Source organism: Vespa crabro, chromosome 5 (assembly GCF_910589235.1).
Source record: "Vespa crabro chromosome 5, iyVesCrab1.2, whole genome shotgun sequence".
In the NCBI taxonomy this organism is placed as follows: domain Eukaryota; kingdom Metazoa; phylum Arthropoda; class Insecta; order Hymenoptera; family Vespidae; genus Vespa; species Vespa crabro.
This window is the reverse complement of record NC_060959.1, coordinates 4695263-4760262: the sequence shown is the minus strand read 5'-3', so window position 1 is coordinate 4760262 and position 65000 is coordinate 4695263. Positions and strand designations below refer to the sequence as shown.

At 32.8% G+C, this 65000-nt stretch overlaps 6 protein-coding genes across 6 annotated transcripts; 3 read left to right on the top strand and 3 right to left on the bottom strand.

The window, feature by feature from the left end:
- Window positions 1-31730: 31730 nt before the first annotated feature.
- On the bottom strand, window positions 31731-33354 carry LOC124424091 (probable rRNA-processing protein EBP2 homolog). The gene is made up of 3 exons (XM_046962639.1): window positions 33009-33354; window positions 32840-32926; window positions 31731-32742 (listed from the first exon to the last, which is right to left on the bottom strand). Exons 1-3 carry the CDS (start codon window positions 33057-33059, stop codon window positions 31939-31941), a joined length of 942 nt encoding a protein of 313 aa, XP_046818595.1. The 5' UTR covers window positions 33060-33354; the 3' UTR covers window positions 31731-31938.
- Window positions 33355-33831: 477 nt separating this feature from the next.
- LOC124424308 (uncharacterized protein YJR142W) lies at window positions 33832-36808 on the top strand. The gene is made up of 5 exons (XM_046963163.1): window positions 33832-33987; window positions 34585-34682; window positions 34761-34965; window positions 35032-35511; window positions 35589-36808. The coding sequence occupies exons 1-5, from the start codon at window positions 33912-33914 to the stop codon at window positions 35711-35713; spliced, it is 984 nt and encodes a 327-aa protein (XP_046819119.1). The 5' UTR covers window positions 33832-33911; the 3' UTR covers window positions 35714-36808.
- A 1497-nt stretch (window positions 36809-38305) lies between these two features.
- Window positions 38306-40372, top strand: LOC124424196 (ribosome biogenesis protein BRX1 homolog). The gene is made up of 4 exons (XM_046962910.1): window positions 38306-39076; window positions 39187-39463; window positions 39551-39906; window positions 39974-40372. The coding sequence occupies exons 1-4, from the start codon at window positions 38963-38965 to the stop codon at window positions 40298-40300; spliced, it is 1074 nt and encodes a 357-aa protein (XP_046818866.1). The 5' UTR covers window positions 38306-38962; the 3' UTR covers window positions 40301-40372.
- Window positions 40297-44780, bottom strand: LOC124424194 (choline transporter-like 1). Its single transcript, XM_046962908.1, has 12 exons — window positions 44488-44780; window positions 44078-44223; window positions 43602-43996; window positions 43438-43527; window positions 43228-43367; window positions 42958-43144; window positions 42738-42869; window positions 42511-42655; window positions 42271-42411; window positions 42047-42206; window positions 41752-41973; window positions 40297-41664 (listed from the first exon to the last, which is right to left on the bottom strand). The coding sequence occupies exons 1-12, from the start codon at window positions 44599-44601 to the stop codon at window positions 41512-41514; spliced, it is 2025 nt and encodes a 674-aa protein (XP_046818864.1). The 5' UTR covers window positions 44602-44780; the 3' UTR covers window positions 40297-41511.
- Window positions 44781-44983: 203 nt separating this feature from the next.
- Window positions 44984-47267, top strand: LOC124424195 (E3 ubiquitin-protein ligase Hakai-like). The gene is made up of 5 exons (XM_046962909.1): window positions 44984-45140; window positions 45380-45483; window positions 45556-45867; window positions 46080-46268; window positions 46346-47267. The coding sequence occupies exons 2-5, from the start codon at window positions 45382-45384 to the stop codon at window positions 47024-47026; spliced, it is 1284 nt and encodes a 427-aa protein (XP_046818865.1). The 5' UTR covers window positions 44984-45140; window positions 45380-45381; the 3' UTR covers window positions 47027-47267.
- A 2205-nt stretch (window positions 47268-49472) lies between these two features.
- Window positions 49473-51390, bottom strand: LOC124424097 (transmembrane protein 115). Its single transcript, XM_046962644.1, has 4 exons — window positions 50866-51390; window positions 50520-50775; window positions 50269-50445; window positions 49473-50132 (listed from the first exon to the last, which is right to left on the bottom strand). Exons 1-4 carry the CDS (start codon window positions 51314-51316, stop codon window positions 49928-49930), a joined length of 1089 nt encoding a protein of 362 aa, XP_046818600.1. The 5' UTR covers window positions 51317-51390; the 3' UTR covers window positions 49473-49927.
- Window positions 51391-65000: the final 13610 nt, after the last annotated feature.

The window sequence follows — 65000 nt, the reverse complement described above, 5'->3', positions numbered from 1 at the left end:
GCGCACTCGTCCCGACTGCCACCCTTCCTCCCTCTTTACACCCTCTTCACCCTTGCCTTCGTCCTATGCCAATCGTGTCGCGAGAGATCGCGCGACGACGAACCTTTTACCGCGACTTTTCCAAAGATTGACTTTCCTAATCATCGAATAACGCGCCTTTTGTTTACTTATCCTACGTTTTATTATACATGTTTTTCTTTTCTCTCTCTCCTCTCTCCTCTCTCCTCTCTCTCTCTCTCTCTCCTTCTCTCTCCCTCTTTTCCTTTTCTTTTTTTCGTCCTCTCTGATTCTCCATTGTTTTCAAGATTCGTCGATTATTATCAAGAACAAGAGAATGGATGTTAATTAAAAACAGAAAGCAGAGTAATATTCACAGAACGAATGAGAAAGAGATAGAGAGAGAGAGAGAGAGAGAGAAAATGATTCTTTCGTCGTAGCCACGTACATACGTTGAAATATTATATAGAGGATCAATGAAAACTCTCTGTAAACATTCGGTTGGACCGATGCGGTAAGTAACAAATACGAATACCGCCGCAATCGTGACCGCTAATTTAATTGATTGGACGAGTTCGGTTCCGATACCCGACTGGATGGATACCAACTGTGCACATTGCGATTGACCGCTTGTAAAACGTGCCGGATCGATCGGGAGAAAAAATTGTGTTACATACATATGTACATTACGACGACGTGAACTACGATGTCCAAGAGTGAAATGAGGAATGAAAAGAAGAGAAACCTTCAGATATTATGTGACGTTACAAGGTTGTCTATGCTTACTATATTATACAAAATAAAATAACAAAACAAAATGATAACGACGAACGTTCGTCATAAAAATAAATAAATAAATAAATAAATATATATATATAATCTTTATCATACCAAGAATAATTATATCTACAGTATGTTTACCATCAAACAAATAAAGTAATTTTACGAATTTTATAATGCCCTAATGAACAAATACTAGAACATTTTTATAATACCTAATAATTGTTTATCAATATAAAAAATTTTTTTTTAAATATTCTCTAAATCGAAACACATCGAAAACAAAAAGAAATGTGATTGATAAGATTACCATCGATTGTAGTAATGAGATTAAATATAATCATTTAAAACGTTGGAATTCATAGTGTGAAAAATGAAATGAAGGTCGTTTTGAAATATTTCTCTCTCTCTCATTCCTCTCTTCCCCCCTCTCTCTCTATCTCTATCTCTCTTTCTCTCTCTCTCTCTCTCTCTCTCTCTCTGTCTCTCTCTCTTTCTTTTCATCCCCAAAAGAAATCGAGGACTCCTTCGTAGCTAAAAGTACGAACGTGATCCTTCGAAAAACGTGTGAGACGGAAGATTGGTACCGTACGAAACGGTTTTACGGGAATGCGTGTATACATACGGGAGAGACAGAAAGTACCTTTTTCGATACTAACGCGTTCTCACGTTCGACGGGTACGTGCCGTACCAGTATTGACATATGTCATTGACACGTGTCAGCTGGATATGTACGACCACCCTTAAGTGGTTCCCGGTAACACTTGGCATCCCTACTCACACGAGCGTACGAACACATATTCACATACATACATACATACATACATACATACATACATACATACATACGTACGTACGTACGTACATTCATACGTACATACATTCATACGTACATACATATATATATACGCATTTATGTATGTATGCACCAACATTTAGACCAACAACAACGCGTGCATTTTCCGTCCCATTCGGTAAAACGTTTAAATGCGACTCTCGCTGTACTCTCTGTCTCTGTCTCTGTCTCTCTCTCTCTCTCTCTCTCTCCCTCTCTCTCTCCCTCTCTCTCTCTCTCTCTCTCTCTCTCTCTCTGTCTCTCTCTCTCTCTCTCTCTCTCTTTCCTCTTCCTAGTAGTTCGTTGCGGTTAGCTTACTATATCTTAGGGTGTATCTTTCTAATCTTACATGGGGCACGAACCTTCGACTACACCGGGGAGAGATTGTGTAGAGAGAGAAGAACGATAGGGAAAAAGATACATACATACATATGACTGTGGAGTGAAGTGGAGTTCGAAACACGAGTAATGTATAAAACGTGTCGTTGCGAGATAAAAAGAGATCATCTATTAGAAAATATTCAGAGAAATGTTTATCGCCGTTTGTCACCTGTGATCGCTGCTCTACATTTTCTTTTTTTACTCCCTTTCCTCTGTGTTTCTTTTTTTCTTTTTCTTTTTTTTTTTTTTGCGTTCGTTCGAAACGATAATAACAATCGGATCGTAACAGATTTAAACGTCGGATTTAGGAACGTGGTCCAACGATAATTTTTTATACGTTTAAACTAAATCTCTTTACATCGACGTAACATTTGATTATTTATTTATATCTATTATTTTTTATTTAGACTAAGGAGAGAGAGAGAGAGAGAGAGAGAGAGAGAGAGCCAATATCACCTGAGAACACTTTCAAGATCTACATATATTTCTTCTTTCAATTAATATTACGCTATGACCTCGATTGGACCTCGTGTTGTAACTTTAAAAAAAAAAAAGAAAAAGAAAAAAAAAAGGAAGATAAAAAAATTAGACGATTGTTTTTTCTCGCACATTAGGCAAAGTTCCCGAAAAGACGGGCTCGTACACGCCGGCACTGTTCCAATTCCTTTCTCAAAAGTACCTGCTTCGCTCTCAGAATGCTCGATTGAGTTTACGAACGCGTTTGCACACCCGAACACGTTGAAACTAAGTTTAAAGGAACGTCTGAAAGTTCTTTCCTTCCGCTTGACGCTATAAAGTCGACCTAATAATGCGTTTTCTTTCTTTCTTTTTTCTTCTTTTTTTTTTTTATCTTTTTCATGTCTTTTTTTCTTCTTCCACTTTTTCTTTTTCTTTTTCTTTTTCTTTTTTCAAGGGTTTCCTTTCGTTTTTTTTTTGCTTTGCTCTTTTTGTTTCTTTCTTTTTCTTCTTCTTTTTTTTGTCTTCTTCTTTTTCAGACAAACGCCAGAAAAACTTTCTTTTGGGGAAGAAAATTTGACAATGGACTTTCTTTATAAAACAACTAGATAGAGAGAAAAAGAGAGAGATAGAGAGAGAGAGAGAGAGAGAGAGAGAGGAGGGAAAGAGATAAAAAAAACTCGTTTTATTTCTTCAAACAATTAACGTACCCATAACAAACATGACGAAAATTCTCCCTATACCCTATACACCCCGCCCCCTCCCACTCACGTTGTTGTACCGACCATATCACGCTTCATGCTCGGCCATACAAACATCGTATTAGTATTACGTGCTTAATTTAGCCGCGAGTCATTAATTATCTAACAGCGCTCGTGTATGCTACGCGCATTAACTTAGCCACGTGCAGCGTTCTCCATGTAATAACGATCACAGACCGAATTGATTCGACTCGTTGACCCGTGTAAGCATCCGACGGTCGCAAATAGATATTTACTATGCGATTTAGCGCGAAAAGAACGCTCGGAAGTTATTGCATCAAAATTAATTATTGGACTTAATCTGTGTCCATATAACAACGATAACATATACGAAAGAGAAATATATAGACGGTAACGAGAAAGAGAAAGAAAAAGAGAGAGAGAGAGAGAGAGAGAGAGAGAGAGAGAGAGGATTATAAAAAAGATCAGAGAGATTGAAAAGAATACAAAAGAAAAAAAAGAGGAACCATTATAGACGTTAGAAGCTTCTGTTTACATTGCATCGATACAGCCGGTGTGGTCAAATGTACGACGGAGATGCATCGACGCATCGCTGACCTAAATCGGAATTTATTAAAGTACAAAGTATAAAGGTTATCAGAGAAAAATGGTGGAACGTTGGAAGATCGTGTCTGGTCATAAGTAGCGATCTTAGATAGTGGGCGGACCACACCGCAGTTGCATAAGATATATCCACTTCGTATACGCTACGTATATTATATATATATATATACATGCATATATATGTGTGTGTACATGTATATATACATACATATATATATGTTGTATAGTCCTATATATCCAGAAACTCCCTCTCTGCCTCTTTCTCTCTTTCTCTTTCTAAGACAAGTACACATACATGAGCGCAAGCGCATGAAGCCCATCATGTTCGTAACTAAATATGTACATATATATATATATGTATATATATATGTATGTATATATGTATGCATGTGTGTGTGGGGGGGGAAGGTAGGGAGAGAGAGAGAGAGAGAGAGAGAATATGACAAAGATAGCGAAACATAATAGTACATATACAGTGACGAGCGCATAGCATAGCCACGATGCCTATGGCCACGTCAAATTATTCGTGCACAGATAACTCCACTCAACGACGTCTGGAAGCGATACTTTAATGCACGCAATATGGAAAATTACGTAGACGAAGAGCATCGGAGTTATCTTAAAGAAGAAAATATTATATTACGAGAGATTGTCTTGAAATAATCGAAAGGAACGTTCGATCGAGAGTCGAAGAGAAAAACCAACTGACGAAAGAATTCGATTTGATTCAACTTGGTTCGAGAAGAAAGATGACTTTTATCCTGTCTTTAGTTTTTTATTTTTATTTTTATTTATTTTTATTTATTCCTTTTATTCTTTTTCAATGTTCATGATACACGTAACTTGGCGCGATTTTCAAATCTGAGAAGATAAAACTGCTGACTCACGGAAGTAGGTTTGATTTATGTAGAACCGAAAGTACTGTTAGCAGCAATATAAATTATAATCCATTCGGTGGTTGTGCCGGTGCTGGAAACGTAATTCAACGAATGGCGTAACTCGGTGTGGCACAGCGGCATACTACATAGCGTATAACCGGTACCGTAGAATTATTCGTGTGCAGATAATTCGGCTTAACGACGCCTATAAGCGGTACTTTAACGCACACGATATGGAAGATTACTCTAATAAAGTCTATATGCCTTTGTGTTATTCGATCGAACGGCCCTCTCTTACGTTTCAGAGAATTTCCTTGGCCACTTATCTCGTGCTCGGGCGAAAGCACGGCTTTACGTTTCGCTTCTCACAGTTTATGACCCAACGGGCCCAACCAAAATCGTATAATAATTGTAATCGAAGGAAATCTTAGAAATTTATAAATATCCACAAAAATGTCGTAAGTTATCATCGTAAGTTAAAGTAAGTGTATTGTCTGAGAACAAAGTCAGCAACGTGGAAAGAATTCGCTTGATCGATCGTTGACTTTTCTTCTTTACTTTCTCTCTCTCTCTCTCTCTCTCTCTCTCTCTCTCCCTTTATTTATCTATCTATCTATCTATCTATCTATCTCCCTTTCTCTAGGAAGCATGATTAATGAGCCGACTTCTCGCGACACGAGTCATAAAAGAGAGTTCAACGAGAAATACGCGAAGGTAATCGCGAATTAAATCTCGAAAATGTCCCTTTCATTTACTCTTTCGAACAAGCGTTGAATATTGAAATTTTTTTGAGAGATTTTCATTATATACATTTCTCTCTCTGTGTGTGTGTATGTGTGTGTGTATGTGTGTGTGTATGTGTGTGTATATATATATATGAATACGTATTACAAAAGAAAAAGATAATAATAAAACAAACAAAAAAAGAATAGAAAAAGAAAAACGGAAACCGGTAACAATTTCGACCCATACGATAATGAGTTCGCTTATTTCAGCGCGGCGTTATTTTCGCGATACTCGCGAGCTGGATAACTCGTACGCTACTGTTCAATGCACGGGTTCAAAGCGTGGAAACAAGCTAGCAAACAACAAGGATTTCTCGTCCTCCTCCTTCTCCTCTTGCTTTACTCTCTCTTTCTATCTCTCTCTTTCTCTTTTTCTCTCTCTCTCTCTCTCTCTTTCTCTCTTTCTCTCTCTCTCTCTCTTTTTCATTCTAGCTTTTTCCAATTCGATCTTCTCTATCTTTTAGTGAGCCAGAATGAGAGAAGCTACGAAAGGGTAGAAAAGTAGTGAAGGGTGAAGTTTAAAGTGGTTGTGATGTGTACGTCGTATAACAGGAGCTAAAGAGAAAGAGAAAGAGAGAGAGAGAAAGAGAAAAGAGAAAGATGGAGAGAGTAAAAGCCGAGTAGGAAATGGGAAAATGAAATGAACCGTGAATAATTATGTATTACTTTTAATGCTTTACGGTTTACAAGAACGGTGCACCGATGCTCGGAAAATATTAACGTCAAAGGTGCTTCCTTCATTTCTTCCATGTTCAACTACCTAACGCGCACGCGCTCGTCTCGTAAGATCTAAGAAGATCGTAGTAGGATTCATGAGAGAGCTTTGACGTATAACGATATTTTTTCGAGTAACCAGGCGCAGCATCTTTCGAAGCGTAGTAGACGAAACGTCTCGAAAGAAAAATCGACGTTTAATGTGACGAGTTTGAGTGAAAGAGAAAAAGAGAGAGAAAAAGAAAGAGAGAGAGAGAGAGAGAGAGAGAGAGAGAGAGAGAGAGAGAAAGAGAAATGGAAGAAAGAGGATAACGAAAATGAAGAGAAGGAAGAGCGATCGAAAAATACGTAGCGCGTGGTGTCTATCGCGTTAAGATGAAGAAAGAAAACGGAAAAATAAGATAAAATGGGAAAAGAGAGAAAAAGAGAGAGAGAGAGATGGTAATATGTAACGTTTCAGGAAAAGGAACGAAGGCATAGCCACAATTTCTTACGTCCATATTGTAAATCTAGATAAAACCTTAGCGGAACGTGAATTCAGCGTTGTCGACGTTAGAGAGAAACAGGCTAAGGGTTTCCAAATCGCTTTATAAGTGGCCGCGCTCGGATTATCGCTACAGCTTGTACGCTACGTGCTTAGAAATGCTTCTGAAATAACGTGCACGTACGCGCTTTACCACGAAAGCCAATTGATTTATCCGTTCACCCATCGTGTTGTAGCCTTCTCGAGGTGTCGAAGTTCTGTCGGAAAGGAAAGCTACGGGTAACGGACTGAGAGAAAGAGAGAGAAAATGAGAAAGAAAGAGAGAGAAAATGAGAGAGAAAGAGAGAAAGAGAGAGAAAGAGAAGTAGAAAATAAGAAAGAAAGAGGGGAAGAGATAGATAGATAGATAGATAGATAGATAGATAGATAGATAGATAGATAGATAGATAGATAGATAGATAGATAGATGGATAGATAAAGAGAGAGACCTTAAGTATCCCTTGCTTGTTCTCCCTGTGTTCGACAAACTATCGACAAAGAAGTTTTAAAGCTGACTGAAAGTACTCGCCGAGACGAGAGACGAATGACTCGCGCGACTTTTGCTCACGTAAAACTCACCCTCCTATGCATAGATCTGTCTTACTCTTTCTCTTTTTCTCTCTTTCCTTTTTACTTTTTTTCTTTCTTTCTCCTTTTCTTACTCTTCTGTAATTTCTCCTTCTTCTTCTTCTTCTTCTTCTTCTTTTTCTTCTTCATCGTTTCTTTCTTCTTCGTTTTATCTTTATTTTTCGTTTCTTAGCTCCTTCGACTTCCTCCCTTTCTTCTTTCATCCTTTCGTACGAACAGAAAAAAGGAAATAAAGAAAAAAAAAAAAGAAAAGAAAAACTTCGAGTACCTTCAAAGTTAGCGGAAAGAAAGACACCGCTTTATTATTCCGGAAAGCCATGGAAATAATAAAGAAACCGAATGCAAAGGGTTCGTAGTAACACCCACCTTCGCGCCTTATTTTTCTGCGGTTACTTATACGATACATTCTTTTCTTGCAAATCAGAGCGTTATGTATACGTCTTCCGGTAAATACTCGGGTGCTTTGTAATTTCGACCGAAAAAAAGAAAAAAAAAAGAGAAAAGAAAAAAAAATAAAGAAAAGATAAAAAACACAAATAGATCCGTGTAAATAATTAAATTAGATCGTCACGCGCGACGCGACTTCTCGATAAATATCAAAAACATACTGAATCGAAAATAGAAGAAAGGAGAAAAAAGAAAGCAGACGAAAAAACGAAAAAGATAGAAATAAAAATAAATAAACGGAGTAAAGGTTACGAAGATACTTTTAGATGATTTATCGTTTTTATTTTCTTTCTTTTATTTTATTTATTTTTTTTCCTTTTTTTCCCCTTTTCATCTTCTTAATTGAAATAAAATTTGATAGTTCATTAACGGACTAACCAAATTTATTCGGAAAGATTTGATGAGATTATCACGAGCGTACCGTCGGGACCTTTAAAGTCTTTAAAATTCAATGGAATCCATCGATCGACCAATTACATTGCATTAACATATCCAAAGAACTCGGAATAAAACTAAACGATCGTTCTATTATCTGTAAAGAGTAAGAGTGGAGGAGGAGATGAAGCCACCCATGCGAGTGTTTTCACGAGTGAAGAAACTAACGACGGACGATTTACGATGTCAAGGATCGGTTCGCGAATAAAATTGTGGCTTGCTCGTTCGCGAAAATGGAGGCAACAATACATTCTACGTATTCGAACATATATATAATACGTATGTGTATGTATGTGTGTGTGTGTGTGTAGGCGCGCGCGTGCGAGCGAAAAGAGTGGAAGAGTAAAGAAATAATAGGTGGGAGTAGTTTCGTGGAGGAAGAGGAGGAAGAGGAGGAGGAAAAGAGGGGAGAGAGAGAGAGAGAGATCGATTTTAAAGTCGTGACGTACTGACCCGCACGACGAACCACCTCACCAACGTCGACAAATCGTCCGTGAAATAGAGAAATTCACGAGGATTTTGTGAGAGAGTCGTAGCCATTTCCGATGTTTCATACAACCACGAGATCTTCTTGTTAAGATTCAGAAGAGCATAGGAAAAGAAGACGCGCGGGGATGCAAGCTAGCGAGGGAGAGCGCGCACGAGAGCTCACGTTCACGTTCCACGAAAAAAGTTTCGTGGTAAAGAAAAGTGAAGAGAAGAGGATGGAATACTTGGCTCTTGAGTTACGTATATGCCAAACTGTTCAGATAGAGAAAGAGAGAAAAAAAGAATCTGACTGTTGAGAGAGAGAGAGAGAAAGAGAGAGAGAGAGATATATATATATAGAGAAAAGGATACGCACCGCACGTACATGCACGTAAAATATGTATAATAAACACGACGGCCAAGGCAAAGCGCTCGGGCGCTTGCGTGTGCTTGTCGGGAAAAGCACGAGTGCTGGGAGTGCACTTGGTGGGGGAGACTTTTGGATCGATCCTTCGGCCTTTATCTGTGGTGGTACGTCTACCACTCGAGTAAGTAGGTGGGTAGGTAGGTCCTTCATTCGTAGAGGCTGGTCAGGCTCCGTCAATGGGTAAAACCGCCTTGACGACTGGATGCTCTTTCCTTACTACTTTGTACCATTTATTAGAGATACACCGCTACTGCATATATTCTATCCTTTACTATGTACCAGCATCATTGAGTATCGATGACTTTGTTAGTCGATAGAAGAACTCTACGCCGTTCTTTCGAAACTTTTCATTTAGGAAACTATTGTGACTCGCAATTTTTATCCTATGTGAAAAACAAATTTGAACAATCCTTTAGCTTTTAAACGAAAAATGATTTGTTTACTTTATCCTAATTTCTATGTCATTTCCAATGTCTTCTATCGATTTTGAACAAAAAACGAGATTTAAAAAATATCTTCTTTCTCTCCTCTCTCTTTCTCTCTCTCTTTTTCTCTTTTTCTCTCTTTCTCTCTCTCGCTCTCTCTCTCTCTCTCTCTCTCTCTCTCTCTGCGTTTCTTTTCTTTTCCCTCTTTTTATTTTATTGTATTTTATTTTATTTTATTTTTTGCTGTATTTGACTTGTTTTTTTACTCCTCTCACTCCCCCCTCCTTCTTCTCATCTTCCTCCTCCTCCCTAATGGATCGATTCCAGGTACATCGTCTCACGTCTTTAATTTGTAACGAGTTTCGATTTACCGAAAGCCAAATGAAAGTTGCATGAGAAGATACGAGGGAAAGTTATCGAAGCGGAAAACGAGTGCAATTTCTGGATGAATTCTTCTTCTCCGTCGCGTCTCGTGAGCTTCCGAAAGGAATGATTAATGCGTTGCATTCGCGTCGTACGAGAGAGTTGAAAAAAAAACATTTCAATAAATACCAACGGCCACAACTCTAACTTATTGCGCTCTTGAAAATTAATTAGTGAATATCCTCGAAAGTAACGACGGCGACACGACAAGAAAGACATGTGCGCAAGAGAGAGAAACAGAAAAACAGAGAGATAGAGAGATAGAGAGATAGACAGATAGAGAGAAAGAGAAAGAGAAAGAAAAAGGGATAAAAAGAAAGAAAGAGAGAGAGCGAGAGAAGCAAATTGGGAAATAAATTACATTGTAATTTCCTGAAGGACGCGCGATCACTCGTAAATCCTTGTTGCGATTACTATCGCGTAAGTGGATTTTATTAGTCACGTTCGAGAATCGGACGTATTCGAATCACCTGAGAGAGATATCGGAACATCGAAGAAAATATCTTTATAAAAAGATAAAGATAGGAATTTCGTTAGACGCGATATACGTGTATGTGTATATACACACACACATATATATATATATATATATATATATATATCGATGTAAATGTCAATGTAGTCGTCCATCGACTTCAATCCGATATGAATCTTTGATATGTTAGATAAAATTACATTTGAAATGAAATATTAACGCTCGAGATGCACCGCTCGTGAGACAAATAAATTTCTCTCAATAATTCGAATAAAATTAAAAAAAAAATATATATATATATACATATAGAAAGAAAAAAGAAAAATGCATTTCTACTTACGTAAACGCATATCTACCTACTAAATACGTATTTGCTACGCAGTAGCACGGAATTAGATTGGACGGTAAGCATAATTGATACAAACGTAGAAATTTACATATTTCGGGAAACAAACTGGCCCGGGTTTTAGCAATGTCACCGCGCTTTATACCGCGCTTAACCTCCTTTCTTATGTTAGCCTGCTTATCAAGTAATATTTGTACTCGAGTTTAATTTTCCTAAATGAAAACCAGAGATGCGCTCTGATGAGACTCACTCCGTCCCCGTTGACTCCAATTTCGCGATAATCTACGACGTGCAACGCTCTAATTTTGTCTTTCTCCGTACTAAATGACCTTGTTAAAGTAAAGCTATGGCGATTTTCGAAAGGCTTCTGAGGAAGAACGAAGGGGAGCGTATAATAAACGTGGAACTACGGTAAATACGCGATTAAGGGGGAAAGGAACCAAGGGAATAGTTTTTCTCTCTCTCCCTCTCTCTCTCTCTCTTTCTCTCTCTTTTTTCCTTCATTTCGTTTCGTTTTTTTTTCTTCTTTCCTTTATTTATTCCATTTTCTCTCTCTCTCTCTCTCTCTCTCTTTCTCTATTCTTTTATTTCTTTTTATTTTTTTTATATTTCTTTTTTTATTTATTTATTTATTTATTTATTTATTTTTTTTTTTTATTTTCCCCCTTTCGAAAGAAGACGATCGAGTGAAATAAGGGCAAGTACCATTTCCGAGTAGCATTCAACCAATCGCGACTACAGTAGGGCAGAATGCATTGCGGGAGCACTTAAAATCTTTTTTACGACCCTCTACAATCCTATTACGAAGCCCGTTGTAACCGCCTCCCTCGCGTTCTTTGCGACTCTGTTTCCACGTGCGCGAATCCTCTCTTTCTCTTTATCTTTCTTTCTCTATTTCTTTCTCTCTTTCTTTCTCTCTCTCTCTCTCTCTCTCTCTCTCTCTCTCTCTCTCTCTCTCACTATCTCATTCTTCCTCTCGATCCTCCTCGACCTATTCTATCGGTTAGGAGAAGACTTTATACGTTTTTCAGTACGTTAGATGAAAACACATGCTACCATGCGATAACGTTTTACCACTATTTACACCGTATACCTTTATCGATCTCTCCATATTGATATAACAACGGGCGTAATATCGTAAATTCATAACACCTCATTTCGTACGATATAAATGCAGCCAGCGAGTAACTCGAGCATAAATGATTTTTCGTTCGTTCGGACTCGAAATTTTCTCGGGAGTTCGAACAAAAGAGGAAAAAGGAAAAGAAAAAAGGAGTGCGGAAAAAAAAAAGAGAGAGAGAAACTTTGAATCGGCGAAGACGATAATCCAAAAAAGAAAGAGACATTTCGAAATGGGAAAGTATTTAGAAAGCAAACTGGTTGAAACCAACGGCGGTAGAAAGTCGAAATACAGAAATACAACGTGCAACGGTTGAAAGGTAAGCAGCAGAGCTTAAGCCCTTCGGCTTTCTCGCCTCTCTATTTCGGAAAATCGAATGAAACGAACGTTGGCGTGTTCTATCAAATTGCAAATCACTTAACCAGCAGTTTATGTAAATGCGTATTGCTCGGCGCGTATTCCACGGCGTTTTCGGCTTGAATATATACACGCTTCTTTGTTTTTCTTTGCTTAACATAACCGGGCGAGCACCTCCGAGCATTCTACCCTCCCTTTCTCTTTCTCTTTCTCTCTCTCTCTCTCTTTTTCCCTCTTTCTCTTTTCCTCTTTTCCTCTTATTCTCATTCACTCTCTCTCTCTCTCTCTCTCCCCCCCTCGAAACCACATACCCCCACCAGCACGATTCGCCACCACCATCGGCTGTAACGCCGGTACGCCACGAACCAGCAACAACTAGAAAGTAATAACCGCACGGCGAAATGACAAATTCGCTGCAAATATTGCCGGGATACGTCGTTGTGCATCGTAAATCCACGTTATGGCTATAATGTAACTCGTATAACGATTTTCAAGCTAGCTCGTAAGGCGCGAAAAGGGCCCTCTCCTTTCTCTCAATGTCCGAAGAATAAAATAGAAGAAATCTCTCTCTCTCTCTCTCTCTTTCTCGCGCGCGCGCGCGAGTTAAATTGCGTTTAATGTCTCTTTATAAATTATAACGATGTTATAATGCCTTCTTATAAGGACAAACAAATGGAGTATGAATGAATGAAAAACGAAAGGGATAGGGAACGGGAGAAGAGGAGAAGGAAGGAAGTAAGAAGGGAGAAGGGAAGAAAAAGGCTGTACAAGAACAAATTGCAAAATTAAGGTGTAGAGAGGACGCGCAGGACTTTTCGATCTTTAACGACGATCGTATAAAAGAGAATGCTTATCCGTTAGTCGTAAAGATATTTCCTTACCGCATCGGCATCCTTTCATCCACGTCCATCCACTCTCAACTTCGTTCTTTAACCTCCTTTACCATCCTCTACCCTTCCATTCTCTCTTCTTTTCTTCTCACTCTCTCTCTCTCTCTCTCTCTCTCTCTCTCTCTCTCTCTCTCTCTCTCTCTCTCTTTATCTATCTATCTTGTCTTCTTTTTCTTTTACCACTGAAGATGCTCTCGCGAGTACCAAGGAAAATTCATTTTTTGGCATCATATTTTGAAGGGAAAGTACTATAAAGTTTATCCGCGTAGTCGAGAAGAAGTTTGTAAGTTATTACTCTCGCAGGAAGGAAGTTGTTTTACGGTGGACGCTCATGTAAAGTCGTAAATGAACGCGGTTCCTTTAAAGACGTTTGATCGCATCCTGCTCGAGGAAAATGTGACCTCGTCGTTATTTTTTCTTCAAATCGACACTCCCATAAGTTACACTAACGAAAGCAGTAACATAACGTTCGTTCGTTCGTTCTTATTCTACAATGATAAATTTTCGTTATTTTTCTCAATAGTCAAGAACAATCAAAATATTGTAAATATTTCAAAGGATCATGTCGTTTATTAATTTTAAGGATAGGAAAGGAAGTATATTTCGTCCGAGCTATATATATATATATATATATATATATATATATATATATATATATATATGTTACATATATATATACATATATATATACATATATATATGTAACATTCTGTACACAGAGACGCGACCGTGTTCAAACTTACATTACCGTGCTCAGATGCGGAACGTTTCGCAACAGTTCCTGCAGCTGGAGACGGAGATATGCACAACGGTTTCTATAGATGTAAGTGGAAGGGTATGTAAGCGGATGCATAAGAGAACACGTATGCATTCACACGTAGAGAAACGAAACGTGAAACTAATACCTTCTTGTCATGACAAAGGAAAGAAAAGCAGAATTTTAGTAAGCTTATTCTGCGATATCATCTAAATCGATCTTAACAATTTTATTTTTGTTATTATCTGTTATCGATATATTGTTCTATTATTTTTGAACATTAACAACAACGAAGTACACATTCGTCTATAAATAATTTGAAATTTTTTTTAAATTTCTTTGAAATTTCTTTAAAAATTTGTACCAACGAAAAGCTACGTTAGTCAGAATGAAAGAAAAAAAAAGTACGATATAATCCAATAATCCTAAACACGAACTAATTGAAATGATAGCGATCAGTATCCATATGTATTAGTTTATCTTATCAAAAGTCGAAAAGTTCTCTTATCGTAGAAGCAAACTATCGTCGACGTGTACTCGATAACACATTAGCTCAGATCGATGAACGGATCGTAAGCGCGATCGTCAAATGGGAGATCTACGCTCTTATAACTAGTGTAACGAATAAAATTGATTTCGAAGCATTGGAAGGCAATAACTCTGGACGAAGTTAGGCGAGACGAAGGATCATCATCTTCATCGTCGTCAGCAAGGAACTCAATATGTTACTGAAGGTAAACGCGAGAGGACGGGCGCTATTAAAGCACCGATAGCGAATCGCTCGACGACGACGACGACGACGACGAATCGGATAATAATCGTTCGCGATATACGAGGATCTATTAGCCCAGCAACTAATTTGCTTCTCCCAGAGGCATCCACAAGTATCTACCGACATCCGTGATCGGCTGGTAGGATGCAGAAACGAAAGAGAGAGAAAGAGAGAGAGAGAGAAAGGGAGAGAAGGAGGAGAGAGAGAGAGAAAGGGAGAGAAGGAGGAGAGAGAGAGAGAAAGGGAGAGAAGGAAGAGAGAGAGAGAGGAGGTTGGTGCAAGAGGGATGTGAATCGAAGGAGAGGGTTGAAACGCGTTTCCATGCAGACGTTTCCGGATGTATTCATATAAGCACTCTCGAGGATACGAAACGCGAGTGTCCCATCGCTGGTGTGGAAACGGATGGCTGATATTGACTCTCCTTTCAATATTCAGTTTCTTGAATAAAACAACAGCCACTGACCAAGCGAGCATCGAACATCGACGATGCCTGTATATATTCCAATGATTTCGATCCTGTGTATAGACGTCCGGCGGATTTTATAAAAAGACGAGACGTTTACCCTTACAGTTTATCTTTTTTTTTCACAAAATCTTACATTTCTTCTTCTTCTTTTATCTTCTATATTTCTATACGTTCAGATAACGTGAGAATTAGTAAATTAATCAAGATAGAACTGAGGCACAAGAAGAAGTATCGGGATAATTAATCGTGGAAATACGTTGACTCCGTATCTTGAACGTGACTAGTCATTTGTGGAAACGGCTGCATACGTAATACGGATAGACACATATGGAAAGCATATGCACTAGGAGGCAGCTTCCATACATGATAGCAAAGGGAGACGAGAGAGAGAGAGAGAGAGAGAGAGAGAGAGAGAGAGAGAAGAAAGGTGGTAGATAGAGAAAGAGACACTGTGGCCACCTAAAGCTCCTACTCATATACGAGTGTTTAGACTTTAGGATGCACGTGGGAACGTGCGAATCCGGACGGCGCGGTAACCCGTATTAAGGTCACGTGCAGATTTGCCGAGGTGAGACCCTATCTTATGCGTCCCACGTACACTCATCTCCGAATCAGAAACCCGTCATAAACGATGCAAGGGATATATTCTCTCCTTCGTGAACGTCCGAGGATCTAGAGCTGTGAAAATCTTGCAGAGGAAAATATGACGAAAATAGTCGGTGCCTTACCATTTCCCTCTACTAACCGAAAAGAGACTTGAATATTTCAACTGGATGAAAATATTATAATTGTATTATTCCATACGCGGTGGTGAACGAAACGAGTTATTTATAATGTTATAATATTAACAATAATCCTTGAACGATTCCAGACAGCGATCTTAAAATTAGACAGAGACAGAGACAGAGACAGAGACAGAGAAAGAGACAGAGACAGAGACAGAGACAGAAACAGAGAAAGAGACAGAGACAGAGACAGAAAGAGAGAGAGAGAGAGAGAGAGAGAGAGAGAGAGAGAGAAATTAGAACAACTATTGATAAAAACCGAGAATGATATTGAATGATATTCGATTAATTCTATTTCGAAATTTCTCGATATAAAAACGATAAGAGAAGTGTACTAGGTAGAGATATGATCGAGGCACGAAATTTGTCAGCGTATTTGAAAGTCGAGTAAAGGGGGAGAATAGAACTCACGCGTTAAGAACGTATGCGGCAAGAGCTTTCGAATTAAGCGAGCCGCTGCAGTTTTCAAAGTCCTTTAGAGTACTACGGTGAATACTTACTTCGTGTGTTTGCAAGTATCATCGAAAATACGAGAGAGAGAGAGAGAGAGAGGGAGGGAGAGAGAGAGAGAGAGAGAGAAAGAGAGAGAGAGAACGGATCGATCGACATAGACAGTAGGTATATCAAACGCATACCCAATCCATCCATCCATCTATCCATCTATCTATCTATCCATCCATCCATTCAACCATCCGTCCATCCAACCGTCCATCCATTCGTCCAGTCTGGCTGCCTGGATCCCAAACGCGGAGACAAGAATATCCTATTTCCGAGTATTTTATTGACGATTGTCCTCGATCGTTTGCAAATCAGCGCAGATCAAATTTCGCGCCGCCACGCCCTGCTGCCGACGAAACACGGATACTTTCCATACATCCAAAGTGAACGGACCGGACCCACCCTGCGTTGGGCTGCAGCGATGCTGCAAAAGTAATCGGACGACTCATTGCGTCCGTTCTTTTTCTATCCATGATTTTTCTCTCTCTCTCTCTCTCTCTCTCTCCATATATATATATTATCTATCTATACATTTCTCTATAATAGAATATTGCCATAATATTCATTATCTATTAATACCAATCACCGCAATGAAAGCTGTCGTCTGAACGATCGAAAATAGGATAACAAAGTTTGAAAAGTAAAAGTTTAATCGGATTTTCTTTTTTGTTTTCGTTTTAATATAGAACGAATCAAAATTCGTGATTAACTTTGAACGATGAGCGATGAACGAAAGTAATGAGATTAAGATTTGGAATATGAAATTTCTCAAGCTAATACGAAATATCCATGAGGTAACTCTCTGCTAGAACCATTAACGGTTTCCGGCAGGATGGAGAAACGTTTAGCCGAGAGTTTTGTTTAGTCGACAAACTTTCTGGAATTCAGTGGTGAAAGCGATTCGCGAGAGATTTGTACGTGGCGATGAATCGTGAACGTGCACGAAACGCACACACACAAATGTATATTTACCTATATGTATATATATGTATATTATATATATATCACCTTCTCTCTCCTCCCACCCTCTTTCTCTCTCTCTCTGTCTCTCTTTCTCAAACTGGGACATGTGAAAATCCGACTATTTAATATCTTTCATACCATGATTACGATTGATAATTGAATTAGAAAAATTATATATTAGTACAGACGTTTAATTATAAATAAAAAGTGCAATAAAGTAATCGAATAAATGAGCACAGGTAGATATAAATGGAGAAAGATATTCGGAAATTCATTAAAAAGTTATATGAAAGATATTTGGAAATTTATTAAATGATAAACGATTTTATTTATCCCATCATTCTTGAATCCTCGTTTAATCCAATAATAAAAAAGAAGTCGACTGAAAAGAATTTTAACGATTTGTAAATTATATATTACATATATATATATATATATATATATATATATATATATATATATATATATATATAGAAAGAGAGAGAGAAAGAGAGAAACAAAAATAAATGGAGATAAGAAATAAAGAATAAAGTTGAAGAAAGATGACAATGGAAGAAGACACTTATGATCCGTTCAACTTTTCTCTTCAGCGGTGTATCCTGAACGAATAACGACGAGGTCAGGAATACCGTGAGATTATATTTAACGGGACTACGAAGTAAAAGATAGTAATTTATGCTCGTGACAAGTAATATCAACGTCGCCGTTGAACGGGGGTAAAGAGAAAGTCACGAGAGGCGAACATAAACTTTACATCTGACGGCGGCTTTAAAGTTGGCTGATATGAAACCAGCACGATAGGTGAAGTGCCTCGGGGACCACCGTCCCGTTCTCGAACTAGCAACGGGTCATCCCTGAAAACCTCTCGTTCTACTCCCCGATCTACCCTTAGAATCCACCCTTAGAAATATCGGATATATTCTCGTGGATATTCGTAATCGAGTGGAAAATCAAATACCCTTAAAATCAAACCCATAGATACTATTACCTTTTAATAATTGCTCAGAGCAAGAAGATGACCTTTACAATTTTTATTATCGTCTTACACCTGAAACTACTAAATAGAACCGAAAGAAAAAAGTTTCTTCCTTCAATCGAGTTCAAGCTCAATGGACGGACGGACGGACGCGGGCGCACAAGTTTGTTACTATGAAAAATTTCATTCTCGGAAAAGTTAAAAAAAAAAAAAAAAAAAGAAAAAAAAGATAAAGCAAAAAGAAAAAAAAACGACGAACGCGAACGTAACTCGTGTTTTCGTGCTCGGTACATCCCACGAAATATCTCGAGTTCCACGTCAAAATTTATTATCCGTCCGCGCATTGTTCCGCATATTAATTACTACATTATTATTTAATAAAACCTAACGAAGTTAGAGAACGAAAAAGTAAGAGAGAGAGATAAATAGATAGATAGATAGATAGATAGATAGATACATAGATAGAGAAAGAAAGAGAGAGAAAAAGAGAGAAAGAGAAATAGCACTCGGTGCCGGTGTAACATGCATACATACATACGCGCATGTATACATGAAAACGCTCTTTAAATCTCGCAAGAAATTTTTAAACGCAAATCTACAACGAGTGCTAAAGCGCGGAAATTCGGTGTCAAGGTATTCCGCAGACATCCATTAAGTATCGTCAAGAAGCCAGGTTGGCGTGCAAAGTCGAAAGCGATAGGCGAACGCTGAGCCGGTAGGTACATCGTACTTTGGAAAACGAAGTCGGACGTGCACGCAAGACATGATCCTCTATGTGTGTGTGTGTGTATGTGGCATATATGAATGTACGTGACTATATATATACGAATGTACTTATGTATATGTGTACACACCTGTATATGTGTGCAAGGTACGCGTCAATCGATGCACTTCACGCTTCTCGGCTCCTTCAGCTCGAAAAGCGGAACTAGGTTTCGAGCAGCGTAGCACGAGGATAATGACACTGCAACGGGCCGTATGCGCGAGGAAATCCAGGGAGTTAATTAGGAAACACCGCGATATCAGGCAACGCGCGCGGTCGGCCTCCTTCCAACTGCTTTCTCTTCTTCTTCTTCCTCTTCCTCTTCCTCTTCCTCTTCCTCTTTCTCCAACCTTCTTCCTCCTATAGCTACTGATGCAAGATGCACGAGTCCGCTTGGAGAAGTCTGGCTTTACCTACAAAGACTTTAATGTACGTACACTTTCAAAGACAAAAGTTAGTTGTACTGAGAAGAGGATGGGGTGTTGAAAATTCAAAATCCTCTTCGTTCTCGCGGTCGTCACGCGAACTTCACCTCTCTTTCTTTCTCTCTCTCTCTCTCTCTCTCTCTCTCTCTCTCTTTCTCTCTCTCTCTCTCTCTCTCTCTCTCTATTTCTCTCTCGCACTCTCTTTTTCTCCAAGTTCACAGTACAATCTTTCTTAGCTTCTTCGCGGCATTCTTTCTTCCCTCTCGAAGACGAACCACCCCTATTTTTCGCGAGTCTTTTTTTTAATTTAGGCAGTACTTTCCTTTCTTCCTTTCTCTCTCTCTCACTTTCTTTCCCTTTCTTTCTTCTCTTTCTCACTCTTCCACAGTACGTAATATCCCAGGGATTTATTATTCGAAGCGTACTGCGAAGTTTACGGAATAGCAAGCAGCACAAGCAGGATACGTCGTCGTACGTATGTGTACATGTACTTATTATTCTAACGGAGAAATACATTGTTCGAAAACGAGCGCGAGCTCGGCAAGGTATGCCATTTTAATATCATTTCATGCGAGATCCAGCTTGATCGCATCGTCGGCTGGGAGAAAGTAGGGGGAAAAAAAGTTGAGTCTAGTACGATCGCTCGTTTACCGACCCGCATGTACATATTACTGCCGGTAGGTGTACACGGATTTATTATTCATGCATGAATTTGAAACGCACGTTATACCAAATTGATGCCCTAAAGGGCTCGCACAGCATACTGAATATTACAGGTCATTTTTAAAGGGAAAATCAATTCCACGTATCAGACTCATACATAATAAATGTAAAGAAGACCCTAGCAATGGGAGGACAGCCTATACTCGAGATCAGACTCATCCCTGAATTATCAATTTTTTAAAGAAAACACTCGCCCACGCGGAACTCATTACCTCCAGAATTGTATATATGCGAGGCGAGCCCTCGAAAATATTTAACTTCGATTATCCTATGTATTTCTAGTATGTACAAACATACCAAGAGAGAAAATACGTTTCATCGAGAGAGACTGTGAAAAACGTTATTTCGAAGATATGTATATACGTAAAATGCGGTGGTACGATAATACGAAAAAAAAAGAGAGAGAGAGAGAGAGAGAAAAAAAAGAATAAAAGTAACTTCAAAAAAACAAATTCAAATCCCCCGCCAATAATTGAAATCCAATATATTTCCAAACGATCTGTTCGAAATACTCGTAACTTCGTAGCTAAAAGCGGCTAAAGAAAAGCCGCATTATTTATCTTCTCCATGACAACACACAGAGTCGTTAAGTTAACCGCAACGATACAATAAAAGCTTATAGCACAATACTTGATAGTGTGCTTCGTGGTGCCGATCGAAAACATTCTATTTGAAGCTTGCATTGATTTCTTACCATAAAAACCTAACGACTTTCTGCATAGCCTCTTGAATCACTGTAAAAGCTAAAGGAAGAAAATACGAGTAGTAAAGAAAGATGAACTTCCATAGGCGCCTAACACCGGGTCTACTAAGGAAAGACCTATCTAGTCGGTAAATCTGCAAAATAATAGAGGCTCTACCACACCAAGAAGCGAAATTCCCTGCTTTGTTTGGCAAGGTTCCCCGGAAGAACCGCCCCATAATGATAGAAAATTTGCTGCGTACGCGAGTTACACGGTAAGCAACGGCGATGATCGCGCGATCGAATGCACGAACGACCTTGCAAAGCGAGCCGCGTACCACCAACACAACAACGGCGAATCGAAATTTATCGAACTGTCGAAATACCGGGAGAAGCGTTATCCACGGCTCTATATCGCGATAAATATAAAATACAGCAGTCGACGCTTTATTCTCCTCCGATTTCCATACCAGAAATACTTTCTCGTCGATGAGCTTTTACCACATAGGCAATCCGCATTACATCCGTATTAAATTCAATGTCATTATCCGATTACCCTGACCGCTCTACTCCGCACAAAATCAATGAAAATTTAATTGTACCTCGCCATTTGTTTTTGCCGCTTAACGTACGTTTAACAGAAACAAAAATCTCTTAAAATCAGAATCTACGTAAGTATATACATACGTACCATTTGTATATTTTTAAATACCACACACCACGTCAACAAATAATAAGATCGAAGAATAAAGTTATCGAAAGTTCGTAGATAAAAAAACACGTGACAAGCACAAAATCAAAATGATTAATTTTTCTTTTTTTCTTTTCGTTTTTTTTTCTTTTTTTTTTTTTTTTTTTTTTGTTTACAAAGACTTTCTCATTGTAATGAAATGATTCGCCTTGGACATCACGATCGTTGGTTTAAGATAAAAGCAAAGAAAATTTTTCGGTACCGAGGCTCGGTGAAAAGTAAAATGGCAAAGGAACCGAGACAGCTGGGAAACTGCACCGTAACGTTGATAAACGTGAGCTGGCTCTCCCGTGCCGCTTGTAATCACTTACGAAGACCGCACCTACATACATAGTATATATATACATACCAACGTCTACATCTACATACATACATACATAGGCTACGTATGTAGTTGTAAATACGCGATACATCTAACACCGACACTTTCTGAGTTTTTCCTTTCTTCAACGTAAGTACCTTATATGCGTTATTTCTCTCTCTCTCTCTCTCTCTCTCTCTCTCTCTCTCCCTCTCTCTCTTTCTCTCTCTTTCTCTTTCTCTCTCTTTCTCTTACTTCTGCATATGTCATACTCGATGTCGTAATATTATTTTATAAATAAAATATACTCTTACAGATACGTTTTACGAATAATGTAAGAAAGACTTTAGAAAAAGTCGATAGGAAACATTGAAACGTAACGCATAGTCGATTACTCGCCAACGTATAAGGATCCTTAGAGATTTCAATTCGATCGATTGAGAAGAGAGAACGAAAAAAAGGATACGGAAAAAAAAAAGAAATAAAAAGAGAAAGAGTGGGGGTCGGGAGAGGGTGAGGAGATGGGGCGACAGGATAAAAGCGCTCGAAATGTCGGAGTCCGAATACGAAAGTCCGAATACGAAGTCGAACGCGAATTTTCGCAGAACAATACGAGAGGGGCCTCGAGCGAAGCTGCTGTTTCTGCTGCTACGATGGCGAGATTTCAAGAGAATATTTTTGCAGACGCAGTATCCCCATCGTACAAGCGTATCGATGACACACAAGCAAACCCTGCAAGAGGCTGCAGAAAGCATCGACGCGTTTATACGATGTATATGTGTAAGGTATATATGCATGCGTGCATTCAATCGCACGTATGTATGTATATATATTCTATATATATATATTATACATTATATAATATATATTATATATTATATATATAGAATATATATAATATATATAATATATAATACATATATACACACACATATATGTACATATATATGACCGAGAGAGTCCATTAGGTACTGTTTGGGGTTTAACGATTATAGAATATCGACTATCGCCTGTCTACATTACTGGCCTTCTACATAGGTATAGGATTACGTTAAAGAAGCGCAGATACGGCACGCACGTTAAAAATTTAATCACCCTACATGAATATTCGGGAATTGCAATTTTCCGTTGGCATCGGGAAGAGCATTTTTCTAATTCGAAATATTTCGTACCAACGTCTCGTCAATATTTCACATGCTTTCCCATGGAACTTTGAAAAATTCACTTTGCAAATGCGTGCGGTGTATGAACGAAAATGGAATAATTAACTATAAAGTTTGTAATCCTACCGCAGAGAATTTACATTGAATTATAAAAAACAAGAGCGACGCAGTTACGTAGCTCCACCAATATAAAAATCACGAACGAATGCGAAACGATATGGTGATCGTGTAACGGGGAAGCTCATGGCCGAGTTCAAAGGTTAAATTGAAAGGCTACCGTTCAATATCGAAGCATTCCTTTGATTTTCATCGGATTGTTAAAACTCACGTCGTTCCGAAACTCATTATTATAAATCAAATAGAAATTTTCGATTTAACATCCTCGAATTACAATCATATAGAAAATAACTAAACGACGAAAGATATATCAATTTTTTGCTTACATATGTAAAAGGAAGGATCGAGGAAAAGAAGAACAAAAGTAAACGAGTGGAGGGAACGGATGGGATGAGGAGAAATGAATGAGGGAGGAGGCGGAACAAAGAAAAATTATAAAGTAAAAGAAAATAGTCTGACAAAAGTTTTGTCTGATATCGCATCGATCAAAAATTCACGATGTATCATCGGCCTGTTTACCAAGCTATCGAAGAGTACATACTTATATTTATAGAGAAAAATCACGATTGTTTCTACGGTAATAATGAGATTTCGCGGTATACACGTATATACACGAAGAAGAATGTGCAGCCGACTGCACACCAGTTAATGACGAAAGAAGAGTGACAGAAAAGATAGATATGGAGAGAGAGAGAGAGAGAGAGAGAGAGAGAGAAAAGGAGAAAGAGAGAGAGAAACAGACGTAAAGAGAAATCAACCTTTTTTCTATTCCTGACCGGATAAGTATCTTTGATATTATTTGCTCGGTGAGAAGGGAAAGAAGAAATTGTTAATATCAAGTTTATTAATTCGAGGACCAATCGACAAAGAGTTATTTTCTTTGGAACTGGCAAAAGAAACGGACAGAACGAATCTCACGTTTTCCATCATCCTCCTTGTCACCGTTCATTTCCTTCGAGAAACCTTTTCCCTATTGATATTTGCTTTCCTTTTATTGCGCATTCTTTTAATGATGAGAAGAACGGTCGAGAAGGATGAGGGTCACTTTGCGAGTTGATTAAGTCGCGAAATACCGTACCGATATTATCCTCGTTAATATGATACTAAAAGAGAAAAGTGTGAGGACGAGGCAACTGATTTTAATGAGTTGCATTCGGATATAAAACGGATATAAAATGTTCTTGAGCGAATGAGTACATACATACATATATTCACGAGGATTCTCGTGGAAGAAAGAAAAAAAAATAGTAAAAAAGAAATATATATATATGTATATGTGTGTATATATATAAATATATATATATATATATATATATATATATATATATATATAGAGAGAGAGAGAGAGAGAGAGAGAGAGAGAGGCAAAGATAAAATGGAAAGCAAACGAAACAGTTGAATCCGATTGAATGACCAAAGCACGAGAGAAAAGGATCGAGGTTTAAGTGATAAAAATAAGAACGCGATGTCGTACACTCGTGATGTTGCATTTTCTAGATGAAATTAAACTGTCTTCGTTGGCTGATTAATCGTACCATTTTAAAAGTTGTTGAAACAAATACTTTGTCACTGTAGGAAAGAAGAAAAAGTATGCAAACGAGACTTGATATCTTTTTCGTTTCTTTCCTTTTTGTTTTTATTTTCTTTTTTTTATATTCTTTTTATTATTATTTTTTTTCTTTCTTTTTTTTTTCTTTTTTTTTTAATAATTTTAATTTCGCGGAATTCAATCTACGAGAGGTATCCCATTAATGTTCTTTCATTTGGACTTGTACCGAGAACTTTTCAAAAGGAATCAGGCACTCATCGTGGACATAAATGTTTCATCAAATTACGTGATAATTATGTACTACTTTCTGATCATTCATCTTTTCTCTCCACTCTCTCTCTCTTTCTCTCTCTCTCTCTCTCTCTCTCTCTCTCTCTCTCACGCGCACACTCTTTCTCTCCCTCTCTACTATTACTTCTTTTTCTTCGCGTATGTCATTACGATATTAAATGAGAATGAACGGCAATCAATAAGCTTTCCCAGATAGGATAGGAAAAATAGCAGGAGTTCCTCGAATCGGGCATCATCATCATGGACTCATGCGAGTTTGATCGAAAATAATGACGGGTTCAAGCCCTCGACTGGTGCCGCTTAAGAGATCAGCTCGTGTGCTTTATATGTTTGAACATATGTATGTATATGTGCCTACTTTGAAAGTTATATTATATATATACATATATATATATATATAATATATATATATATATATATATATATATAGAGAGAGAGAGAGAGAAAGAGAGAGAGAAGAGGGAAGAAAAAACGGAAAAGAAATGAGAGGAGAAAAGTCGGTCGGAAAAGTTCGTTGATAAATACACGCTCGCGAACAGATCGAGCCTCGTCGTATGTTCAGAGAAAATAAAGCGCTCTTGGAGAGTTTTCCGCGTATCGCTTATTGGTATGCCAGTGACACGCCAGTCCAATTTCGTTACCGACGTCTGCGAATCGCCGAATATCATGTGCTCCATTGAAATTCTGCCTATAGCTATGAGAAACGCGATATAGTATACATATATCGCATTTGTCTCCCTGATTGCGTTACCTAAAGTTAAACGATTGTATTTTGGTACCTTTCCTTCTCTCCTTCACCACCCCATCCCTATTCCTTTTTGCTCTGTTCTATCTTTCTCTATTTTTCTTACAGTGAAATATTCTAACACATAGAGAAATCTATTTTCCCTACGTGCCACGAGACTTTTATTCACGTAGTATATATCAAACTCGACTGATCATGCGACAATTCGACGCTTCGAACATAACAATTTCGTTCGTAAACGAATAAATAAAGAAAAAGTGGTGAAAGAAGTATCCTCGAGAGATTGTTTAGTTTTTCATATGAAAGAGAAGACAAAAAAGACGAAACGAACGACAGAGATAAGGGAGAAAGTTTTTTTTTTGCCCTCCGATACATCGTGATAATCTCGTAAATTTTGTAGAGATTAAAGTACAACGGGGCAATTGCGAGCGTTCACGTCAACGTTCAAAAACGAAACGATACTCCACACAGCCTAATTATTTTTCCATTTTTTGTTTTGTTTTTCTTTTATTTTTCCTTTTTTTTCTTTTCTTTTTCTTTTTAATCAGTTATACTCGAATTCACAAAAGTATCACACTCATATTTATACTCATTAAAGTCGAATCGATAATGCACAATTGCACAAATGAATTTTATCAAAAGAATAAGTATTACAAAGCGAGCAGTCGATATCCCAAGCACTTACTACTACTATATGTCCCCCTACTCCCATCCTCCCTTTCCTCTCTTTTTGTCATATGCTTCGAGAGCGAATTATTCGCGAATTCTCGTAATTTTCTCCCATCCGTGTGATGGCCGATAGAGCAGGAAAAGGAGTGAGCAGAAGACAGAAAGACAGAGAGAGAGAGAGAGAAACAGAGACAGGCAGAGAGAGGGTGAAAGAGAAAGAGAGAGAGAGAGAGATAAAGAGATAGAGAAAGAGAGAAAACAGGAAGAAGGAAACTGGAAACGCGCTTTCCTCTTTCCTACGGCACAGTCGAGGGGCAATTGAAACTCACGGTCATTTACTGCATTTCAATAATGGTTTCCATTCCCTTTCTCTTTTCTACTCGTTGTCTCTTTTTCTCCTTTTCTCTTTTTCCACGTACGTATATGCGCAAAGAGAGAAATAGAGAAAGAGAGAAAGAGGGTAAAATGGAGAGAAAGAGAAGGAAAAGCTCACGGTCGATTTACCAGGAGCTTTATGGTACACGCGAAGCTGGAGCACGCGGAAGTAGCCGGAGGGCTAACTATCTCGTCTAGCAAGCAACTGCATTATATTCTGTAACCCGAGCTAGACACGCGTGCATCCCCCTTGCGTAAAGTCTTCGAGTTTACATTTTATGATTCTATGAAAGATCATTTCGAGATGAACGCAAAGAAGAGGAACAGAAAAGGGGTTCTTACGATTCAATTGTTATTGTTGTTAAAAATAACAAAGGGGAGGAAACGAGAAAAAGGAAAAAGAGTGATTATATTATCTAACCTTTCAAAGTGCACATAATTCCTCGTGAAAATCGATACTTCATGAAAATGAGCTTATTCTTTTCTTTCTTTCGTTTTTAATAAGACGTCATAGGTTTTTAATTAATTAATTAATTAATTAATTATAGATTATTATTTACAAATTTAATAATCATCGAGAATATTATTTATGAACGGCTTTAACCTTTGTTATATTATTTCTCGTATGTTATTCTAATTAATTTGGCACAGAATGTATTTAACTCCGTACACCGTTTAACGTTGAAATCGCCCGACACAGACCAGAAGTCATATTTTTAGCATTGTAATTTTATACACGTATATTTCGTTTTCTTTTATTCGCATCGTTTTAATCCTTTGTTTTCTTTTTGCCTCTTTCTTTTTTTCTTTCTTTTTTTTTGTTATTGTTGTTAAATTTAAAAAATTTTTATATTTGTTTGTATGTTAAATTATTTTTTAGAACTTGAAAGAAATTTTATTTCTTTTTATATATAAAAATAACATATCGTTCGCCGACGATCTCAAATAAGAATTTATATAGTACATAGTAAATATATTTAAATCAATTGATATTTACTCCTCAGCTCTTTTTTTATTTCAGATTTTATTACCGTACGAACGAAAAGTAATTTGCTCGATGAGTAAATGCAACGATGATGCAATAATAATAACAATAATAATAATAATAATATCTATAATAATAATAATAATAATAATAACAATGATGATGATACAAAAGAAAGATGAAACATTACACGTAAAATTCAAAATTCTTCAAATCATTATATGTATAAAATCATTATATATATGTACACAGATATTAAAAAAAGATCATTCCATTTATATGGTACATAGAACTAAAATCATACTGAACAAAAACAATCTATATAAATGTAAATCAAAAAATCAATCGTTGCTGAGATATAAGCATTTTTATATGTTAGCATCAAGATTGACTTACTGTTAGATATTTATAGAACTCTTTTATTAGAAAGTTTTTCCATGTAAAGAAATCGTGCAACTTCCATTTTGTGTGTATGTATTCGCAGAATATAACATTTGATATTTCATTATTATATTCTTCTAAATTATTGATTTCTTATTTAAATAATATTAAATTAATATAAAAAATGAATTATAAATAAATATAGGTTAGAATAAAGAGCATTGATTGCTATGAAGATATCAAGATATTCTATTTTCACGCTGAGTTTTGTCAAATAACTTATAGTTATCTTTAGTACAATGGGAACTTTCAAAGTTAGACGATTATTTTAATCAGCTTTAATAAAGAAAGGTTTAAAAGGTTTAGCCGTTAAAAATATTTGAATTTTAAAACTGTTCGCGGGACAATTTTAAATAATAATCGAGTAAATGTGAGAACATATACGAGATTGTCATCGAAGCAACGGAAAACATTATAGATCATATATAGTTCTATCAGTCGATATCCTCATATAGTTGAGTAATCGAGATTGATATTGATTAGACGACGTGTCATATTTCCACGAGTCGCATTACTCATGATACACGCACAGTTCGAAACTGTGGACTTTCCAAAATCGTCGATACAAATTTCAGCAATTAACAAACAAACGAAAATTGTCTATATCATCTTTCTCTCTTCAAAAAGAAAAAAAAAAATATATATATATATATGTATGTATGTATGTATGTATGTATGTACGTATATATATATATATTTTTTTTTTCTTCGGGTGATCTTAAAACATGTAAAAAGTTTCACGAAAAAGAAAAAATCATCCGATGCATATACTTCAATTAATTGTAATATATCACGTTTAAACGTAAATCACAAGAAAAAAAAGACTGTTCTATAAGTTCACCTGTAAATAGATCTGCTTAAATAGAAATTCTATGTACAAGAAGATAACACGTAATAAATTAAAAAGGTTATGTAAAAGAACGCTTGCAAACATACATGTTACTTACAAACGAATCACTGGTATCTTGACATACGTGTAATTGGTAAAAATGTAAAAACAAAAAAAGAGAGAAAGAGAGAGAGAGAAAGAGAGAGGGGGAAAAAAGGGGATAGAAAAAAAAAGAAAAGGTTAAAACATGGGCGAACTTGCCTCAAAAACAGCTGTTTTCGGCATATGGAATTCCCAGAGTTCTCGCATCAACCAGAACGTAGGACAATGCGAGACTACTCTGGGATTTAAATACAATAACCTCGGGCTATTGCAAAAAAATATTGCAGTAGCTCGTATCGAGCAGAATATGAGAGATAGGAATAGAGAGAGAGAGAGAGAGTGAGTGAGTGAGGTTAGGTAGGAGGATGGATGAAGAGGAACAATTTTACTGTACGGCCCGATTGAGTGTGGAGTTTCGATGTACTGTACGAAACCCATGTATCCTCGTAACAATCACATGGTACTATTCCATATATATATGTACGTATATATGTACGTATATATATACATATATATATATATATATATATATATATATATATATATATGTATACATTTTGCATATTATAGATTCCCTATCGACAATTTCGGTTTTTTATATAGGCTAGCATATTTTTTCCCCTTTGTACAACGTCTGAAATCCTTGAATTACAGTGGAATTAAACGAAAGAGAAGTCAAACTCGTGCTAGAAATACTTTTCGCAAATATGACGCAAACTTTATACCATGTAGTAATATACAAAAAGTTATATACAAACTTTATATCACGTAGTAATATACTCGTAGTAATATACAAAAAGAATTTTGCTTTCGCGTTAGATATATATATATATCTATCTATATATATCTATATCTGATATTTGTGTTACTTATTGTCCCAGAAGAGAGTTAGCACAATCCTTATTTATTCTTCCTTTTCTTTTTATCCCGGATGTCCACGCTGTGGAATATTTCACTTAATAAAAAAAAATAATATAATAATAACAATAATAATAATAATAGTAATAAAAATAATGTACGTATGTTAACGAAATTTTGAACTCAATCAAATAGCCGGAAGACACGTAGCACAAATTCGGTTGGAAATTTTGGAAATTTCAATAATTCGATGCTATTTTAGCTTAATAGCTCTAGCGGTATTGCGGTATTCACCGGTGGTAATAATTGCGGTAGAAATTTCCTCTTCCGGTCACTTTTTACTTCAACGATGGCGACGTTACTATCTTCTCGGCTCTTTACTCGATCGATTTACCACATCGATGTATTACACAAAAAGGCTTTAACATATTCCGACACTTGTATGTATAAAAACTGTAAATAGATTAAATTTTGCGAACGCGTTTCTATCGTTGCACTTACAATAACGTCAAACGTCGAACGTTTTTATTGTGATTCACGAAATCCGCCATATTTCCGAACTGTCTGACGAACATTTTCGAAAATTGGCCATTATGAATTATGTAAATAATGTTACATAACATGTCAGAATTAGTTCATTGGTAGACAAGAGATACAAAACGATAAAAAAGAATAAAAAAAGAAAGTTCACACGAATGATATATTTTCAATTTGATTTCATATTCGAGTTATAATTCTCGATTTATACTTATGTACCCCGATAATATGAAGCAGCTTATCGTGGTTATAGAAAACGTACTCACAGAACTCAGAAAACTTTATCTGAACGCACGCTTTAAAATTTTTTCAAATAATCCCACAAATAAAAATCCAATGAAAATCAATTTGGAGAACGTGCAGGCCAACTAATAAATCCTGAATGATCTCTATTCATTCCTTAATAAATTTTTCATTTAAAACATTTTTTACTATTCAAGATTAACTATTCGAACATTAACGAAGTTATCACTATCACACTTTTTTTTAATTGAACTTCTATCTGGTAGTTGTTCGTGTAATTAATTGGAATATTTTCTCCTCTATAAAATGTCTATTAATATAATAGAAACGTCTTGTTTCTAATCCGTTGCATACGGCGAATCGACTTACGAACACACAATACGTTATTCCAATATCCTTGAAATGAACTTATTATCGACTTTATTAATTGACGATCGAACTGAAGTTGAAGCCTCTCTGACGATAAAAATATAATTAGCGACTTATTCGTCTTAATTCATGCATTTCCACATTCCTACGATGAAATTATTTCACGATAATATCTAAATTAAACAGTTTGAAACGACAGAGCATTAAGTAATATAAAATATTACGATAACGACAAAATGCTCGAACACAACTACGCGGATATCGTTGCTAAACTGCGCGTTCATAAAATTTCCTTTTCGCGCCAGAATTGAATAATCTTACAACGCCGCTATTGGTTATTAAAAGAATGCCATTCGCGTTATGTGATTGGTTAAAATTAATCCAAATATTAAAATTTATTTTTATTGGATTAATAAAAAAAAGGTAATATCAATCTTTTAAAACAAAAATCAATTTTTTAAAACAAAAAATTGTTTAAAATCCACACCTACTAATCGCTTAAATATAGCAACAGTAATAATTGATAAGCGAAATATATTTATTCAATTGAATGACTGCAAACGATCGACACAAAAGTAAATAGCTCAGGATTATAATACGGTCATTTATTTTGTACAAAGAGTTTAATTATCATGTATATATATAATTAAAAATAATAATTTTTTTTTCCATTATTTTATGTATCGTACATCATCATTCTTGAAAATAAGAATACGATTTAAACAATTTTATTTTTTTCTAGCTTTCATCTGTATTCTACGATTTTTACCAGGCCTTTGCTGTTTTGTCTTTCCACCTTTACCCTTACGTCCCTGACCTGGTTTTTGTGGTTTTCGGTATTCAGAAACATCCGCTGAACTAGATTTGGTATTCCTCTTACTATCACGCTTTTTACCACCATAACCATATTTAGCATTTTTCATGTTAATCTTAGCTTGAACCTTTGGATCTAACTTTCTATTACCTGACTTATATTGTGGTTTTTTCTTATCTTCTAAAAAGTCCAAATCTTGTCTTATACCTTTACGATATTTTTTTACTTCTTCTAACATTTTTCTTTTTTCCGCATGTTTCTTCAAAGTTGCTTCTACTTGCATCTGTTTGCTTATTTTCCTCTGCTGTCTCATCTGTCTTACTTTCTCTGATCTTTGCGCGATAATTTTCTTTTTCATCAGATTTTCTCTAATTTTTTGCATATGCTTATCAGTTTTAGCCATTTCTGCAAAATAATCATCTGGTCTAATAGTTGGGATACCAAGTTTCTTTATTCTTGCTATGGCATCAACAACAGCACCTTGTGCTTGCCGATGAAACATTGTTTCTCTACGAAAGTCATTTAAAACAGGATCTTCCGACGGATCAAATTGAGGTAATTTTTTATTTCCTTGTAATTGTTTGGCACGTCTTACTTCTTGTTCTTGCATTTGAAGCGCTAACTCTGGAGCTAGTGGTGCTAAAGCATTGACCATATCCAACCTCTCTATCCAGGGCAAATTTAATTTTATTTCTTCTAATTTCTTTTTCATTACAATCTAAACATTTCAAATTTCCATTAAAAATTGGTATGTTTGTGTTAAATATTTATTACGACTAAAACTCAATTTTTTTAAATATCAACTTTTTACTTACAACATTATTCTTGTGTTCTCTCTTGTTTGTTTCAATGATAGCATTGAGACCAGGTTTTAATAAGCCCGATGCAAGAGCTTCTTGTAACTATACATGTGAAAAGAAAAAGAAAGGTTATGTTTATCAAAAATGCTATTGCTAATAGAAAAGTTAAATATGAGATTCTTACCTCCTCGTCCGAAGAATTTACTTCAGAATCAGATTCAGATGTAATCGCCATTGTAATTCACACACAACTTATTTTATTTCAGAAATTATAAAATAATTTAAACTGACAATATATAAATTCAATGTGCGTTCTTACATTAATGTGCTTTGTTCTGATCAAAATGGTGGTGCTCTCTAGTGGGAACAATTAGAAAGTCTACAGAATAGACAATAAATTTTTTCTTTTTACCAAATATTTATTAACTTTTAAAAGAGTTTTAAAAGCGAAAGAAAAGTACTGAAACGTAGTAACATGCTGAATACATAATTTAAAAATGTACTATTTCTATTCTCTGGATCACAATGCAATATGAATATAACATTCATTTTATGCTTGTGAATTGTTACTTTGATTGTGTAAATTATTCTAATAATTATTACTACATGATATATATGTATATATATATATATATATATATATATATATGTGTGTGTGTATCTATTATTTATAGATATATTATAAATCTTTAGAGAAAGATTCATTTATGTTATATAAGTTCTCATATCAGTCTTGATAAAAAACTGATAACCTATATAATAATGTCAAGAATTTAAAGAGTTATGAATCTCATATTTTACTGACTAGAATTAGTTTTATTTGTCGAAGTGAATTCACTTTGGAGATAAAAAAATAAAATAAAAAAGATTCAAAGTAACTAGTTACTTAGCAAGTTGAATCTGAACATATCTTTCATCGTATTGGCGTAGAACGGATGCATAGAAACCGTTTCACCAATCAGAAGAAACGTTTAATTTTAAAATGAGTATGCAGGATGCGCAGAAAGCCAATCTAACACATATCTGACGTATCTTATGTTCGATGGTAGGATTTTTTATCACAGCTGGCTGACGAGGTCGAAACATCATGACGGATAATCATACGGATCCAATGTCACGTTTATTGAAACTCGCAAATAAAGTCAATTGCTTTTATCTGTCAGGTAAGTCAAATCGAACTATAATTTTTTTCTTTTGTTCGAATATCGCCTTCTAAGATGTGTAATAATATAGGACGCGCTGTTTTTCATACTGTCCGCCAAGATATTGATTTCAAGTGTTGCGTATTTATCTTTGTACTTTCGTTCAAGTAAAGAAATATACTGGATGATCTTAAGATTAATTTATTATAGTTTCATACACTTTGAATAACATTATCATTCTTCTACTTTAAATCTGTTATTAATATTATATTGTATATTGTTAATTTTTTATTATAAATATTTACTGGTATAAGGTTACATCAATAAATTTAGAAATAATGCTTTAAAATATGTTATATAAAGATGTTACTATCTATAATGTTATGATTTTACTTTGGATTGTATGTATATACCATTATTATATGATATACTATTTAAATTATTTTTGTAATAATATCTTGAGGTTCAGTGACTTGAAATATAGTTTATTGATAGTCCATGCAGTTATTTTTCAGCTTTTGAAATATATTTAAACAAAAAACACTTCAGATATTAGTTTTTATGTTGTACTTATAAAAATATACAAAATTTTTACTAAATATAATCAAAACTGTTTAGGGTTCCATGCAGGTGAATGCAGAGCCTTTGTTGTTGATGGACAGCAAGTAGGTCTTGTAAGGCCAGATGTAATGAAAGAGTTATTAAATCATCCACAAGTAAATAATTTTGCCCTTTGCTATTATATATAGAAGGAGATATTTTATTCTCAATATTAATATTTTTATAAATTTAAGGTATTTCAAGTACATCCGGAATATGTACAATTAAATCCTGCATTTCGGGATTATGCAGAAAGAAGTGCTCGTGTGGAAGAAGTATTACGAAAGTGGAAGGCAGATGAAAAGTTTATTACATTACATGGTTGGAGAGAAGAATATTATGAAGTTCGTGCTCAGTTTAATACACAACCTTTATTTAAAATGGATCGATCTGCAACATGTAAGTATATTAATTTATAATATAAAATAAGATATTCTACTTTGATCTTATTTTTAATATATACAGGTCTATTTGGAATTCGTAAATATGGTGTTGATATAAATGGATATGTTATGGATCCTATAAAAGGATTGTCAATATGGTTACAAAAGCGTAGTCCTAATAAGCAAACATGGCCAGGATATTGGGATAATATGGTCAGTGGTGGATTAAGTGTTGGTTTTGGTATTAATGAAACTGCTATAAAAGAAGCCGGAGAAGAAGCCAGTATCCCTAATAATCTTATTGAAAAATTAAAAAGTGTTGGATGTGTTTCATTATTCTTCGAAAGTGAAAGAGGATTGTTTCCCAATACAGAATTTGTTTTTGATCTTGAATTACCACCAGATTTTGTCCCAAGTAACAGTGATGGAGAAGTAGAGACTTTTGAATTGCTTCCAGTAAATGAATGTTTAGAAAGGATAGCTTCTACAAATTTTAAAACTACATCAGTACCAGTTGTACTTGACTTTTTAATTAGACATGGATACATCACTGCAGAGAATGGTAAGATTTTAATGATAGAATTAAGAAAAAAGAAAACTAGTGATATCTTTTCAAATATACTAATATTACTGTTGCAGAGCCTAATTTCATACAAATTATGGAACTTCTTCATGTTCCACTGCAAACCATGTACAATCATCCTTTAAAAAGATGTAAAATTACTGCCAATGGAGAAGCAACTGAAGCTCTAGGAAAAGTTTAGGTTTAATTAGATAATTATTTTTCTGCATGATTAAAGTTGCTAAGCAACTAAATTTTTGGTTTAATTTGGATTGGCTTTTTAGTTTGAATGCATAATCATGTTCTTCTTTTAAACAATCAAAAATATGTATTTACCAATTATATTTATTTCATATTTTAACTTTATATTATTTGCCTTCAGTATGATAATTTAATTTTGTTTTCAAAAAGTTATATGTTAATGTGTACTTTTTAGGTTGAACATAGACTAAAAATATTTTAAAGAATTAATGAAAATGTTAGAAAATTAAATTTAACTAGCAATACGATTTTTATAAAATATGTTAACAAATAATGGTTTCCTTTATTCTAATTGGAATTGCATATGATATGTAGAATTTTGCTATTTTAAATGTTTTTATTTTCATAGAAACCATTAAAATTAAAATATATAAAATTTCAATTTGTTCAATAATTGATCGCCCACAAATTAATATATTTTATCAATTTTCTATGCTATTTATCATATCTTAATAATCATTTTTATTAATTTTAACATAATCATAAAATTGACGTCCCTATGTTGAAATCGAAATGTTATCAACACAGCATTCCAATGAACAAATTTAACATTTAAGTTTTAAATAATAGAAATTTCAATCCTTTTCCAAATTTAAAATATTTTCTGTTAAAAAAATAAATCCATGCATAATGCCATCGCAGAAAAATCCTAATACTCCATCTAGAATTAAGATGAAATCCATTCACAGTATTATGAAAGTGAATGTACAATATAGCATTTTTATATGTCAGAACTTTGAAGGCAGTTCATGTGCAAATATGTGTTCTATACCCGGACTTTACTATTAATAAAAAATGAATAGATTTAGCATTTTCATCTAACTTTTTTCAGAAAGGGAACAAAAATATTTGTATTATTTACCATAGATAGTTTAGATAGATTTTTAATTGAACACCAAGTACTGCTGAAATTCTGATCGAATTTATATTAGCAAAGAATTATTGACTGTATAAATGGAAAGCACAATTCTATAGTATATTATTTTCTTGTATTAATTAAAAATAAAGATATTCGTTTATAAAAACGCGAAAATAATTCTCAAGCAAAGTTAATGCGCTGGAATGTATTAGATAATACATTTGTATGTCTTCTTAGCACACAGTTTTTTTTCAATCATTTACTCTGTTATAATTTTTAATAATATTTAAAAATTTAATACAGTCTCACAACATTGTGATTAAAATTAACTGTTATAATAAAGCATTTATATATGTAAAAACTTTTTTTTTTTTTTTTTCTCATGAACTAAGCATTCAAAAACTTTTTAAATAGACAACTAGTCACATTTTTTATTGTATTATCATTTAAATCATTTGCTAAATGCAAAAAAAAATATATAATCTTTATATTAAGTAACCATTTACATCTTCATATATCATTGTTTTTGTGATAGATATAAATAAGGTTGGACATATTTTGCAGTGCATGAATTACCAAGATCAACGAAGATATGTAATAAATTAAATATACTCTTAATGCATAATAGTCGATTCATAATAATTTCTTACTATTGCAAATTTTCTCAAACATGGAATATCAAGTAAAGAATAACAGATTTGTTTCATTGCTTTTCATTGTTTCATGTGAGGCAGGACAATATTTTTACTTATAAATATGTTTCGAAATATATCTATTATAATAGGAATTAGGTGCTTTATATAAATACTTGAAGTTTTGATTGATTTGCATTAAATAGATATAGAGAATATAATGTCTATAGTAACAAAATAATGATCGCTTGTAATCTTTAAGTATTATGTGATATTTGAGATGATTAAACAGTGAATCCATATTATTCCATTTACTTTTTAAAATATTATTATTTATATATAATTATGTATCTAGATATATATATATATATATATATATATATATATATATATATATATATATTGACATACTTAGTTTTTGTAATAAGTTCTTTTTTAAATGCTTATACAACTAATTTTTAATTTATAAATATTATGGTTGTTAGGAATAAATGATAAATATAAAGAAGAAATTAAAAAAATGTTAATGTGAAAGTAATATTTATATGTTGCTTTATTGGAATACTACTTATATATTTCCTTTATAAAATATTTTGTACTTAATTAAGTATATTAGTAACATTAATACAATATAAAGAAATACAAAAATATTCTATTATTTGATTTTATATAATTTGTATAATTGTTTATATATATGCACGAAATACGTTTATGTATTTTTAAGTGTGTGAATTACACGATGCAAAATTATAAGATTACAATAGTTGCTGTATAATTCATACTTATATATGTATATATATCCAACATGTATACTTTATACAAAATATGTTGATCATGTGATATGCACATATAAACATGTATTACATGTATATATATATACATTCATATATATATACATTCATATATATATATACATTCATATATATATATACATTCATATATATATACATTCATATATATATATACATTCATATATATATATATATATATATATATATATATATATATATATAAAGCAACTATTGAATCATGAATTGTTTATAAATCGATTCATTAGCGAAAAAATGTATTTATAATAAGCAAAGTTCACGACATTATTCCACAATTTGTTATTAGTCTGTAATGATGACGTTACCGTTTAATGTGAATATCCTTTCTTATCATATATTTTATACCCAGCTATATATATATATATATATAAAGTGATAACGATAACGAACTAACAAATATTAAAATTAATCGACGTATTACTTACATATTCAATATACACGTATTATTAAACACGTGTGATAATAAAATAAAGGTTTGTAATTTTAAGCGCGGTGCGTTTTTCGTAAGACTGGATACAGTTATGACTGTTTATGAGTGTTCATCATTGGATTTCACGCTTGATTTGTACTTTCATTGTATGAACATGAAACAAGTCCTTTCGCATGAATAAAACGATGAAAGTTCAAAACACTCTATTTTATGATTATACTATTTTTAAAACAATATATGTATATAATCGATTCAATTTTAAAATTTTTATCATTGATTTTATTTTAACTAAAGAGCATGCGTAAGAAATACGCCGTGTCTCGCGTTCTGCCGGAAACACATGTAGTAACGTGCAACATTCGCGTTCGTTTCGTTTTTTCTATCGTCGTCTATCACAATTAGGTTTTTCTTTTACAGTATTATTAACTTTTTGTAAATAATGACAAAGAAGAGGAAACAATTAGAAAATGAAGAAACTACAGAAACAACAGAAACAACAGAAACAAATTTACCACCGATAAAAAGAATGTCAGACGAACCTCCACCGAAAAAGGTTAGTAAATAACCTCACTATTGGAAATAATATATATTGCAATAATTGAAATGAGAAATTATATTTAAGGAAAAGTTATAAATAAATCTTTTAAATGTATTGATTGTTAGGTAAAATGGATAAACAAGCAGCGTGTATTAGTGTTTTCAACCAGGGGTATTGGTCATATTCATCGTCATCTTATGGAAGATATAAAGACTCTTATGCCACATCATCGACCTGAAAGTAAAATGGAACGTTCCAAAGATTTGCAGGTTGTTAATGAAATGTGTCAAATGAAGAATTGCAATAAATGTATACTTTTTGAAGGTCGAAGAAAAAGGGATCTTTACGTTTGGTTTTCTAATATATCTACAGGACCTTGTGCTAAATTTTTAGTTGAAAATAGTATGTAATATATTACTGCAATGTGAAAAGTATCCGTTTATATTATAGATGTATTTAAAGTTATCTTTTAAATTATTTTTATTATAGTTTATACCATGGGCGAATTAAAGATGACAGGAAATTGTTTAAGAGGATCTCGCCCATTACTTTCATTTGATGAAAATTTCAATACAAAACCACATTACAATCTTTTGAAAGAGTTATTCATTCAAATATTTGGTGTTCCATATCATCATCCGAAAAGTCAACCATTCTTTGATCATGTTTACACATTTACTGTATTAGATAATAGAATATGGTTTAGAAACTTTCAAATTCTCACTGAAGATGGAGGATTAGCAGAAATTGGACCTAGATTTGTTTTAAATCCAGTTAAAATATTTGCTAATAGTTTTGGTGGAGAAACATTATGGGATAATCCTCTTTATGTTTCACCTGCTAAGGTAATATTAATAATGTTAAATAGAATAAGATCAAATTAATAATAATCTATATATTTTATAATTATAGTATCGACAATTATTAAATAAGAAAGCTGCTGGTAAATATGTGAACAGATTGGAGCAAAAGATGGTACAGCAAGCTAATAAACCAAAAGAAAGTTATGCTTTAAATCCTGTGGATGAAATATTTAAAGGTGATCCAATAGAAAAAGCTTTAGAATTACAAAGTAAGGATAAAGAAGAAGAAGAAATAGAAAAAATGGAAAGTCCAAAAAGGATTATAATGAGAAAAAAAAAGAAGTCTCCAAGTAAACAATTAAATAAACCATTAAATAAAAAAGTTAAAAAGAAAAGACTTACAAACAAGAAAGTAAAAAAAAATATCAAACACTGATTGAACATTTTATACTTGTATGATTATATCCTTGTTACATAATAATAAAATTCACATATATTGTTCTTAAAATTTTTTACAGTTGTTATATATTTGTACCTTATATTATCATATGATTTTGGTGCATGTTAATAAATTTATAGCAGGTAGCATAATAAGTACACTTCTCAGCAATAATTAAATTATTAAATGCAAATGTAAAAGTCTTAATATAAAAGTCTTAATTAAAAATAATACTTAGAAAGACATCAAAATGTCACAAGTTATCTTAGATATAAATGATAGTGTAATAGAAAATTTGTATAACGTATAACATTTCGTATACTTAGATATAGTTAATTCGTATATATGCTAGTAACATTGCAATTAAATGTGCGTTAAAGATATATTTAATATTTATAGTTTGTAAAGAACTAGTAGTTCAAGATACTAATAACTAAAGATAAAATATATATGAATTACATGATACACCTTGCATAAAAGGTATAAGTTTATACATAAATTCATATTAAATATATCATTAAGTTCTATTCCAACGTTACTGACAATAATTACAATTCTTTTTGTATAAATTTAATGGCACTTATGTAAATCATATTTTAGCAGCCATATAAGCATTATAGGTACATAATATATCTCTTTAAAACATAGATTAATTTTACCATAAAAATAAATTTAAAAAAAAAATCTCATTCTAATATATATAATCTTTATAAATGCATATTCCTTATGAAGTTCATATTAGTCACAAATCTAAAGCCTCATTTTATATTAATAAAACTGTCTGCAAACTAAAAGTTGTATACCTATCTTATAAAAATCTGCCATCTAGATAACATCATGTATAACTATAGTGTCGTTGTATAGATAAACAATCTCATATTAGGCATATAATGCATCTCAAAAATATTTCTCTTGATTGATTCTGATTTATATAAATCATAAATTTTACTTTACATTCATATTATTTAAAAATTATATATCTAATATATTATTTAAAATTCTATTATTAATCTATATTGCATAAGGCATATTTGTAATTGAGGTTATCACTATAAACAATATGTAGTTTTCATAAAATAAAAAAAATACTGAAATGAATAACTATATATTGTAACAAAAATGATAATAGAAAAAATATATCTGAAAGACATTTGAATAAGCTATGGAAGAATTGCAATATAAATTAATACTAATATTCAAATGTGTGTTTATGTATTCATTGGTGATAATTCATGAGATTGTTGACCATTTGTATTAACATCTGATCCAATGTGTGCTAATGGAGACTGACGCCATTTTCCATTTTCTCCACCTAAATTTCTATCTTCACATATACATAAAAATAGAGTATCTATAACAGTCTGAAAATAAAAAAAAAAATATCGAATAAGATTATGGCTGAGAAAACAATACATTATTTATAACAAGTAGTAAAAATTTATATATACCTCGTATAATGAAATAATGCAATGTGCAATAAAAAATGCAAAAATACAAGTAATAAAAATTGGTGCCGCATAAAAATGCAATCGTGGATCATGCCTCATGAAGAGTAATCCAACACTTCCTGTAGCAGCTGTGACAAAACATTTTCCTAAGAATAATATAAAATCTCCTATACCATTAATTACAGCTACTTGTAGAGCATTATCAACAATTGTTTTGAAAGCCTATAACAAATTTATATTTTTAAAAGGTAATCAATATATATATTTCCAATAATGATAATAATATTGGACTTACAATTCTAGCAGCATTGCAAAAATTTGTTCCTTCAATGGCAACAACTGTATATGCATTATGGTTCATATACCTGATAAACTTTTCTAAACAATAAAAACAACAAATACAACACTTCAGACCACATTGGGCACATGGAGAAGTTTCTTTGTTTTTCTCAAATCTATAATGAAATTAAGACTTAATATGAATGATTTTGCAATAAATTTAATTAATTTTTTACTTACTTCTTGTGCAAATATGTCAAAATAAGACGAGGTAATTTAAAAAGAGTTATTAAGAATGATCCACAAGCAACCGAACCCAAATGATAACTAATCAAGTTTCCAATAGCTGAACATACTGGTGATAAGCTTGCATCCTTATCTCTGAAATATATTATATCTAAATTATATATATATATATATATATATATATATATATATATATATATATATATGCTTTTATTTAATTACAATAAACATTACCTGAAATACCAATGTGCAACTGCACCAGCTATTACCATATCTTGACAAGCAATTATAAATTCTGATGTCCATATCAAACCTATTATATAAACCCACCACATATATTTTACCCAAGTTGCATCAACGTATTCAACGAGCGTAAATGCTAAAACATATTTATAGGTTAAAGAAAAAATGGTATTTATCACTTGTTATAATTATAGTATAAAAAATTGTAAATACATTACTTTTAAATTTATGTATAGAAATGCTTAGTTTTTCTTCTTGTATCAAAATATTTTTTTCTCCAAGAGAACTTAAATTCAAAGGATCAAATATATGATTTTTATACATTTGAACTGATTTTGTTCCTGGATAATCTGAAATTAATTTTTATTCAATTTAAAACAAGTTAAAGCTAAATGTTAAGGAACATTTTTTGTCACAACAGGGAATAAGTATACTTACTAGCTGTAGCAAGACATAAGATGACAGTAACCCAAAAAGCAAAGAATAGAATTAAAGCAGTAAAGGTTAATAATGGTTGAAAAAATAAACCAGGTAGTTCTCCTAAACATTTTGCACTTTCCCTAAATAATGCTGTCATAAAACTAATACGTTTACGTAAAACAAAAACAAGTAACAACAGTATAATCTACAAAATACAAATATTGTTAAATTAATTTATTTGTATTAATTAAGTATATATGATAAGAAGAATAAATAAATTATACTTACTGTTATTATCGTTGCGATAATAGAAAATATTAAAAAAGCTCTTTCATTTCTAACTGATTCTTCTAAAAGTTGATTTGGATCTGTTTTATCTAATGTTCTTTTTATTCCTATATATGTCCACCATAATAATCCTGTTCCAGCTGTATAATAATTTTATGTGTAATTTAACCTATAATTATTAATTTATAGTAAAATATTTATTTTACTCACCTACTGATGCAATGCTGACAAGGATCATTACTATCCAAGTTACAATACTTGCCAACAAATGAAAGATGGCAATCATGAAAAGGGACAGTACTAGACAATATTTCTGTATTAATTTTAAAACATATTAAATTATGTAATCGTGGAGCAAAATGTAATGTACTTACCAAAAGCTAAAAAGGATAATGCTAAGATTTCTCTCCAAGTTTTATATAGATCACCTAATATTTGTTCAATCACATCCCATGAATTAATGAGTCCATATAAGTTAGAAATAATTGTTTCCCCTACATCTTGAACAGCCTTTGGGATGCAACGATTAAGTATTGGAATGCTATTGTAAACAGGTAATTCAGGACAAGATCCTGTCTTATTGTGCTTATTAATTCCAGTACTACAAGCACTAAAATCATTTCCTGGTTTATCATGGCATAACTGAGAACCTGTTTCTTTATAAAATTGACATATATCGTCCATAGTTATCATAGTTCTATCAGGACATTTTTTGACACAAATTTTTAAAGACTGTGATACATTTTTTACGTCAAGGAAAAATAAATATCTGTAAAAAGTATAATCAAAATTAATTAAAAAATAATATTAGTAAACAGCAATGAAAAAAAATATTATCATATAAACTAACGGTTTATCACTAGTATCTTGTCCAAAAAGCTCCATGCTCCCAAATTTTGGATTATTTTTCATACCGCATGTATTACCAAAGCTATCATATCCATTTATGAGACGTAATGGATTACCATATACCAATGCAAAAGCTGCTATTAAAATCTATAAATTATAATAATATATAAAGCATTTATATATATATATATATATATATATATATATATATATATATAATAGAACATAAAATTGTAAATGTAAATATATTTGTATTACTCTATGTTATTTATGTTAATTTACAGCTTTAAAAATAGTTTGATTTTTAAAAAAAATCGATAAATTAAAACCTCAAATTGGTAAATTATAACCTCATGACATTCGTCATAATTAATTTGAGATAGTGTATAAAAACAAACATTATTACTATACCATAAGAAACCAAAATGCTATAAAAAAACACATCCAGAAAATATCCGTGCATCCTCGTACGCGAGTTGGTTGCGGTCTTTGTTCCTCTTCATCATTTCCATCGCAACACGACATTCCTTTTTCTTAAAGTATTATTAAATCTAAATTCTAAATAACCGTGTAATAATCGGAGCGTCTTACTAATATAACTTATATGGATGTCCCACACACACTATCAAATTATTCATGAACACATTTTAAGCTCTTAGGAGCGGGAAAAGAAAACAAGTATGGCATTGATTGTCCATGAAATAATATGTATTATCATCATATTTATTTGTTATATTTACATCTTTATTTATGAGCAATAATATAACAATTAATAATGATATATTTATAAAGAAAATTTATTTAAGATAATTAATTAGTAGGAACAAATTAATTGTAAAACACAACATAAAAAAATGCTAGTAGACATAAGATACTAGTAGAATATATACATACCTGCTTTCACACACAAGTATAGTATCGTTTCCATGGAAACGGTAAGAGTACGTCACATGGATCAACTCATTGAAGAACGTAGCACTGTATTATATATGAGATGACGGAATGTAATGAAAAAAATAACGTACTGAATATAAATATTTTGTAGAAGAAAATACGTTTCTATTGTAAGCATTATCTGTTTATAAATATATCTGTATGATCCAAGTAATTGTAATTGTTTGCATTGTCGTCTTATTTATTCTTTACAATTTATATTGTATATTTAACATTTCGTCACATAACCTTTATCACGAAGTATTATTGTAGAACCGACGATAAATCGTTTGATGATTATTTATTTAGTTCTAGGAGTATTATACGTGTTATTTTGTATTAATTTCTTGACACTTAATATTAATTTCAGTGATGGAGGAAGATGGCGGTAAAAGAATGAGAGGCAGAGCTCGAGGTAGAGCCCGTGGTCGTGCTCGTGGCAGGACTAGAGGAAGAACAAAGAAACAAGTTAAAGTAAATAAATAAATTCAAGTTTTAAGAAATTATTTTTATATTAAGATTTTATAAAAAAGTATGTATGTATAGGTAATTGAAAGCGATGAAGAAGATACACCCCAACAAACAGAAGAAACTCCAGCAGAAGTTACAACTGGTGAACCAGAGGAACATGAACCACCACCATTGCAGCAAGCTCCTTTGGAGCAACAATTCGATTTGGAAGCGGATATATCACAACTGGAAGCACCAACTTTTACAACCATTAATAGAGGACCTCCTGAACCAATGTTACGTTTAAGATGGGACCATCGTGTTAATCTCATTGGTGAAAAAGTTCTTAATCCTATGATACATTGTTGCGACAAGTGTCTGAAACCTATTCTTATTTATGGACGTATGGTGAGATATGACAATATTATGAACATAATTTATGAAAGATGCACATATATATACACAATATACAATATACAATATGCAATATATATACATACTTCTATTATATATATATATATATATATATTTATTTATATATATATATATATATATATATATATATATATATATATATAATAGAAGGTAAAGAATATTATGCATTTATTATATTATTATAGATACCTTGTAAACATGTATTTTGTTTATCTTGTGCCAAACGAGAAGATAAAGTTTGCCCACGTTGTATGGAAAAAGTTTCCAGAGTAGAACAAACAGGTTTGGGTACAGTATTCATGTGTACTCATGGGGGAACAAGATATGGAAATGCTGGTTGTAGAAGAACATATCTTAGTCAACGAGATTTGCAGGTACTTTGTATTTTTATATAATTTAATTTAATGATCAAGAAAAAGAATAATTTTGATCATTTTACTATTTTTGTTAGGCACATATTAATCATCGACATATATCTGCTCCTCCACAACCGGTTCAGGGAATGCAAGTTGAACCTCCCCAATACGTGCATTCTAAATCAGATATCGAATCACAATTGTCTAAAGTGTCTTCTGTTTCAATGCAGAATACACGAATAAAGTCAGTGCAATCTCACATGGTGCAACCCATTATGGGAAATGATCCAAGAGTGAACTCAATGGTGAACCAACAATCTGTGGAACATAGGCAGCAACATAGACCTCAAACAATCATATCTATGCAAAATTATCCACAAAATTCTGCACCACCTCCTCCAAGTAATGGACCTATGCGAACTAATCTTATAACTGTACCTATTCAAGATACTACTATGACGACACATGAAATTCATTCGCAACAAGGTCATCATTATTATCCTCCTCCACCTCCACAAGTGAATTATGGAACATACAATGTTCCACCACCTGTTTCACAGACACAGCAATATTATCCACAAGCTCAACATCCAACACAAGTATCTTATGTGCCACAACCTCCATCTCAGCAGCAATATGTATCTTCCGCTCCAACTTCAATAAGGCCATCCCCTACAGGATATATACAAGATCCACAATATGGTCCACCACCACCACAACAACCACCACCACCACAACCTCAGTGGTCACAACATCAGCAACAATTTTATAGATAAGAATTAATGATACTATTTAGTGATCATTGTGAAAACTGCATTAAGGTGTTGTGATAAAACTAACATGGATAATATACAGCGAATTGTATAAACTTATTGCCAATGTGAATTTCATTGGCTTTTAGGAAAAAATAATCTTGAAATATTTTATACTTTTTAAGAGTATATATAATATAACCATGATATAAAGCTACTAAAATTATGGCTCTATAGCAATAAAAAAATGTTTTAATTATACAAATAATTTGTTTTAATACCTGCTACTATATTTTTCATGATGAAATATTTTATTACATCATAAAAATCATTTTTCGTTTAATATGTTTTACTATTTAAGTATTGATGCAAACCTTACAACGTACACGTGATATAGCAATAATTTTATAAACAAAAGGAAAATTTTTTCGTTTTTTAAAAAATAAATTTTTCTTAACATGATTCTATAAATACATGCACATATATAAGTAGAATTCAAAGTATGAAACTAATTTTTTTGTTTTTAGACTTTAATATTGATAGGACTTTAACTGTTATAACTTATGTACAAAACTAACTATATATAACATGTATATATATAATGTGTAATAATGATTATTACATTATTTTCTTAAAATATACCCAACGACTTTAACAAATGTTCATTCATACTTATAATTTTAGCCTTTCATATTTCAACAGTAGTTATACCTTCAATAATAAATATTAATTGACTAAAGAGTTTTTAAAATAGAATTACTTAAAAAATGTGTTGTGAAAATTAAGTGAAAGGCTAAGATTATAATAAACATTCATACATTGACAGAATGTTTTCACATCATACATAAAAATAGTTTTGAACCATATTCTATCACACAATCGTATGTATAACCACTGCTTCTTTTCAATGTCTTGTTCCCATCTCATTACATGTCGTATTTTATGTATTTACAACTCATTCGATTTATTTACATCAGTCCATCAAGATAGTTTTTCCCTTTTTTTAAATTACATCATGACTGTTCTATCTTCACAATCTGTTTATGTATTGTGTATTTTTTTAGAGTAGTTACTTTATCTGTAATAATCATTGCAGTATTAGCTGCATTTGATATTAAGCAATATAGAAGTCCCTCATTTCACTTCAACATACAAAGATTTGGAATGTATGTAATACATGCATGTGCAATAACATATTAATATGATGATTGTGAATCTAATAATAATAAAATTTACTTGATATCTCAAATATTAATTTTTCAAGGTTTTCATTATCGAAATATGAAATTCAACATAGATTCTACCATCAAAGATAATTGTTGCAAAAAAGATTCTAATGATATTATATCAGTGAAGAGATAATATAAAAAAGAAACTATCATAATATACTTATGCATGTTAATTTGATCACAAGTATTTATATAGTGTGTCTCAATTAAGTTGAATATCAAAATTATTTCTGTCACTATAGAAAGTAAGAAAAAATGACTAAGAAGAGTTTATGTGAATCTAGGACGTGCATCTGGTGATAAAAAATATCCTTCCAAAATCATTTTGAATGCCATTTCAAGATCATTGTCGTTTTTTTTTTCATATTAACCAATTCTTGTGAATTTTTTTTTATTTAAGATCATTCAATTCATCTAAATGTCACATTATAAAAAAACAGATGTTAATATGCAAACTATATAAACTTCTATTAATTATTTTTTCTTAATTTTAATAGCAGCAGAAATAATTTAGATATTTAACTTAATTGAGACATCCTATGTATCATGAATGAGCTGTAAATTATATAAGATATTATTTACTCGAAAACTATGCTACTGATTTCAATGTGTATATGTTCTTTGTATTCCCAGTCTAATTTATTGAAAATATTTTCTCAATTGTGGTAGTAAAAAGTTTACCATTTAAAAAATTTGTATCTTTCTTTATGTTTGAAGGTGTACCTAATGGGAATGTCCGACTGTTGTACTGGAAGCCATTTTTCATTTTCATCATTTATCAACCTTCCAGTGGTTTTCTATTAAATTTTAGACGGAACAGCATTATAAAGCTTCGAGGTTATTTCCTCGCAAAACATTTAAATTATTGTATTATTTATCAACAGTCGCTGATTATGTAAATAGATTCCATAATCTTTAGCAACGAAGATCATGGTTTCTGTTGGAAAACAGCATCACAAGTTTCACAGAGATATATCTAATACTTCCTATTTCTTAAGAATCTTCTAAAGATCATTATGTTTTAATATATATAATATGGCATTATATTTAACAACATTATATATACTTCAAGTTTTATTGATCTCTATCAAATATATAATTTGTTATATATATATTGTTTAAATGTAAAAATTAAAGAATATTGTTATTAACATATTTTCTTGTAATGATAATTATTCGGTCATTTTTTTTGTATTATTAAATTCAAAAAAATATTAATTCTTTTTTATAATATAGTTGCTATTTTCATTTTTATCTTTATGATAAGTAGAAGTAAATTCCGGTTTTTTTTTTTAAATAACATATGAAATGAATTAATGATTTTCCTAAATTAATTTATACGAATATTTGAAAATATTTATAGGCTTTTTCTATGAAGTTACATTATATGTGTTGCACTTGATAATATTTTACAATGTAAAAATAAAATGTTTACGATATTATGTTTCATAATGTATGCTTTATGTGTATGTGTATAACTTTTCCATTGTTTTGAATGACTCTGTTTCATAATATGACCAAATATAGAAACAGTTGCATTATATACATAAATATATAAATATATTTTTAACGAAAAATACATATATAGAATTTCGTATATTGCCATATTATAAAACCCATTTTTAGGAACATTTTCTTTAGAAGTTTCTTAATATATTTACACATAAACCTATTGAAATCAGTCTGCATCAAGTAATCACGTATTAGTAGAAGGATGATTGTGTATATTGACATTAACTTGTGGAATAAGAGGAGATGCAAGTGGTTTAGGTGTAGAAGATTCTGGAATTGGTATAGAAATCGCAGGTGGTATAGGAGAATGTTTTTTAGTTCGATCTTGTTGCCATGGTTTTGTATGATCTTTGCTTAATCTTTCGCTCAGTGCTTTAAGTGCTATTTGTCTGAAAAGTGATAAAAGTTTTAATATTTTGATTAACAAATAAGTACATTTATTTGAAATAGAGAGTAAACTTCTGTTATCTTTCAGTATTTTATCTTTTTCAGTTTTTATATGACACAATTAAGCTGTATACAAACCTGCGTCTTTCACTATCATGAGGATCAATTCCAGGAAGATTAATTACCAAGCCAGGTGGTGCATTTGACATATCAAATCTTCTAACTACTTTTCTACAAAGTCCAATGCGTACAAAGAAACCATGTACAGTATTACTTACTACTGCTATTGGAGGTTGTAATACATTTGGGAAAAAACTGTAATAGATTATTATCATAATATTGACAGAACAGAAGTTAATATAATGATAAATTTTATTTTAAATGATCACCTTGCAAATGTAAAATTATCAGCCATATCTCCTCTAGTTCCATTATTATGTCTTTGATAAAATCTAAGATAAGTCCAGGAAACTAATAATCCACTTAGAAACATAGTTGGATGTGTACCTTCCAATAATCCTATTAACCAAAGCGTTAGTCCAACTATCCAAACCATTAAAGGTATATTCCTATTAGTAATTTTTCCAATTGGTGTCTTTATTAAAATATGATCTGGCATAATCTGTTTTACTGCAACCGCGACACCTGAAAGGTATATGTATAACTGAGGTACAATTGCTCTTGCATACTTATTTTTCCATATTTTGTTATCCTCTTATACTAATTCTCAAATACCTGCGATATATCCTGTCAGGCCATGAATATGTATGTCAAATAATAAATCAGTATCATTGGTGCACATGTAAAGAAATAAATAAAACAGTGCTGAAAATACGGCTACTCCAAAGTTAACAACCGCAAAAAAGGTCATCATCTCCATAGCACCCCAAAGAGGTTCTATCAACTTCCCACAAAGACCAACAGTCACAACGTCAGCACATACTTCCCAAAAGTGTATTTCAAGAAAACAAAAAGTGAAGGCCGTCCAGATCCAAAAGGCTGGTGGTATCAAATAACCTGGTGTCACGCTAAGAACGCGTACTGCTTCTGAGGAGAAAGAAAGGCAGTACGAGAACAGAACTACGATGCATATGAACTTTACGCTGGTACTGGTATTTCCTAAAAGGGCCGCGAATTGTTGTTTTAAATAAGGGATATTCCTAGCGAGGCCCTTTATCGCTGCCATTTCTTTCCAAATAGTCCCTTAACCTCTTTGAATCACAGAGCCACTCGCGCTATCACCTGACGTTCGCCGCGAATGCGCATATACGTAACTGTGTTCACGCGCAGAACGCGCGGAACATGATTCGTTTAAAAGGCTTCTCTCTCTTCCTATGCTTTTGTAAGGATTTATGTCACGAATTCTCATTGTTACTATTTTTATCTGATTTTAATGATCAAGAACTCATTTGAAAGATAAAGGTTTTCTCTAAAAGATTATCTGTTCGGATTTATGAAAAATGTTATTTTCTTTGCCAAAGTTATATATAAAAACAAGTAATTTTTAAGCTTTTACAAGTAAAAGCCTGGTTTAAATGTTCTGACGTATAACGAAGATATGATCGTTATCAAGTCTTAACTATGACCTTGTTAACTTAAGAACAATATGGCAAGATAAAGAAAGGATAAAGAATAGTAATGCAACGTAAATATATCTGTGAGCTTCTTTTAAAAAATACTATTATTAGTTTATTGTTATAATGAATTGTTTAAGTCAGATACAAAAAGAGTAACGTACGTAATATCAATCGAGTATGAGAAGTCTATCTAGAAATCACATGTTTTGTTTCTCTTACGAAATATTTATCGACTTTGTAAATTCAATAAAAACTAACGATCCTACAATATCCAATGTGTAATTGTTAGCTCAGTTATTCAGAGTCAAAATTTCAGTGACTCAATTTTATCGTTATATTATTTTTTGATTTAAAAAATTTTTTATTTTCACACGTTTAACAAAAATATTTTTACAATTATTTATTTAATAAGTTTTGTTAATTTCAAGATCGAAATATTATTTATTTATTATTTTATTTGGAAATTATTTTTATATAGTTATTTTTTATATATTTTTGACTCAACAGTGAAAAGAGAATCTATGTATGTGTGGCGACAAGCTTGTGTGTGTTTGTATATGCGTGTTATGTTATGTGTGTGAAACAAGAATCTATTTGAATTAATAAGAAAAAAAATACTTGTCTAATTTTATGTTATAAATTAATAAGACTTCTAATTGCTCTTAGATTTTATAAAGATTAATAAATTAATTCATACATATATATATATATAGTCCCTAATATACATAAGATGATGCACTGCGCATGCGTGTGAAGAATGCCCGCTCACTTTAACATAACCAATCAGCGTTCTTTCGAATTTGTATATATTACTAGTGATCGTAACGTAGCTTCGTTATCACGTTAATTACAGATAATTAGTAAATTTTTTTCTAGCGTACATATCTATTTTATATACAAAAAGATTGCCGAAAACACAATTTCCACTCGTTAATATTAACAAATCGTAGTATCATTTCGTTTAAACGATATCCGCCAAAATAAATTAGCGTCTCGGTATTCTTTGGGGACGTTTTTTATTTCGAATTTTCTGCTTTTATTTTAGCTACTTTTTTTGTCTATTAACGATGTTTTAATTAATAATCTTTCATTGATTAATCATCTTCTATACGATTTTCAAATTTTACAAATAAATGTAAACATAAATACATATTTACATATACATAAAGATATCAATACGTCCTGCACACATACATACACACACAAGTAATTCTCTAATTTCGATCTAATATTTTTTAGCTTTCTAAGAAGTCTACAAATTGAGAAAATTATGAAATACGCTAGAAATAATATTAACATAATCACTTTACACCCATACGAATAGGAAAAGATGAACAAAATAAATATAGACAAATTTCTTATAGAAGATATCAGTAATATCGCTAAACTGAATGTTACAGAAAGTTATAGAAATCTTCGAAGAAGATTTATTTATGGTCACTCAATGTTCTTCTACTGATTAATTACAACCAATCACTTGTGCCGATTCGAACTTTTCGGCCATTTAATGATTAAGCAAATGGTACTATTATTTAAATATTAGTTTATTGTATTCTGTGTATTTATACATTGTCTAAATAATTACAAAATTATTGGAAGTATAAATTTAAGTAACTCATATTGAAAGAGAGAATTACGATGTTTATTTGTTGGAAAGAAAAAGAAAACTTTTCGAAAACTGATTTGATATCAATTCAATCTCGAGTTTGAAATTTATGTGTATTAAAATATTAATTTAAAATTATTTTAATTTTAATGCTTGTTACGAATTTTGGAATATTTAAACAAATAGATTATTGTTTAAATATTAATTTATTGTAATAAATATAAATTATTTAATAATTAATACTTACAGATCGACTTATAGCCAAATAAAATAATATGTTATTCTTTCTGAACATTTGTAAGGGAGATCAATCATAAAAAAAAATAAATTCTTTAATTAATCGATTTATTAATAAAATAATTGTTGACTCTCGAAATAAAAAAGAAGAAAGTTACGTACCTATTGCGGGAATCTACGTTTCTGTGACGGAAACACTCATAAAAACATATTTTAAGTACTTTAACATAAAAATAGTTGCCCATTATCATAATAAAACGATTGATAACAATCTTCAATGATTTCATTTACAATTAATTATTATATTTTATGCTATTTTCCAATAAAATATTAAGAGAAATTAATATGTTCTTTTAACACGTAACATTTATAAAGTGAGGCAATGCGCATGAGCCGCGCAATTCGTTTGACCATATTCACGGTATAGTTCGTAGTCTTATCAAATTTTTTTACCATGTTATCATTTTGCTCGTCAGTAGTAATTGTTATAACTTTATTTCATTTCCTTGGCACGTAAAATTCGTGGCTGAATCGTTCAATAGATGCACAAGTTCTTAGTTAATTAGAGTCCAAAATATTTATTTTGTATAAATACTTATTTAGATTCGCATATTATTAGATCTTGTAAATAAACTAAATATCGTTAACATTATAGTAATTATTCTTTTACAATATTTAATTTTTATCGAATATTATTTGTAATTTTTGTATAAAGAACGCGATAAAGAAGTAATTCATAATATAATTCATATATACTTTATTTTTATTAATATTAATAATATTTGAAACTTTTCTGAATTGTTTAAGTATTATAAGTTTTAACGTAGAATCACGTATTTAAATTTTATATTATTTCTTTATATTTTATGCTTTTATATATTGATTATATGATTAATGTATTTTCTTTTTGTTACGGATGATCATCGTTGGATTTGTTAACATCAATATTTTTCGATATTCGCGTATTAGAGCACCTAAAATGATTGATGTTTATTATTATATACTATAAATTAAATGTAATAAAATATATATTTATGCATGTTGGGATTCTAATGCTTTATTTTTTTACGCTTTAGTATGTTTATATTAATAATAATATTAAGGATTTTGGTTCTAAAATGAATTTATTTTTACGGATAATTTAAGAACGAAAATGCAAATCATTCAATTATCTGGCATCTAATAAATAAGATAGTTTAAAAAGCATGTATATATTGAGTTTATTTACAAATAAATGCCTTTGTTTATAAAACGACATATATTTATGGATTAACACAATAGTTTCTTCAATATAATACAAGATGTTAATATTGAATGTAACATAGTATTGATTATAAAATACATATACTTTGTATATAAATAGAATGTATAAATTATGCGTGGAAATTATATCGATTTAATCATATAGAGATAATTTTTTTAGAACTTTTTCATGATATTTCTAAGATAATTAATAAAGAATTTTTGCTTTTTTTCACGAATGGTTTAGGATAAAATCATGGTTGATGAACCTTCGATCGACTATGACCAGATCGAGAAATTATTCATTAAAGGCGACTAATTAATATGTTATTTTATCTTCACATGCAGAATCTCCACATGGTGAAACCACTGGTGACATGTTATGATATGTATTACATGATATGATATGTATTCCATCGCTAATAATATAAAGCTAATAGCTGCTTAAACAGAAATTTTGAATTCAAATAATTGTTTATAATATTTAAGAATATTCAAGTATTAATTCATTTTATTCAATAAAAAGTAGATTAAGTTTAGACATTAAGCTAATTATTTTATAATTAATAGCAGTGAAAGAAGAATGGAATTCAATCAACTAGAAGATATGTTTCATTATAAGGTATTACTAATTTTAATAAACAAAGAAGAAATAAACATTTTTCCTATCAAAAGTTTTACTTCTTAGATTAACTTGTTTTTAAGGTTATTTTAAGACAAGAATGATAGATCGGTTAATTATCTGTCACTTAGTAATTAAAATAGTTTAAAAAGCCTGGTTATATATTGATTCATGAATGAGTGTCATTAATTGTAAAATGGTATTTAATTATGAATTACTTATGTTACTTAACTTTAAAATTTTTAACTTTAAATTTATCAATAAACAATATATTAATTATAAATGTAACATAGTAGTGATCATAAAATACATGTACTTTGTATATTTCTGGGATATACAAATTGTATATAAAAATTATGTGAATTAATTATGTCATGATAATTGTGTAGAACTATCAAAAAATTTTTTAAATAATTAGTAAAAAATCCAAGCTTTGTCCCACGTGTAGGTTAAGAGAAAGTGGCGGTTGATGAACCTTGGATCGATTATGATCGGGTCGATAGAAGATTCTTTAAACGATTAATTAGTATATTATTTCAGCCCGTAGATTTCCACATGCAGCACGTGGTAAGATCTGGATCGGTATAATTGCGATCTATCGAAATTTAATTGTAAACGCAAGTACTACCGGGCGAATGATTGCATATTTCTATTGGTTTCCATAATGTTGTTTTTCTAATTGTACTTAAATATTATACTATCTACATTACACATTGTTGATAATACTTCAGCAGGTAAATAAATAGATCAGATAAAATTATATAAAATAATTTCTTAGAGAAACACACTGCAAATGTTTAAATTCAAATGATTTCGGATAATACAATTTTTTTTCTTTGTGATATTTTTATTAGTAAACATTGAACGTTTTCATTATTAAAAATTGAGAGCGATGACATAGAAAAATCTACTTAATTATTCATATAAAAAGTTTGAAACATATTGAAGACAATAATTTTGTCTTGATAAATATAAAATAAAAAGAAATCAATGTAAAAAAACAATAAAACGTGACGGGATGATGGGAAGAGGATGATGAAATTTGATTATTTTAAATTTTCGTTTATTATTAATACTAAACGATTATTTTAAATACTACACGATGATCGTTTTGTTCCAATATGATGAAGAACGTTGATGAAAATAAAAAACTATAGATACAGTGGAGTATATTTTAATAATGGATTATATTTATTTAAATAAATCGATTGTTCGATAATCGAAATACAATTGTATCCGATTCGAGCCGATTTTATATTATTCGTTATTTTTCAAAAATATAAGTGAAAAAATGTTTTAAGATTTTTGGTGTATATTATCGAATATATATATATATATATATACTTTTTTTTTCATATAAAATATATAAAATTTGAAATGTGATGACGATATACATGTACACACGCGATTAACAAGGAAGATAAATGCCCGGAGTTTGCGCACGTTGTCGTCGCGAAGTTTATTTCGCGGAGGAAAGATTGGCTCTTGGAAAAGTTTGGCATACGTTGTGTTTCTCTTGCCGTAAGTTACATCGATTTATATTACAAATAAAAGTTTTTTTTTTGAGTTTTTTCTTTTCGTTTTATCGTCTCCTAACCTATTTTTAATCGTTTACAGTCAACTGTCGAAAGTTGTTGGACAGTTGTACAGTGTCGACGCATCGTGGTGAATTATTTTGTCGAAATTGTTACTCCCGACTTTTTCCAAGCATTTTACGTTCCACGAAGGAGAATAATTTATCCAAAGAAATCAAAACGTTTCCTCGTTCAACGATCCTGAATCCGTCGATCTCTGTCAAGGATTCCACTTGTTGTCATTGCTGTTGTTACTGCGCCACTGAAGATTCTCCGATCGGTGAAGTATCGTCGATAAACAACAAAGATTGTCATTTGAAGAAGCATAGTAGACTACGTGGAGGTGGGGAAGAAGAGGAAAAGTCGCAATCGAGGTATATAATTTGTAATAGTGTAAACTAATTTGACTGATAGCATATCAGAATTCATTTGGAAGTATAATAGTTCACTTAAATGTGAAAATGAAGATCGTAAGTGCAGGTATTTCCAGTACGGAAGGAAATAATAAAAATCCAATCAACGTGTCGTCAACGCCACGTCCTTGCCTACGATTATCGGCTCGCCGTGTGTCTTTCTGCGAAGATAAAAACACTGTTGATCGTCGTCGTGATATGCAGAATGATCGAAAAGTATTTTTGGACGATAGAAATCTCGATGATTGTTCGAAAGCAGATATTCTAACTATACGTTCCTCCGAGGATCTAAGAAAACCTGATCAGGATTTAAATGATGAAGATTTAAATTATTCCGATATCGGTGGAACAACGCAAACACCATGCCATGATAACGATCTCATTGACAAAGATAACGAAAATAATATTGACAAGGATATGACAAATTGTATTCATAGAAATCTTCAAGATTCTTCAAACAATATTCAAGATACAAATGATAACGATGACGATCGTATGAGAGGAGGTCACGGAGGAAAAAATTGTCGTAAATCGAGAAAAGCAGAAAGTTGTTGCGCTAATATACCAATTAACGAAGAATGCGGATGTTTTTCTTGCCAGAATTCAGATAACAGAGGTTGCTGTTACCGTAAACGACTTATAGAATTCGAATCATGTCCTCCTAAGGAATGCGATCCTTGTATTGACGATAATAAATGTTTATCTTGTGCCGATAAAAGAGGTTGTTGTCCACCCGCGGGATGTAGACCAATTTGTAGGAAACCTAGGAGAAATTGTTGTTCACCTTGTAAAGGAGAATTGCCAAGTTGTGGTGGTGGAGGATGTTGTGGTAGTGGTTGTCGGGGTGGATGCGGTAAACCTGGTCAAACTTGTATGCCGGCTCGACAATGTTTGATTCCACCTTGCCGACTATTTCCTCCGTGTGTCGAAACATCCTGCTCATCACCGCGACCTTTCCTTTCGGCTTCACCATGTCGTCGACCACCTAGTCGAGGAGAATGTTGCATGGGAGGCGGTGGCCCGAGCTACTGCCGGTAAGAGAACTTATGTACCGACCTCCTACCTCTAAAAATGATTTTCAAACGTCTGCGTAGGTCAAGAAGTCCACCATGCCGCACCATTATTAACGGAGATTATTGTTGCGACAATGTTACCTGCTGCGATACCGACGGAATTGATTCATGTTGCAAGGCCAAGCTACCTCCAGGATGTGAGTGCCTAGGTGGTGGTCTGGACTGTCAACGTTGCGGACGAAAGGTGTACCAAGCTGAAATGCAGGTGATGTGATTTGAACTTGATCTTAAAAAAATTAAAAAAGAATGAACGAGTGATCTTGCATTTCTTAATAATTTATGTTTATTGATATCATTTTTTAAGATCGCATCCGGTGTGCCGTATCACAACATTTGCTTTAGTTGCTTCTGCTGTCGTAAACCGCTCGAACCTTTGACATATCAAGAAAATTGTGGGGAGATTTATTGTAAACGTTAGTTAGTTAAACGATGAGATCTGTAACTCTTTCTAATATCTGAGATAATATATATACATACATATATATTTTTTTTTATTCTCCCCTTTCGTCTCTATGGTAGAATGCTACATCAGAAATTTCGGACCGCAAGGATACGGTTACGGTATGGGAGCTGGCGCTCTGCAGACCCCAATGTGAAGCAATAATATCGGAGAAAATATGCAAAAACACAATGTTATTCTACTTCGATTTACAAATATCCACAAATATTTGTATGGATACTTCTATTTATTTTCATAACGAACGTTATGGCGGATATTGTTTTATCGTATCGTACGATCATTTTTTAATCCATCTTACATGGAAGAGCGTACATCTTTTACAATTTTACTTTATTGTACGATATTTTTCATTTATAACATTAAATATTATTTCTCTTAATGGTTTATTATATTCGAAAATATTATCTTAATTTTTGTTTAATATTTTACAAGGAAAAGCTATTATATCGTCTTAGTTTCTTTCTTTCTTTCTTCGATGATCTCTTTAGACTGCGTGAGAATAAGTGTATGAGGTAAAAAAAGGGGTGCGAAAGGATTTCTAAGAAAGCGACGATAAGAGCCGATCGAAAGCCGGAACGAGATGACGCGAATGGACCAGAGAACGAGATAACGAGAATTACGATAAAATGAGGAAGAAAGATCGGTCAGAAAGAACCTCTCCCTCACTCTACTTTTCCTTCCCTCTCTCCTGGTAATTACTATGAAAGGAGAAATGGAAGAAGAATGAACGAAGAAATAAAGAAGGAGAAGGAGAGAATTACGTGGAAAGGATGGCGTTACGATTTGAAAGTGAGACGAAGGGAGGAAAAGAGGAACGATCGGTTGTGAGATCGAGAAAAGGACGAAAAGCGAAGTTTGCGATAGTGTGAGAGAGAAAGTGAGGCGAAAAGGAGAGGAAGAAAAAGAAAGAGAGAGAGAGAGAGGAGATGGATATAGAGAAGGAAAAGGAGAGGGTAAAAGAGAAAAGCCGGGTTTGCGAAATAGAGAGAGAGACATAGGAAGAAAGAGTGAGTGGTTGGTTTATTGAGTCCCTCTCCTCCCTCCTTGGATTGTGGAATGAGGAACGTAAGCGACGCGAGCGGAGGTTGGGGTAGGGTAGAGGAGGGGGCGTTTATATAGCTTTCAAGCGCAGAAGCTTAATCTAATTTCAAATATAAATCTGTTCTCTCTCTCTCACTCTCTGTCTCTCTCTCTCTCTCTCTCTCTCTCTCTCTCTCTCTCTTTCTTTCTCTCTCTGTCTCGCTTTCCTTTCTCTTCTGCTTTCTCTACGTAAGCCCTACCTAGTACCGTATAGCAACGTGCTCGACGGCTTACATTACCAGACCAGCTACGAATAATCTCTTTTGCTTTTCCCATTAACGTTACGAGACGTAAAAACGAGCTTACCTGCGTACAATAGCCCCGGAATTTAGGGTTCCATTTTCGAGATACGAACTCGATATACACGATCCTATCGAAAATATTAGTACATCGTGTTTTGCGTTCGATTGAAAAAGTAATTTTCGTAAATTGTGCCTTTATTTTGTTTTTATTTTCTTTTTTTTTCTACAAAAGAAAGAAAAAATAAAAACAAAGCAGATAGAATTTTGTAAGGCAATTTACAATTTGTCGTCTGTAGAGGTTCACGGGATATTCGCTCAGGGCGTATAATGCACACGCAAAAAAAATGTTTCGGAGAGAGCTTTCAGGCGACTGGTCCGGTCGCGTGGGCAACGTTGAAATATTCGGGAATAGAGAAAATCGAGGAAATATCCTTTCGGTTTGGCAAACGTTTTCGCTTGGTCTTTTGTATTTGGTCGTTCGTTTCGAAACGGTATGAAAATCAATTATTTCGTTAATTCGTGCGTTACATTGGCTGTCACGGTGGCATCACTGTGAGCGACATCGGCCCAAGGCACCATTTTTTAATTCCAAATGTCGTTCTACCCTTTGCAAGCGTATTTCCACTTGGTACGTGCGCACGCCATTTTTAGTCCTTATCCATCGATCTGACGGTTATCTAACCGATGACTTTCGCGTTATTCGTTATCCCTTGTCAAAATCTTATCGGCCAGCGATTATACAGTAGAAAATCGTTATAATAATTTGTATCGACGCAAATACGTTTTATTTTCGTTGCGAGACATTCTATTAACTAACTTATCTTGTTTTCATTACAATGCCATTATTATTTACGGTTATACGGATAAACGTATACATTGGTAGAAATGAAATGCGAAATAAATCGCCAATATTTGGACGTTTCGAAAGTGCATTGAACAAAAGCAAAAGCCAAAAAAATTTTAGGGAACGATTCGTGCCGATTCGACGACTTAAATTTCACTAGGTTAAAATTAATGTCGGTCGTTTGTCAAAGGCTGATACGTCGCTGGTGTAAGGACGAAAAGTCTAAAAGGGGAGCATACACAAAACGGCAGACCCCAAAACGCCCCTTAACAGTGTCACAACATGTTCTCGCCGTCGGGACGTTTATCGACGATGTGCTAAAAGGAATGATATTAATAGAGAGCCTTATGAATTAGCCATTTTTGTGGATCTGCAGGTAGGCCGATCGTACCTTATGTACTCTTCAATATATTCCAATTCTTGATGAGAATGTAAATATAAAATGGTTGATTTTCTTTCTATTTTCTTTTTTTTTTCTTATTATTTTTTTCGATTTAACAGATAGCTAGGCATACGTTTGGTTTTATAAGAGAAAAATGAATAATTGATTTTATACTTCGCAATCGGATTATGACTCTTATCCTGTGTGACCAATTGACGGACATGCAGACGCTACCGTTGAAAATTTCCTGTCTGCATTCCAAATGTATTTTAGTGGTCCGCCGTGAAAGGGGTCCCCGTCTGTTTGAAATCTATGCAATGAGATCAACCCCCAAATGACGCTTGGCGAATCAGTAAGTATTTAAAGGACTCTAATAACGAGCATAAACGAGAGATCCATTATGTTAGGATCGCATAAATTCTATTCCCTCGAAAGTTACGGTCAAGATTATCTCTCTCATTGACGTTTAAAACTTTTTAGTGTGATCGCGATTCAAACACAGATAAAAGATATTAATTGTTAACGAATTTGAAACTGCTCGAATATCTTGATATCCTACATATTTAGTGAAAACGTAGGATATAATAATATAAATGTTAATAATAATAATAATGATAATAACAATACGTCCAACGAGATTTTCGTCGCACGAATAGCAGTGAGTACGTTTAATTTGCATCGTATAAATCGTGTTTCCGGTTGAGCACGCAACGCAAACACGCGTTACGTTTACCCTCTCGGTCCCTCGCTAACAGTTCTGCTCTAGGATGGTAGAAAGAGAGAAAGATAGAGAAGTACATAAAGAGAGAGAAAGAAAGAGAGAGAGAGAGGGAGATGTGCGTTTTGCACGTTGCATCGTATTGTAACTTTGATAATTTATGATTCGATAAATAAATCAGACCTCGTTTTATTCCATAGACCCTCTCGGCCGTATACACGAGCACACTTGTAAGATGATTTTGGGGGTTACGCCCAGTTATCTCCGAGGTCCAAGAGGGGAGCTCACCCCTTCTTCTCTATTTCAGTTGCTAAACACTTTTCTATTTGTGCATGCGTGTTCCTTGTGTGTTGAGATAGGATCGACCTGTCCTTTGAATTCCTCGAGTCAACTACGTTTTCAAAGATATGTTACACACAATATATATGTATATATTAATATATATATATATATATATATATATATATATATATAACAATACGTAAATATATATATGTATATATATATGTATATATTTACAATATATATATACAATCACAATATATATATATGTAAATATATATGTATATATATATATGTATATATATGCATGTATATACGTATGTATGTATGTATGTATGTATGTATGTATGTATGTATGTATGTATGTATGTATGTATGTATGTATGTACGTATATATGTATGTATATATGTAAGGGTAGAAATTATAGTTGCAAAGAAATTTATAGAAATTTGTTTGGTAAAAACGATCGATAGAGGAAATCGATATACCTTGATAAAATATTTATTTTCCATATTCATTACATCTCGATAGTCACGAATCAATTGCATCGTTGTTTACCGTAACGGACCATGTGTTTCATGATCGTCGGTAAGATGGGCACGCTGAATATTCAATTTTTGTCTCTGTGCTTTAAATAACGAAATATTTTGGTGATAAATCGAACGGTCTCGTTCAAAGTTTTTAAATATACGGAAATTGTTTCAAAAAAAAAGAAGAGAGAGAGAGGAAGAGAGAGAAAGAGAAAGAGAGAGAGAGAGAAAGAGTAAAAAAAAATGCGATTTATTCCGATAATAGTTTTCCATTCAGTTTAGAACGATTCAAGTGATATTTTTTTTCTCAGTTCGTTTCCCGAACTCCGTGCACGGTGGCAGAAATCGCTCGCAGAAACTTATATAACGATAGATTTTCTAAAGGAGAAATAAATAGACGAGTAAATCGTGGACCAAAATTTACGAGCGGTCCCGGTGCGCTATAGTCTCGGGGTACGAACTCAAACCTATTTCCCTCGGCATTTTTATTATTTTCTGATAGCATGTTTACGAGGATGGATGGATGGATGAAAGAGAATTTTATGAGACAAGTATAGCCTTTAGATTAGGTATTGGTGATCATTCTGTGACATAATTCTTTTTAGAATCTTTTGATATAGTTTGACGTAGTATTATTTAATAAACTTCCTTTCTTTCATTCTACATTACATTTTAATTATTATTAAGATAAGGAGATTAAAAAAAAGTTAACTTACTTGATTAAATTCAAACTTTAATTCATCTTCTCTTTCGTACGACAAATGTTTTATCCAACATGGAGTATCGCAGTGTCGAAAGTGAACTAGTTTTATAGAAGGAGAAGAACATTTCGGAACTTGTAGCCGGTTATAGCTGTACGATCGAAAAAGGGGTTTAACGCGCGAAACGAGAGGGAAAGAAAGAGAAAGAAAAAGAAAAAGAGAGAGAGAGAGAGAAAAATATATAAAATAAAATCAGAACGGTGTCATATGCGCCTGCTTGCATGATAAATGTAGTGATTTAAAATCGAAATTTCTCTTTTCGTGTGCACGAATCCCGACGTTTGACTAATGGTTCCGCATTAACTATTGGAGCATTATAGAACGGCGCGTTGAAATTTTGAAAAATACATTTACCCCGACAAGAGATTAATATTTTCAAGCTCTATCTGCTTCGTTGCATGTTCCTCGAGAGAGTTACGTGTCCCGAGAAACTATTCTCGGAACATTAACGATGTTTTTTCAAATGTGTTTATAGGGAATAAAAAAAAGGAAAAAAAAAAGAGAAATTCATACTTACAGATAAAAAGACTTTTGAATAAAACAGACGAAGTTTCATGTCTTGTATTGTAAGAAAAGAAAATGTCGTGAGTTAGGAATAAAAGACAACCCTTTCGAAGTTCAAGTCGAGTAGGACAAAAGCGAAGAAGAGTATCGAGATCACCCGTACGAAACGAAGTTGGGTTGACACTTAGGGCATCTAACCACCCGGCCTATTGTGAACGAATCAGGGTGGCTCGACCGATGGGTTGTGCTTTACCGAGCGTAAAATATCGCCATTCTCTAACCCATAATAGTTACCGTGTTCTTTGGCGTCACTCCTTTTATGTTGTACAAAGCATAGTGAAACCATGAAAGGTGGACGACGAGCAATTCTAAAGCAAAATGTAGAATTCCTTCGAAGTTAAATATTCGATTACGTTCAACTACGAAGTATCGTATCGATCGACAAAATCATTTTCTATTTATTTCTACGTCGAAAGAAAAGATACAAATCTATAAATCGTATTAAGCGATACGACGAAGAGTTTTAATGGAATGTACTTATCGATTTGGATTCCGCGAAATGCGGAAATAGTACGAAAAGAAAAGAAAAGGAAAAGAAATGAAAAAGAAGAAGAGAAAGTAAAGTCGAGTTAGAGGGTGAGAAACCGAAGGGTAAATCGCTTCGGGAATAATTGCTATGTAAGGGTGATAGAAAAGGCAGATGGAAGCTGACAAAGAAAGAA

Excerpts from the sequence above, each read along its gene's own strand:
- LOC124424308 (XM_046963163.1), top strand. The coding sequence starts at position 33,912 with ATGACGGATAATCATACGGATCCAATGTCACGTTTATTGAAACTCGCA. Across the intron at positions 33,988-34,584 it reads CAATTGCTTTTATCTGTCAG|GGTTCCATGCAGGTGAATGC; the intron begins GTAAGTCAAATC and ends AAAACTGTTTAG. Across the intron at positions 35,512-35,588 it reads ATACATCACTGCAGAGAATG|AGCCTAATTTCATACAAATT; the intron begins GTAAGATTTTAA and ends TTACTGTTGCAG.
- LOC124424196 (XM_046962910.1), top strand. The coding sequence starts at position 38,963 with ATGACAAAGAAGAGGAAACAATTAGAAAATGAAGAAACTACAGAAACA. Across the intron at positions 39,077-39,186 it reads ACGAACCTCCACCGAAAAAG|GTAAAATGGATAAACAAGCA; the intron begins GTTAGTAAATAA and ends ATTGATTGTTAG. Across the intron at positions 39,464-39,550 it reads TAAATTTTTAGTTGAAAATA|TTTATACCATGGGCGAATTA; the intron begins GTATGTAATATA and ends TTTTTATTATAG.
- LOC124424091 (XM_046962639.1), bottom strand. The coding sequence starts at position 33,059 with ATGGCGATTACATCTGAATCTGATTCTGAAGTAAATTCTTCGGACGAG. Across the intron at positions 32,927-33,008 it reads TAAATTCTTCGGACGAGGAG|TTACAAGAAGCTCTTGCATC; the intron begins GTAAGAATCTCA and ends TCACATGTATAG. Across the intron at positions 32,743-32,839 it reads GAGAACACAAGAATAATGTT|ATTGTAATGAAAAAGAAATT; the intron begins GTAAGTAAAAAG and ends TGAAATGTTTAG.
- LOC124424195 (XM_046962909.1), top strand. The coding sequence starts at position 45,382 with ATGGAGGAAGATGGCGGTAAAAGAATGAGAGGCAGAGCTCGAGGTAGA. Across the intron at positions 45,484-45,555 it reads GAACAAAGAAACAAGTTAAA|GTAATTGAAAGCGATGAAGA; the intron begins GTAAATAAATAA and ends ATGTATGTATAG. Across the intron at positions 46,269-46,345 it reads TTAGTCAACGAGATTTGCAG|GCACATATTAATCATCGACA; the intron begins GTACTTTGTATT and ends TATTTTTGTTAG.
- LOC124424194 (XM_046962908.1), bottom strand. The coding sequence starts at position 44,601 with ATGTCGTGTTGCGATGGAAATGATGAAGAGGAACAAAGACCGCAACCA. Across the intron at positions 43,997-44,077 it reads CAAGATACTAGTGATAAACC|ATATTTATTTTTCCTTGACG; the intron begins GTTAGTTTATAT and ends TACTTTTTACAG. Across the intron at positions 43,145-43,227 it reads TTATCGCAACGATAATAACA|ATTATACTGTTGTTACTTGT; the intron begins GTAAGTATAATT and ends TGTATTTTGTAG.
- LOC124424097 (XM_046962644.1), bottom strand. The coding sequence starts at position 51,316 with ATGGCAGCGATAAAGGGCCTCGCTAGGAATATCCCTTATTTAAAACAA. Across the intron at positions 50,776-50,865 it reads CCTGACAGGATATATCGCAG|GTGTCGCGGTTGCAGTAAAA; the intron begins GTATTTGAGAAT and ends TATACCTTTCAG. Across the intron at positions 50,446-50,519 it reads GATAATTTTACATTTGCAAG|TTTTTTCCCAAATGTATTAC; the intron begins GTGATCATTTAA and ends AATCTATTACAG.